Source organism: Anguilla anguilla, chromosome 12, assembly GCF_013347855.1.
Source record: "Anguilla anguilla isolate fAngAng1 chromosome 12, fAngAng1.pri, whole genome shotgun sequence".
Lineage (NCBI taxonomy): Eukaryota > Metazoa > Chordata > Actinopteri > Anguilliformes > Anguillidae > Anguilla > Anguilla anguilla.
In genome coordinates, this window is record NC_049212.1 from 14,754,562 (window position 1) to 14,826,650 (window position 72,089).

Consider the following 72,089-nt stretch of genomic DNA (forward strand, 5'->3'; position numbering starts at 1 on the left):
AGCCTTCATGCTCTTCTAAACTCTACACCCTCCTAAAATGAAAGAACAGACTGCTGTTTTACAAGTTCTAAAATAAGTAAGCATTTAATTTCCAAGACACAACAGACATATTTTCAAGACATATGATTTATGTGAGCGTCATTATCCATGACACAGCTTGTTGAGGTAGCATGGCAGCTCATTGTGTTTACAAAGAGGAAAAATAAGTTGTTAAATGGGGGGGGGGGGGGGGGGGGGGGGCAGTTGTTAATGTTTTTAAAAGTAAGAATTAAATCCTGGAATAATACAACAAAATACAAAATAAAAATAAATCAATAAATAACATGATTTCATTACACATATTCTCAGGTAAGTATGAATCCCAGAAACAGGGTTCAGCTGGTGAACCAGGCATTCATATTTCAGTTTAAAAGGCAGCCTTCTTACGATAAGATACGCTTGACTTCCCTAGAGGGAAATTTTTACCTGCACATAAATACACATACCATATGTCAGCTTAGCCAGCATATATACTTAAAACATTTATAAATACATAAATAAATAAATGTGCTACATGGTTTATACATATCATTTGTGGGCTAACTGTAGTTGTCTTGTTTTATGGAAATGCAACTCGTGAAATTAATCCTTTATTTATGTCTTGAATACTTCATCAAGCCTTCAAGCTTGATTTTTGATTTCTTTTGTGACATCATACCCAAGCATTTTCCTTACATCCTAACATCCCAGGATACATCATGAATAGTATTCAATAACAAAACAAAAACTGAACCTTTTCCTTTCAAGAACAATGCAAAAAAATTACAATAGTACATGCTGCCAAAAAAAGAAAATTGCTTTGAACACTTATTTTATTTACACACTATTTACAATATTCAAAACAAGTGCACATATATGTACACACTCATATAAACATTTACTTACAAGACGAAAGCTTGATGTTATTTTGGCCATACAAATTGCATCTGATATGGACAAATTTTACAAATCACTGACTACAAATACACATGAGTGAGTGGTGCAGGGTAACATTAACCAGACTGTTTACAAACTGCAGCACAAATAAACACATTGATTTCACCATTATTACCATTTTATTTTAAAATAGATTTAGTAATGTGTAAATTACGTAGCTTGCAGATATGGCTATTGTTTATGCAAAAATGCTGACATTCATTTGACTGATCTACATGTGATTTCTACAGTAAAACATTTTAAAAATCAGGGGGAAAACTAATCCTAAATTATTATACTTGATTAAACCATTTTTACCTGTCAGTTTGCCATCTGTTCCGCTCAAAACAAGCTAACTTGTGTCAGTTAACTGTTTGAAGGTCACTCAGCTTAACTTGGTGCTGTATGCTGCACCTGCCAAAACATTTTAACATTCTAAATGCATTTAAATGTATCATTCACATTCATTTTTATACATAAACCATATATTTTTCATGCAGTGTATGGCATATTCTCACAGAAAAAGCTGCATTATATGTGCCGGTGTCATGTGTGATTTGAAACATGTATGTCACATACGATGCGTGATGAGAGCCTTGGTGGGGGGGGGGGGGGGTACATTACATTAGATACTATGTGTTTCTATGCATATCATGTAGATCAATCAAAACACCTCTAAAATGATATCCTCATTTGAAGTCAGCTGGTCAAAGAGAAATAAGCCGGTTCACATTTGTACATCCCTGTCGCTTGTCTTTATTTGTGGGTTTATGAGACAATCCTCCACAAATAGTTTTTTTTTTTCCACTGAGTTTAGTACAGCCAATCAGACTTTAAGGCATCCTCTCACTAACGCCCACATTATTCTGACTAATCACAGCATGTTAACACTAAAACTAACATCAAGTCATTTGTGTTATGGCTACATTTATTTGTGGATCAGTTACATTTTTGGGGGGTTTCAGATGCATATATTTGTGGATCATCTGCATTTATTTGTGGATCAGCTGTATTTCTTTGTGGATCTGTATTTATTTATTTATTTTTGAGAAAATAATTTCCACGTAAAAATGTGGGCGGCTAGAGAAAGACAAAATGTTGGAGGGTTGACATTCAGATCTGATACAGGAGGAATCCAACCCCGACTACCTTCAAATGTGATTCAAGTCATATTTGGCCACATTCAATCTATATATGAAATTTTATCACGATTGTACCACAATCATCAAATGTAACACGATACAATTTCCTTCCTGAAATCATGCCTCATAAAAACACTCATAAAAATAGTGTCAGTGGAACCATAGTAATATCTCCATTATGTTATATTAACAATAGAGCAGCATTATGTATAGTTCCACCTGTGTAGAAGTGCACATGTCAATTTCTCTCAAATTTATTCAAAAAGATTCAGCAGTAAAGTGCAGTCACTCTGCAGTTTTCCCATGTCAACAATGCTTTTCTCAAAAAAATACATTTCATATATGCTTAATAATTACTGCATTCATTTAAATATCAACTTTATAGCTGACTGTAGGTACAATAACATGATGACATAAGGTTTCCCCGTGTAAATGTGCTGATACAGTAAATGTATCGATAAAACAGTTGTTCTGAATGTCGGGCCATTATTCAAAAAACTGACAAACGTTTGAGGTGGTCAATGAAGCATCGGCAATTTATGTGACTGTTAAAGGCATAGTTCACTTTCTGAAGTTTTTAGATATTAATTCAGTTTTATTGTATGTTTTTGTCAGCAATGAAGGATATTTTAAATATGTATGGAAAGTTATGATGACCTGCTGGCTTGACAATGACTTGTATTGGGGCATTGGGGAGTTTATATTTTAAAGTAATAAAATGCACTTCAAGTAATTCCAAAGGAGCTTGTACACTGACTTTATACCACAATAACTGACATGAATAATTAATTCTTATTTTTGGTTGGAAACATCTCCCATGGCACAAGAAACCTGACATGCGTTGGTCAAGGAAAGGAGTACTGGCACAATACAAAAACTTATATTTGAATTTATAACTGAGGATAAATGCTATACAACTCATCTGTTCATGTGTACAACATTTGGAAACCTAGTGTCACTCTACAAGCTGTTTTGGAGTTACATGAAGTTTCATGAACCCACAAAAGCCTCTATCTCAGCCACCGTATAGCCAGCGTGTCCTCAGAAACGTATGCAAGCATGTGAAACAGCAATTCACCAGGCCAAATTAAAGCACACTAAGAAATAATATCGAAAAACCCCAGAAACTGAACTATCCCTTCAAAAGTCACAGAGAAATAAACAGTACTGTGGTTACATAGACAATGCTCCATCTTTATAATTTATTTTATTCGACTGAACCATAGTCTTCATACATGCATGAATTCAGTGCCTGCTATGGAAATGGTGTATTATCACTTCATGTCCAGCAAGTTAAATTATTTGTTATCTTTTGGTGTCTGCACAGTAAATAGGTACAATAAAGCACACTAAAATGCTTACAATATACAAGGACATTTTTAAATTAGCCACTATTTCTTTTATACATTATTTCATTTTTGTACATTCTCTGCATTTTTGTACAATAAAAACAAACATTCATAAGATGAGAGTTCATGTGAAGGAACAATGCAACATGCATTGAATTTTTGTCACGGGCTTATTCAACATTGCAATATATACAATTAATGTATTTATAATAAGCATATACATCAATTCAAATATATCACTGGAAATGTGGTAGTGGTACGACATCAGCTGGCTAGATCAGCAATCTTCATGAAGAGGTAAAGTTGATTCATCCATTTCAGTTCCCATTTTTGTGGAATCCCAGTTTAAAATCCCATTATTATTTATTTTTTATTTTTAAATATTTTTATGTGTATATTCTTTTTGTATTGTTGAACACTTGAAAGCATCTAGATCAACATTTCCTTGCTGTCCAAAATGTCTTTAATTAATACTGAAAGGTTATCTCTGAAAGTTGTAGGTCTCTCAAAAATATCACACAGCGAATTATTCAGACAACCACCGATAAATATCAGCCTATTCATATCAGCAACAAGACAACATAACTATCCAGGATGTCCAATACAAAAAGCGTACGTTCCCCAACCAAAATAGTCCCACGGAAACCACTCTTGAAATCCAAAGGCCTAATGTGAATTTAATAACACCTGTCCTTAACACGGAAAGGTGGGCTTCTTCTAGTCAATTGACAGAAGACAAAACTTTCCGCCAAGCATTACTGCATCAAAAAATGTATTCACCTTTTCCTTGAGAGAGAATGTAGAGATGTCCCTCTATTAACATTGTCTGAAGTTTGATGAAAAGTTAGGGTCCGGCACGTCAGGGCATTCTGCAGAAACCCGGGGGCTCTCTGGCTCCATACTTGATCGTCCCCTCCATGATGGCTCCATGATAGGTTGTCCCCTCAGCAGTGTAGAATCTTGATGAAGGCTTTCCTGAACTCCACGTTGAAGGTGGTGTAGATGATAGGATTGACTGCACTGTTCACGTAGCCCAGCCACGTGAAGGCGTTATACATCTCTGCTGGAACCTTGCACTTTGTGCAGTGAGTGTTCAAAATGTGCGTGATGAAGAACGGCAACCAGCATATAATAAAGACACCTGCAGAGAGAGAGAGAGAGAGGGGGAGAGAGAGAGAGAGAGAGAGAGAGGGTAGTAGTTAAATACATAATAGACCGAACATAAAAGTTGGGAAATACATATTTTCTTTTAGATGGTTGTATGCATGCAGTATCGGGATGACCCTCGTGGGAGCTGCTCAGTGTTGTGTTCCGGGTGACCTTTTTGCTGATATGTCTGATAAATATAATGGGTCATCCAATCACAATTTTATTTCTCCTTCCCCCCTCTGCAAGGACAATATAACCGCACTGTCACCATAAATAATTCCCTGCCGTGCAAACAACTTAAAGCAGCACTGATGCATATCTGGCATATTGTTCTTTTCAAAATTGTGTACATCATATACCAACCAGTGACCTAGGATGGCCTCCCCCAACAGCCATTTTCCATATCTAGAGGCAACTGAATTAATGTCTTGATGTTTGTTGTTTTGGGCTAAAATAAATTGGACCAAAAATGTTGGTCCAATTCAAATCAATCACATGCTCATTGTTAGACAACTGGTTTCAGATTAATGGAACACAAGCCCATCTAATGGGAACTCCTCATGGTCGAAACTATCTGATACAAAACATGGCATCTATTAATTTATCTGTTTACATGTTGAAATTTTCTGTCCAGTTTTATACACTGTAATACCTAACTCAGCTTAAAACTTACTGAGAATTGTACTACTAAAGATTAGAATTATATCTGTGAAGAACATCAGAGGAAATTAAATATAGTACAGTATGTTCTGCAAATGCTTGCTGTGGAAGATAACACGCTGTAATTTTAGGGATGACGTTGCCTCAGGAGGATAACACAAGCCTCCTTTAAGCTCCTGAAATGTGCTGCATCCTCCTTTAAGCTCCTGAAATGGGCCACTCTCAGGTCTTACCCAACACGATGGCCAGCATCTGTGTGGCCTTCTTCTCCTTCTGCTGCGAGATCTTCCTCTTGCTCAGGGTCTTGACGGACGAGAGGGTTTTGCCATCGGGGAGGGCCTGGGTCTCGAAGGCCTTGGCAATTCTGGGGGGGCGCCCCTCCTTGGCGTGCCCGTTTTTCTCCGCTTTGAGAGGCCTTTCGGGCACGGAGGGGGGTGCCAAGCCGGGGCAGGGGTCTGGAGGTTCTGGCATGCACAGCAAGGGGCTGGCAGAGCTGGTGGGGGCTGGCTTCTTCTTCTCTGGGGGGTTAGCACCGGCCCGCACATCCAGTTCCATGTCCTCTCCCCTCTGCACTACCTCCTGAATAAAAATCTGCAGCCACATCGAGCCGGTCAGTATAATGAAGCTACAGGTGCATTAAGCAGTACGTATACATGTATGGCACATTGCTGGGAGTGGACCTATACAGTATATGGACAATATAAATTACTAAGGGCAATATATAAACTAAGAAAAGGGAAACAAGACATTCCCCCATTGATGGCAGGCTATAACATGAACATTCATTTATTTCCATACCACTTTCTTCCTGCTGACAGGAAAGCTCCCATTGGACTTCACAATCAGCGTGCACAGCTTCACATCTTCGGGGTTGGTGCATTTTCCCTGAGGCAACGACACAGGGCACCACATTATGAGATCATAATGAGGTCATATCTGCAACGCTCCACCGCAGCACACAACACTGGGTCAATGTACCCTAACGCGCAGCATTCCACCACAAGAACGCAACACGGGTTCACTTTAGCATAATATGCAAAATGGGGTCATTTCATCACAACGCTAAACATCTACCACAAAATGCAAACCAGGATCATTCAACCGCAACAAGCAGAACAGGCTGATTCTAACAAGGACGTTGGATCATTCTACCACAACATGCTTCTGAAGGAAAAAAAATTCTAAATTAAAAAAAAAACTAAGAAAAACCAAAACAAGCATGCTACCTCTTCTTTAAGATAAAAAGCAAAACGTAAAATATCAGTTTAGAAATCACATTCTGTGTCTCCTGTTGATTTTCATCTGAATCTGAATGTTTTTGCCTATTTGTGCCCATCAGTCAGATGTTTTTATTAAGAAGTACGTCCCACTGATTTAAGCTGATGACGTGGTCTTGCAATCAGTCACAGACTCTATTAATAAAGAGGCCTTTTTTCCAAACCCGCAACTCGTGACTACTGCCATCTATTTTGAACACTGTCACTTCCTCCTTGATGTCGCACAAAGATGCAGGCTCCTGTCAGCAGTATAAAGCAGGAAGAAACAGAGCGTTCCTCGTGGTGTGAAGAGCACGTTTCTTATGCTGCTGCTATTCAACTGAACATTGCAATTATGAAGCAACCACCATCACAATCAGTACAAAGGATGAGAGATGATGTTTGGCAAGGCATAATTACTGCTGCCTGGAAGCTTTCACAAGGCTTCAACTAATAGGCCTGAAGACAGAGACACCAATCACACGGCGATGTGGAAATTACTACTTTTGTGTGGTACAATTGTCAAAATAATTTTTTCTTATCTGCCAGGAAAGCATCAGTAGGTTGCCTCCAAGAATGCATTTCGTGGTTTGATTACCCAACTCTTTTGAGTGAGACATAAATACGGACAAATGTGATCTGGCCGATAAAGAATGGAATGCATTCATGTATTGAAACATTCTTTATTTATTTATTTATTTATTTATTTATGCAGTCTCTATGTAAGTTATTTGCCTACAGTGAGTACAGTGTACAGTGAGTACAGTATCTGTACATACGTACACAACCACATAATAGTGTTTCCAGCAGCAAAACCTTGAATCCTAATGGAATATGTGAATGAATGTGAGACAAGTAGAAAGTGTTGGACTGAAGGTAATGACTCTGAGGAAAAAAAGTAGCTTATATAACTTAAAAGTAAACAAGAAAAGCTACAATTATGCGGCAGGCTTTCCGTGTTCCTTTTTTGGAGTGAAGTGGAGGGCTGTGATTATTAAAAAGGGGGGGGAAACCGAATAAATAAAACATGTTTGTGTTTTTTTTGGCAGGGTCACCTTCAGGGTAGCGTTAGCGTCACCGTCGGGCCCGTGGAAAGTGCGCTTGGTGTTGACGCGCTTCCGACGCTTTCGAAGGACGACGTAAATCTGCACGTACACCAGCAGGGTGATGATGAAGGGCACGTAGAAGGACACGATGGAGGAGTACACAACAAAGGCAGGGTTCGCAATTACACACAGGGAATCATCGCGGGTGGCTGAAAAACAGGAGAGGACACCACGGTATAAAATATGGAAATTCAGTTTCATTCACATATGATGTATACCTTTATATATAATCAGCGGTAAAACAGTGGTTATTCATTATGTCATAAAATTATTAAAACAACTCATCAAATGTATATCAAGGACTAGCTCCTTTACATTGTAGTCAGAAAAAAAAACCAGGTCAGGTTTCATGTGGACAGTAAAATAAATTAAAAAAAGATGATGAAAATATATTATTGGTAATTCATGAGAAGAAACCAAATACTAAATAATCTGAAATCACATCCTACTCCTTTACACTTACAATACATCTAGGGAAGTTTGGTAAAAAAAAGGCTAGACAATAAGGGGGGGGGGGGAGTTGTGAGTCAATGGATGTCTGCTGTTGTTGTATTAACAATGACACCTGACAGTGCAACACATTTATACTGGTGTACATTGCACATTACAACTAGGAAACACACTGCTAACATGTAAATCATTTAAATAATCAGTCACACATGGAGCCGTGGCTATTGTATTCTTGGTAAGCAACACTGTGACACTTTTGTTTTACTATAGTGGATTTGCCCTTAGAACAAACACTCTTTGTATGGGTACATGAGTCATTGTGAACCATAGAAAGGTGAGGGAAGGATTTTGCAAAGGCGTGCCGTTACCTGTGTTGTTCAGGCCGAATAGCAGGGGGCAGGATATGGCAAAAGAGAGGACCCAGACGACTGAGATCATCACTGTTACCCTCCTCTTGGAGCTGTACCGGGTGTTATATAGCATAGGCATGGCCACTGCCGTGTACCTTAGGAGGACAGATGGGAGGGATGGAGTGGGGGAGAGAGAAAGAGAGAGAGAGAGGTGGGGAGTGAGAGAGAGAAAGAGAGAGAGAGAGAGGGGGAGCAAGAGAGAGAGAGTGAGAGAGAGAGGTGGGGAGTGAGAGAGAGAGAGAGAGAGGGGGAGCAAGAGAGAGAGAGTGAGAAAGACAGAAAGAGGGGGGGAGTGAGTGAGAGAGAGAGAGCTTTTATTGAACCATCAAAGTCCATTAATTTTTTGTAAAAGATGAAAGCGTAATACGCAGCCACACATGATCACACACGTGCACAGCTGTAGCCATCACACTGCCAGCCCTCACACTGAGCTCACGGTAATGAACAATGAGATATGGATTCAATCAACGTTTCCCTCAAAAAGTAGAATAATTCATTCGACTATCCGACGTTATATTTCCCACTCGCGTTACATTTTTTAAATTGTAAAACGCATGACAGGATATATTATGACCTTTCACTCGACATTTTATGAAGATTAAGAGGGTCAGTTAAATTAGCTCGGTAAAATAAATGTAAAACTTCGGTAACTCGCCTTGCGGGTGATTGCCACAGTATTGCCTCCTTCCGAAACAGTGGGAGTTGTGCAATTTCTGATAAATGAATGGGAGTGCGAGCATAACTCTTACCTGTCAATGCTAATGGCACACAGATTCAGAATGCTGGCAGTGCACATCATCACATCTAAAGTGACAAAGATGTCACAGTGGATTTTACTGAACCTCCATTCACCAACCACCTGGAAAAAAAAAAAAAAAAAACATCAATAAAATTTATTTCCAGGTGTATGTCTGTAAGACAATCAGAAGCCTAATAAACACAGAAACCACTAACAATTTCAACAATAAAATAAGAGCAAATTATCAGGTGTCATCACAAAGAAATGCTTGCAATAAATTATTTAATCATTACTCAGATGTCTGTACATCAAATACATCAGGTTGTATGTATTATGTATACATATTACATCAAACCATACAAGACCAATGAATTAACCCATAGCATCTGAGATCAAACGTGATTGAACCAGCACACCTGTTATTTCACCTTTAAAATGTAAAAAGCAATACTCTACAGAGAGATAACCTGGCACTAATCAGGGTAATAAGGTTCTAATCAGGCATTTATTTGCATGCATTTATTTCACCCATTTATTTACAAGCCCATTTGTACAATGCAGGGGTACTTTCACTTGCAAATCATGAGCTTTGTTTTTAAATGTATATTTAGGACTATGACAATTGATTCACAGTGTTCTGAATACCTGCTTCATGTTCCATTGTTTCTTGGCTTTTCTATCAGACTGCACTCTAATTTTTATTTTTTAAACATTAAATTGAAACAAGCAATTTAAGAAAGTTACCTTCAAACTCAGATTTACAAAACAGTTGCTTATGCTATAACATACAGTATATATAAAGGAAAAATGCAAACAATATTCTCATTGTTATATATAATATAATAATCAGCTATTATTTCCTCTTGACATGAATTTGGTTCTCATGCTAATTTTGTGTGAAAGCATAATCCATTTTTAATTAAGTAACTGCCTTTCAAAATACAACTGCTCAGACTCCCAGAGCCCTGGAATTAAATTAGTCAATTATCTAAGCATGATGACATTTGAGAAGTGCAATTTCTTCAGAATCGATATCCGATAAAACAAAAAACTTTCTGAAAACAATTAAACAAATGTCTTTCCTCTTATGCTAAAAAAGATACCCGATCCAGTGATTAACTGTAAAACCGTTATAAATAGATAGGTATCCACTGATTATTGATGATAATGCATTGCCTAATGTATTGCTTATCCATCGGTTTTCTCTACCGGGTGTTCAACTTCAACCCTTAAAAAGACATTTGACCTTGGAGTAATAGGACACTGCTCTTGAGGTAAAATCTGCTTCCCATAGATTCAGCAAGGGAGTCATGCACATTGTCCTTTCAGGCTTCCAAAGGTTGTGCCACTTCAAAACCGGGCTATTATTATTCTATACATTATGAAGCATCTTTCATATGTTCCTTATGAATGAACTCTGCTTCGACTTTTTAAAAGTTACTCTCATTTTTTTTTTTGGCTTAGACTTCACAGACCTATCAATACAGAGTCAATTTCAGCATTTCTCCACGGCATTCCAGAGGAGTGAGACTCCCCTGTTGAGCTTTTATCTCAGTTTTGGCTGAACAGTCATCCGCGTCACAGTTGCTAAGATCCGTACACTCTTTCTTCTGAATTTTGAAGAGCCTTTTATGGCACCGTGGGCACTGAAAATCCAATAGACTCGATACAAAACAGTTTCTGGTGTTTTGGAATTGCACGTTTACTTTCAGAAAGAAAGTAGCCAAAGTGATGTAAACGGCAATGTAACACTTTACATCACTTTGACTGCAATATTGTGCAAACGCAATTTAAGTACAGTGTAAACATAATGCAAGCACTGTGTGATGATGACACTGCAGGATGATACTGTAAGGTATTAGCTGAGTAAGTGTGAGCCGTTTGCCTTGATTTTAGAGTGCTTTACAAGCAACTTTGCTTTTATACCTTCAAGAAAATCAGTGTCAAATACACCTTGTACTACACACCTTATCTCCTACTGAGAGTGGATGTGCATATATGCTGAACAAAGCGCTTAGTCAGAATCCAATGCTGAGCAGCTGATGAAATCAGTGAACAATACTAATGCAGCCAGGGGAAGCTGAGGAGCCGCTGTCTCTGTTCTGCCTGATCTCATTGGGGGCGGACGATGGCCCTACAGCCCCAGCCTTCACTTTGTAAATGTCAGCTGGCATTGGGGCATCGGGTTAGCGGAGACTTCAGCAACACACGCTGCTGTATTTCACCAGCACATATCTGAACCTGCTGGTGCACTGTGGCACTTTGGCTTATTCAAATCCTCTTGGACTGATGAATTTACACTTTGAACTACATAGCTTATTATTCGCTGGTCCTGAGAGGTTGCGTGACAAAGATTTAACAAGTTCTTTTCATCTATTGTACAATGTGCTGCACGAGAAGAGAATTTGATAAATCTGTGATAATACATGGAATGAATGAATGTGTGAGCACACCCCTGTGAATAACTTAATAGCTTTGTTTTACCAAGAATAATTATTCAGACTACAAATTGATCTGATATGTTGTCGCCAACAGAAAGTTTTGTGTGACACGAGAAACAATATGGATTTATGAAACGCATCGTGGTTGTTCATAAGGAACGAAAATGAATATGCATAAGAATGAAGAAGTTTAATCAAAAATTCCGCAATGCCGCGTCAGCAGTTTGTGTTTCCTGACTGCTGCATGTACGTCAAGTCTCATTACCGCAAAAACTAGCATGGCGGGAGTGTCACAGGTGATGATGGATGGCAGCCGGGCTAAACGGTGCTGTTTGGTGCAGATCTGTAACACCCGTCCTGCAGGGAGCACTGGTGCTGAGCACACGCTCTCAGGGGGCTCGCACAAAGACAGCCTTACCGCCAGAGACAGGCCCCAGTCAACACTCGTCTGATGAGTGGCAGTGTAGTGTAATGGGTAAGGAGCTAGTCTTGTAACCTGAAGGTCACAGGTTCGATTCACAGGCAGGACACTGGCGTTGTACCCTTGAGCAAGGTACTTCAACTGCATTGCTTCAGTACATATTCAGCTGTATAAATGGAAGCAATGTAAATACTGTAAATAATGTAAAAAGTTCTGTAGGTCACTTTGGATAAGGGCATCTGCTAAATGATTATGATGTAATGCAATGTAATGAGCCAGGTTGAACTGGAAACCAGTAAACCACTTTTAATGTAAAATGCAAAAGGCAAAAAAAAAGAATGAATCTACCTCAAACAATACAAAATGCACAGAGGCGGAAAAAATGCATATTCTGAATATCGCGTATCAATTCTGGTCAAACTCCCCAATCGGCTCTCAGTATGATAACTTCATATAATCATATAATCATATCTCTAACACTCTGCTGGACACAGTCCCTTGTAATCATTGCCAGCTGATTTTCCTTATTAACTCAAGGCTAATAAATGTTAATTCTTTTCACACATGGAGAGACAGCAGTAGAGCACCAGATGCAGCAAGGCTCATGGGTAGTGCGTATTGGCCCCTCCCACCTCTCAGTGGTACAATGCAATTTACTGGTAGTTTTATTTCTGATCATACAACCTCCTGATAACTGTAAAAGTATTGTCTGCATCCCCTCTGCTAAACTTCCTTTGGAATACTTGTCAGGGTACAATCACTACATATCTATGAAAGGGTATGTATGGGTCACCTCTTTTATTAAAATATTTTTTATTGTGGTTTCCAGTATGTGGTCCCTACTGGTGTTTCAGTTAAAAATGGGAACTGATCAGAACAGTTTTGGAAATTGCCTACATTATGTTGGCTTTGATTATATGCTGGAAAACATCTGTGTTATTGCTTTGCTTAATGAACAAATAGGACTCTGATAAAACCCTCTCACATCAACAAAGGCTTAAGAAGTACTTCAACAGTGCCGTCCCTTGTTATTTCTCTGTTTAATGAACTCTGTTTAATGCTCTTAAAACTCCTGTAGGTTACTGAATGTTGTATAAGTGCCGGTCATTTCTCTTTTAAAACTCCTGTAGGTTACTGAATGTTGTAAGAGTGTGGGTTGTGGCTCATTTAATACGTGTGTAGGTTACTGAATGTTGTAGGAGTGTAGTTTATCGCTCTTTCAAAACTCCTGTAGGTTATTGAATGTTGTAGGAGTGTAGTTTATCGCTCTTTCAAAACTCCTGTAGGCTATTGAATGTTGTAGGAGTGTAGGTTTTAGTTCGCTCTGTTAAAACTCGTACCTCCAGGTACACCACCCAGGGCATGACTAATGTGGCTACCAGCAGGTCGGCCACCGCCAGGCTGACGATCAGGTAGTTGGTGGTGGTCTGCAGGGCCTTCTCCCGGGAGACAGCCATGCACACCAGCACGTTGCCGAAGACGATGACGAAGATGAGCAGGGTGAGGAGCATGGCGTAGTAGTTGTACTGGTGCCGGTGCCCGCGCTCCGTGCCGTTGAGGCCCTCGGTGGCGTTCTCGTAGAGCGTCTCATTGTAGCCGTACTCCGTGAGGTAATCCATGAGCTGTCAGGGGCTGGGGCCGGGGGCGGAGCCTGAAACCAGCGAAGCAGGACTCAATCAGAAAAATCGGGCTCCTCTGCACAAAAGATTATTTAAAATGTCATCCGTAAGCCTGTGTAATCACTGCCAACTTCTTTCATCGATTTGGAAGAACTCTAATAATCATGCACTCTCTTCTGAAGCATGCAACCCTAAAATGGTGCTACTTTTTACTCCGCGGTCCATTAGTGGAGGTCTGTAGTTAATGCTATGCAGGAGCACACCTTTGATACAGCGAGCACAGGCAGACTGCATGTAGCTGATTGACCAGAGGAGTCACTCAAACGCAATGAGATGGGCAAAATCCCACAGACTAAAACCCTCCCTCCCAGGGCAACTGCTCAGCTGGCTGTGTTCAACTGTCTGGGGCTGCCGGTCATACTCTGTCATCTGTGTGACTGTATTGTCTATAGTTTTTTAAAGTCATCATGCATCATAAACTACTGCTTCAGCAGGATGAGACCTATGACCGGGTCTCATATGAACAAGTCTCACTGTTACAGACCTCTGAGAAAGTGTTTTGATGTGCAGCACAAACACTTATAAACCCCCCTGTGAAGGGCACTATGCAATGTGTATGTTTATGCATGTCCTCACTTGACTTCAGGTTCAGCCTGTAAGTAAATCACATCATCAACACTGGAAAAGTATGTGATCTGTTTGTTTTCAGATTTTTATTATTAACAGTTATTGTTTAAGACTGACAATGCGCAGGCATTTATTATAGCAAAACCCTTCTTAATAAATGGGTTTCTGTATCTCTTCCACTAACTGCGCAGCATCTCCTTGGTGCGTGTTTGACAGATCCTGACAAAGACTTTCCCAGCAATTTATTTAGTAATTCACTTTGCAACTGTCAAAAGAATTCCTTTTTTTTAGTTCAAAACATATTTACAGACAGCAGCGGTGCAATTAAGCAGAAACCTTGTTTACAGTGTGTAAATTCTTTTCAGATTATGCATGATAGGTATAAGTAAATACAATTAATTTCTGCCACTTTATGAGCCCCACGATGCTCTTCAAATCAATACTCCATCTACTTATGTGTTAATTGGCCTTTCTTTTTTAATAACACGTTTAACTCCCACAGCTGTAATAATTATTATACACTGTATATAATAATGGGAAATCTGTTGGCCTTTGCAGCCACTTCAGGACGAATTCTGTATGCTTACCTTCCTAAATAAATAAGCAACTGAATAACTAATAAGAATGACTGTGCTATCACAAGGAATTTTTGAAAGGAACATACGGTACTCATCCTGCTCCAAATAAATGATGCACTTTGCTGTCAATTATGGGATGTTTTAAGATTAATATTGATGCTATGGTCAAACAGAAAGACATCTATTCAAATTTTAAAAAAAAAACGAATTCATTATTTTTTCAATATACTCAAAACATTAAAATGTGCATGCCCTGCAAGCCACTTCTTACTACTTGCTGTGCTTGCATTGTGTATAGTGGTGCTGTGTCGTGGCTATTTGTTTCAATATACCCTCTCCTTCCTGCCACAGCTCAGTATGCGACATATCACCCCTCTACTAGTCTGCATGCATTCTCAGCCTGTCACTCGCTCAGTTAGTGTTTTCTTACAATTATTCCACTGTTAAAACACACAGGACACACACTAAAATGTGTCCTTAACCAAATACTACATTAAAACTGACGGAAAATTAAATTAACTTTTTTTTTTAAACGAACACACAGTTTTAGTATAGTATAGTGTGGTGAATGGTGAACTTGCCAAAGCGCGTTTTTCAGAACAAATGAACATTTGTATTTGTAAAATTAAGGACAAATGTGGATTGAAATCAGGCCAAGGTCACATTACATGGATTCAATGATTACACATTCCTGAACAGTTATTATTAACTGGCGGATGAAAGTCTCTCAATACTTAGGATACCCAGCACTGATAGATAATCTGAGTAATCTGCGATCATGTGTCCCATCATTTGGGTGCCATGCATATTAACATTATGAATAAACAATGAGTCCTGAGTATGAGTACTTCACGCATTAACGGGTGAATAGGTCACATTAAGTCACTTCTCACTGATATAACCCAATTTAGACATTTTTCTTTGGTTTGTTTTTGTTTTCAAATACAGCCATCAATATACTGAACAGCCTGCAAAGGCGCGTCATAGAAGCAGAGACCAAGACCCAGCTGAGTGCAGTATTATGGGTGCTGTTTCCACAGTAGGAAAAACGGGCCCAGATGGAATGAATGGCTTGTTCTCTTCTCCAAACACCCCCTTCTCTTCTAAATTAGTTATCCAACTATGTAGGATGAGGATTGTGGAAAGTAGAACTGTAAAATGGAACATAAATTCACTGTTTACAGCCCTAGGACCAGCCTGGAGATAACCCCTTCTGTTCCTCTGGCCACATTTCCCTGTACACAAGTGCCATAACGTATTGCTATTGATGCGTATGACTGTGCATCTCTGTGCATTGATTTCATTGCCAGAGTAGTAGTTATATAAGCATCAGTTAGATATTAATTTTCTTTAAATTGTCTTGACGCTATGAGATAACATCAACAGCACAATGACATTCCTGATTCTTGATAGAGCTGTGAGAGCTCGCTTGTTTGATTTTTAATTATTCATTTATCTGTTTATTTATTTATTAATATTCAGAAAAGAGATGCTGCAATGTCAAAACAGCTCTTAATAGGGGTGTAGCTTAATCATGACGGGATACAAATTTGATTCTTGACACAATGGCTCAATATTTGCCAATATCAAAAATTTAACTAGAATATGATCCAAAATGATCAATATATAGACAAGCAATGATCAATATATATGATCCAGCTAACACAAACCTGTTACAATGAGCACATACAACGAAAATGAGGTGCAGTGCGCTAAAACTTATTTACGTCACATTTAACAGAAGGAAAAACGGCCATAGGCCGAGTGATGATGAGGTCAGGTCGGAAACGTAAACAAACGGTACAACGAAAATCATGTTTTCAATGTACAAAAATACCACAAAAATTACTCACACAAAGCACTGCTATAAGGCATTGATTCAAATTAGCTAAATCTATTATTGATATCAAAATGAGGCCAAGTTGCAAGGAACAATATTGGCTTACTTAGTTCACACAAATTAAAAAAGCCGTATTCCAAAGCAATGTTACGCATCCATTCATCCATATACCCACTTATACCTGGGCATGGTTGTGGGGGGGGTGCTGAAGCCTATCCCAGTGTGCATTGGGCAAGAGGCAGGAATACACCCTAGACAGGTCGCCAAACTATTGTAGGGCACACATACCATTCACTCACACACTCATAACCACGGGCAATTTAGAGTATCCAATTAGCCTACCCACATGTCTCTGGACTGTAGGAGGAAACCGGAGTACCTGGAGGAAACCCTACGTGGGCACGGGGAGAACATGCAAACACCACACAGAAAGGCCCAGTCCGGGATTTGAACCTAGGACCTTCTTGGTGTAGGTGCTACCTCCACCGTTCCGCCCCCAAAGTTACCCAATATTTCCTAAATCATTTCAAGTAACTTGGCCCTGTGTGTTTTTTCATCTTGCCGTCTGAAGAGAATGTGATCATTCAAACTTTGCGTCACAAGAGAGAGCAAAACACTGTAATGTTAATGACAGTTAAATAAATATTTTGCTATGATTCATAACGATACCGATTGATTTTTTCACGTTGTATCGATTGGTTCGGATTGCTGCCCTTTGAACTGATGCATTGATCCAGATCAATGTTCGCTACACCCCTAGCTCCTAATTGGAGATGGGCAAATAAGGTGGCCCCAAGATGACATCTCAGTCTCAGCTCATCAGCTTAGCTCAACATACATCAGCTATAGCTATAATTCTGTTAATGTGCTTTTTAAAAATAAATAAATAAATAAATAAAAAAACAGCCACAGAACGGACTTCAAAAGCAAAAACTGTACCGCGACTAAGAGCACAAATCACAGAGAAGTGCCAAATGATGCATAGTACAGGCGACAGAGCAGACAATTTCAAATTTGAAATGAATGTGTGTTAAGTAACAACAAATCAAAATAAAGTCAAGAAAGCTTTCCTTTAATGAGAACAGGAAACCCGGGGGCCTTGCCTAGTTTAATCGCAGACTTTCAGAGTGAAGGCTCTCATTGATATTTGTTAGATGCGGTTGGGCTTGAGCTGCTACACAGCTCGTCACTTGCTGTCTCTGTCAAGTGTTTATGTCGTACATGATTTTGCACCATTCCAGTGCTGGCGGAGTATGTTAGCTAAGCGTTGTAAAGCTTTATTTCCTGTAATCTACTCAGTGAGACAAAATTGCACTTTTTTCTTCGGTTCTTTGCAAAGCATTTAAAGGAAAGTCAGTTTGGCTTTCACCACGCACCTAAGCAGATGCTTACATTATCACTTGAGAACCGAGCAAGGAACATTCCAATGTCCATATCACAACCTCATCAATAGTTGAAGCCGATGCCAGCGCTAATCGCTTTAAACATGAGCCTATGACAATCACAGTGAGAACAGGACACTTAAAGGAAATAGTTATTCATTATTTTAATAATGCTGGCAACTTGAGTTTAATTGATGAGATTTCACTAAATGTGTCACATTTCGATTAATGTTTAGTGATTAAATGTTAAGAAGACTCATTCCTATTTCAATTACAATTCCATTTGTCCACCGTATTCAACTCTGGTTGACTCATTACAAATATGAATGAATGATTGAATCATTGCATTTATACAGCACTTTTCCCAAACACTCAAAGTGCTTTACAGTGATGAGTGGGAACTCACCTCACCCACCACCAATGTGTAGCACCAACAAATATGAACTCTGAAATCACCAGGAAATGTCACACTTCATGAATTAATTATGAGTATCTGTGCATCAAAACTACACAATCTTAAAAACATTTCTCAGATCATTTTAAATAAAGTGAAAAACATTCCTTCTACATATATTTGTAGAGGAATAGATGAAGGAGAAAAATGAAGGAGACCAATGACTGAACAGTTACTCCAGAGTGCATAAAACAATTAGAAAATAACCTTTCACTTCACATCATTGTATTTAAATTGCTGCTTGAAGGAATGTCTACACTGAAAGTGCTGGAAGGTGGCTTTGTGTGGAGTGACATAAATCACGGTTTTGCCACCAACAGATAAACAAGTTAACAGGCACAGTTTTAATCACCACAGGTTGTATCCAAAGCACTAATGAAGATATTAGTCACACCCTTCAAATGGAAAACCTCTGAAATACTGTCTTGTTTGCTGACGTCCATCACTTACTGTAGATGCCGACAAGCACAGCAGAGTCAGAAGTCTGTGGACGGCCCTACCTCCGAGGCAGGTGTAAATTTTAGGTTCAACTTTAGTACTTCTGTAAGAACTGCTGTACCTCCAGGGGACCTGGATGCTTCACAATGACAATAATGTTATATGTGAAGGTCTTTTTAACATACTGTAGGTATGCTTTCTGCCTTTGGTGGATGTGCAGTGTCTGTACTGTAAAACCTTCCAGGGTCCATACATTTCACTGACAGTCCTGCTTTTTATATAACTGGTGCTTTCCTCAGATGCTCTATCCAGACAAGAGTGATGGATGGTGTCAAAAAGAGGGTTGGGATGAATAGCATTCTGCACTGGGAACATATGGGAATATATAGAAAGAACCTGAGTTTAACTTTTAACGTGTAGAAGTCAAAACCTTTCCTTTTGCATCATTTCAGGAGGGCATATATGTTTGAAATTGTTGACTGAACAGAGGATCAATATTTTTCCCAGAGTAAAAACAGTCAGAGAGCTTTTGTATGTTTTTGTAAGCTTTTTTCCCCCCACAATGCCCAAATTAAACACTAAGTTTAATCAGCAAAATATTCATACGTTTAAAAAACGTAAACTTCTCTCTATCATCTCAGGACTTTCCATAATGATTTTAAACTGTTCCTGCAGTTCCTTGAAATATTTTTTAAATTCTGTTAATCATTAGTTAAATCCCTGTTTCACATTTAGATTCCTAAGGTAATATTCCACCTTAAAAAAGCAAACAATATTTAAGGTGACTAACATTATGTTGTTTAAAAAAAGCCAATTGATTCACATGATGAAATCACTGCTTCCCAGTGTAAATATTTGGCCCTTGCCAGCTTAGTGTGGGTCAGTCTCTGACCTGGAATACCCTCAATTACCATTTTAAGAGCTGGCACAATCCATAAATGAGCCAAGTGAAGTTTGTTAGCACTTTTGGCCTCAATTTGTAGAAGGGAACATTGGTGCAGTACTGTATCTAAACAAATACAAACTGCACAGCGAAATACAGACCATAATTAATTGAGAACTTCTGACACTTCCAAACTTCTGCTGGATAGTTGTATTTGTTAATGATATTTACATTTACCTTCGATAGCAAACTAGTCGGCTAGTAATATGCAATAGGCAATACTGATTTTGACATGCTATCACGGTTCTTTAGCTATATCTACAGTAATGACTAAATAGCAGTATATAGCTCCTGATATGGAAATGGAGGGGCTGTATTCTTTGGCAAAATTAAAAATAATCAACGATCTCAACCGGTTTTATTTATTTTCTTGATTAACTAACCTAGGGTCACTGCAAAGTATTCTCCAAAGCTCTCTCTTAATTGCCTCACACTTGTAATGATTGAACATTTCTTTTAACTCATTTAGACTGTTCTGAGCTGATTCTGAAGTCATTTTCACGAGGGGAAAAATAAGAAGCTTCTTATTTATGGCTATGGTAAGTAAGTGCATTGGTCAATGGCAAACTCTCCCTAAATATTTACCCTTCCTATTGTAATGTCCCCTTTCCCTAAATATTTCCTGGTGTACTGATCCCTCCCCCAGAATGAATGATATAAATTGTTTTTCCCTAAATTTTTGGGGAAGCAGAGAACCATCTAGAATACGATTGTGTCCTGCAGCATTATGATTTGCCTTCACTGGGACTAAGGGGCCTAGCCCAAACCATGGAAAACCAAGGGGGGTCCAGATACCTTTGGTCACATATGTCACACACACACACACACACACACACACACACACACACACACATCCATCCACTGAGAGATCTGTGGGAGACACATGTCTATAGAGAATAGAAGAAATTGCTTTACTGGCCTCAAATATCAAATGTAATTTTTTTAGAGTATGCAAATGAAATATTCCTTGTCTAGTTAATGTCAGTTGTCAGTGTTAGTATTTATTTGATTTTTTAAAAATTTTAAACTCAACTATCATGCTGAACGCATTTTGTAAACATTTAGTGGAATAGAAATATCTGTCATTCCTCACATCGATGCACACAAAATAGCTGCATTGCAAACACAGACCGTTAAAAGGCATAAGAGGATAATCTTCAGCCAAGCATGATGGCATGGTGACCTACACACAAGATCCCATCTGCGACCCAGTAAACCTACTGTATATTGGCGCTCCATGTAATCACCAGGTATCTGCAGCTTATTTTTTTGATGTTACGCAAATGCTCTTGTGCACAGCCACTGACTGCATGAGCACTGCTATATTGCTGCCCGTGGGACCTTTAATATGTTCACTTAGCAGAGCAAATATTTTTACAGCCAGGGCAAAATCATTTCATCGCCCAAGGCTATGCATTTAGTACACCGCACAATAAAACAAAGGCTTTCTTTCTCCTTGGTGGGTCTTTACAAAACACTGCCACACAGAAGCCATCACAACAATAAAAAAAATAAAGAATAAAAAGAGCGAAACTATTTCCCCTTTTTAAATTCAATTTGTTGGCCAGCGTTTAAATGTCAGAAGTGAAAAAGTAAAGAAAAAGCGTGGTAATTGAATATTTCCTCCTCCAAACGGCAACGGCAAGATTAAAAAGGGCACTTGTCCTCAGGTGATCTGCACTACACTTAATCTTCCACACACGTCTTGTAACGTGTGTAAAGAAAACTGCCCTGGTGGAACCGATGCAGAAAAGAAGCAGTATTTTACTTTATTCGTTTCTGTGGTGCGGGTGCAGGGGTTCGAGTGCCAGTGTCAAGGTTGTCAGCGTAGTCAGAAAGTGCTTTATTCCCTGGCGGACGATGGAGAACTATCACGCACCCACTCCTGACATGTGACGGAGTTCGTTTCCCACAATGCCGCAGTTGGGCCACCGCTCGTGCAGCGGCCTGGAACACACATCCAGTTAAGCACATTACACTCTCAATCACACCGCAATCACATGCTACAGTGCTCCTTCCTCAAGTCTTAAAGGCACAGAGCATCTAAAGAGCAGTGATGGGGAAAGTGGGGATTCAGGAACTCCAAAATTGGTGGAGCTAGCTTGTGCTGTCCATGACTCATGGATCTCAAAATAATCATTCTGTTTTTCGGTGCTCGGGAGCCATTTTATTGGCTTCTCCGCTCTCTTAGTGGGTGATAGCGCATGGCAGGTCCACCTATTACAGGGGTCATGACGCCCCACTACTACTCAAATAGGCTGCTAGAGAGAGTGTTGTGCGGTCTGCTTTTACTCTACCGTAAATTTGCAGCCTCATACCAAGGATGAATTAACGATATATTAAGTGAAAGTATATTATATTGTTATTTATAATTAATAAATAGAGCTTCATTTTGATGTATGTTGGCTGGGTAACATCATATTTTCACAGATGTGGGTCCCAATGTGAGCGGGGTTGTTTGGCACACTGATTTTGGGGTTGGGACAACCAACCTTGGTGTGGATGTGTCATTAATGTGATAACATGCATTATACATACATGTATAATGCATGTTGTCTTATCACATTATTAACTGCAGGCCTATACCAGGGGTTGTGGCAACCGACCCCGGTTTCAACTCTATTTCATATTATATTTATTATACATTTTTAATTGTATATATTCATTATATTAACATTTATGCCATTGAATATTAATATTTTCTTTTTATTTGAATTAAATGTTGAAAACGGTTTCTATTGGTTGTTTCATTCGTTTCAACGATTGCATTTTATCGTGCCAACCAACCCCCTAGAGTGCGCCAAACAACCCCTTGTTTTTTTTTACCCCACCCATGTGTTTAAATGTAACATTTCACTCTTGGTACTTTCAGTCAGATTGCTAGTGAATGGTATGTCCCAGAAATTTTATTGCGGTATGTAATCATGGCCATGAGATGTCCGTTGTTTGTATTTCAAAATGATTAATCTATCTCTAGTAATATTTTCAGATATTATTATTATAGTCGTAATATCTGACAAGGTCGTACCGGACATGAATTATGCTGGTAAAATTACAGACCGCCCGCAGTGAAACTAATCCCGTCTGGACAGGGCTTTTGTCTGACATCAGCACACTTCTTGTGAGTTTCCAACAGGAAGAGGAGAGCTAAGATTTCAAAAAAAAAAAATCCAAAATAATCCTGTTGGAATCTTATAGCGTGTGAAGCTGGATGGTTCCCAGTCTTTGCAGAAATTTAAGATGTGTGCACCTCTAGGACTAAAAGCCCCTGATCTAGGACAGAATGTTGTTAAATGTGAGAATGTGTCCGACTTTAGTTATCTAGAAGTCGTCCACTGTATTAGAGGCGCATGATGAAGACACACAAAATAAACAACCTGCGCTTGCCCTGTCTTCCTCCTCGATTTCACAGGCAAAATAATTTGCCTGAGGAGGTTTTTCTGAGGTTAAATAAATGTGCATGCAGCAACCCTGTCTCTCCTGGATAAGTATATCAGACAGAATGAAACTGTCAGTTGCAAAGGTATAACGAACACCAAAATCCCCAAACCAGATCCAAAGGTAATTTATGGTAAGTTTGCCAATTGTACCTGCGAAAATAGGGTTGATGGGAGCTGCTGTACTGTGTTGCTATTGAACTGTTTTAATAAATATCTGGCTTCATGAATGGATAACATGCTATATGCTCTACACTTTGTGTGTGTGTGTGTGTGTGTCTGTAGTGAAAAATTATTCGCCCCCTCCCTGATATTTCCTCTTTAACTGCATATTTGATGCACTAAATGGTTTCAGATCTTCAGACAAATTTAATATTAGACAAAAGGAAACTGAGTAAGCACAAAACACATTTTTAAAATCATTACCTCATTTATTTAATGAAAAAGGTTATCAAACATCCATATCACCCATCTGAAAAAGTAATTACCCTTTTAATTACTCAATCATCCAATTAACCACATTCAATTGATAATTACATTCAGCTGATTGAGCACAGCCAGCCTTGACTGAAGCAAGCTCTGCTGACGACTTGCCATTTTTGAAGTAATCAAGAATTCTACTTTGTAATAAGTAATTTGGTTTTAAATGTCCACATGTAATGCACTTACATTGCATTCACTCTCAGTGTGTCCAATACTTGCGTCGCTATGGCTCTCTTGTCAATGTAAATATCTCCATAATCCAGAATATATGTCCACTCCTATGCAAGATAAAGCTGTCTGCTAGGTCAAATCAATCCAACAGACGTCAACTTAGAGCATTGTAGACATCTGGCCACCCAATGCTCTTTACTACAGTGGTATTTTGTTCAGCAGGCGTTTGGTTATCTGAACTGCTATGTTCTGATAGATCAGATAAAATGGTTTTACACTGTGACAGTAGAAATTGAAGAGCTTTTAAAAGTGGATCACAATTAGAGTTTTCATTTTCATATGAAGTGAAGATTCGCTCAAAGATTAGGTGCTAGACAAAGCTATAGAACCACTGGTCGCCATGTAAGTTCACTGAAAAAGCTATTTTTGTGTTGGACTTATTTCTTCATATTTCACCTCTACATTCTGTTTGCTACTTCTCCTACAGCTTTTCAGCAAGACCTACCAAGTCTGGCCAGTGGCTTCACCTAGTTGCTTGTGCTTTTTGAATCAATAACGCAGATATTTTTTTGAGATATTTATGAGTTTACATAGGAAAGTTTCCCATTGATTAACATGTTCAGAATGTGGATAAAAACATTTACAGCTGCAAGCTAAACTCGGTCAACGCAGCTGCCACAGATACATGGTCTTGATTGTGCAAATGTGCCCTTCAGATAATGGCATAATCTTTCTGCTCTGTGTTGCCACAAAGTGTAAGACTTTATTTCAGAGTAGTGCAAACCAGGTGGAAATGCTTGGGGTTAAGGGGTTTTAACGCTCTCAGCCTTAAGAAGACTTCCCAGACTCTGTAATGGTTTCAGTTTGAATTCAGTTGCACTTTCATTCTGTCAAGTGGTAGGCTCAAAGGTTATCTTCTCTTAAGCAATGGTTTCTCTGTAATAAAAAGGCCAAGTAAGAGTGGGCATACCATCATATTTAGTGAAGTCATGAGGGTAACTCAATCATTTCAGTGCACAATGTATTTGCACTCTTGTTTGTAATTGTGTTTTCCCCATACACCCCTGTACTTCCACATCTGCAATAGCCTTTTGACTCAATCAATATTTTTAATTAGTGTTACTTTAACAGGTTGTTAGAAAGCTGAAACAACATAAAATGGCAATTCTGACGTAAACATGTCTAAAAATGTAATGAAAGCTGGTAGAAACTCTCAAGAGCTTTAATGTTTTTAAACTACTTTGCATGGGTCCAGAATTGCGATGGTTGTCGTCATATTGGGGCAGATGTTTGGGTATCTGCGCTTGGCAGCTCAGTGGAGTCCTTCTCTCCTGTTGCAGGAATTGACAAGTGACAGTACAGAACCAGCTTCTGTCGGTATGCCAACATTTTCCAAATTGGCGCTAATGCATTCCGCAAACAGTCAAGTCTAGGCAGCTGAGATGAGGATCAGCATCGTTTAAAGAATATAAAACAATTGGCGAATCGCCCTGATGCTAGTGGACCACTGTAATGTGAATGCACAAAATGCTAGTAGACTGACAGTTGGCGGTTTGATAGGTGTTGTTACTGTTACTGGGAAATCACATCAGACTAGGGGAGCAGAGGGGAAACAATACGTGTAAGTACAGATGAGAACAGACACAAAAAATACAGAGGAACACATGCTAAGATTACCCCCTTGCCCTGTGATACACTTCCACATGTATTTTGCAGCTAATGAATTTCAGTAAACAAGCAAGTTTCAAAAGTGATCACAGTAAATTCATTGCAAACCCATAATGTAAGGAGTAACTCAGGCTAAATCGTATGCATTCAAGACATTAAAAACATTACTGCACTGAAGTCTCAGTTCAGCTGTTCCCAACACCCCCTCTCTGTGCTATTAATTCTGTTTTTAATCTTGGCCCGCTTACCCAACCATAATATCCACAATAATCGTGTAAACTTTTTATGGAGTGAATCAGCTGTTTCAGAGTCTAGAAATTGATCCACGGGCATTTTTAAAAGCCGATTTAAACAGAGAGCCCCGTGCCGTGTGAGCGTGTTTTATGAGTAATGAGCAGCGCGACATTATTCAGGTGGCTTCAAAGAGGACCTCTTCCGAGTTCACGGGGGTTCCGGCAGGAGAACCTGACAAGAGAGAGAATTTTAAGCGCTGGCAGCCTGTGGCGGGCACCAGTGATTCAGAGCCGTGCGAAACGAATGTTATCCAGTGCTCCAGTTCTGTCTCCTCCAACCATCACTCAGTCAATTACAGTCATTAGGGAAATGGCGCTGCGTCTGGCTCTCGGAGAGCGAGGCGAAGGAGGCGGCGTAACAAGCCTCCGATGGGCTCATTAGGGTTCGGCGCAGCCGCGGTGTCCTAATAACTGCCGGCGTTTCCCATGCCCCCCCCCCCCCCCCCGCACGCTTCCCCACCTGAAAAGGTGGCGTCTGACATGGCGGTGCCTCCAGAAAGCGATACCTCATCCGCGCCAGAGGCGGTGCAGGGAAATGAAGGGGAAATGCCAGCAAACAGTTCCACGTGAAAAACTGTTTTCGAGATTTTTGCCACAAACGTTATAACCCCCCCTCACGTCTTGCCTGTCCACGTCCTGTGTACACTATGCGGTTTTTGGGCACCGTATGTCAAAATATTAATCTTCCAGAAAATAAATAATGTATCTAGTAAAAGAAGAACTGAAGTTAACGTGCAGAAAATGTCAGAGTGAAGCGATGCACTGTCTCCCCAGCTCAGCTCAGGTTATCCGAGTATAAGAGAAAACACCGGTGTCTGGCGAAACAGCAGAATATTTGTCTGAAAGAATGTTTGTGAGTCGAGGCACCTCTCTGAGAAACAAGTGCTGTGCTGCATGGCATTTGGGGAAAAAAAAAAAAAAAGTCAAGTATCCGGTGGGTATGGCATGGGCTTTTTTACTGAGTGAGCACCGCGGTCTCCGATCGAATCTGACCCATGCCAGTGCCGACTGTGGCTACAAGGCCGGAAGGGGCAGAGCTCAATTGGCTTTGTGCCATCCAAAGGATATATGAGAGGGATTCTGTCAGCGGGAATAGCAGGGTTCCTCGCTTGAGCGACCCCTGTTGGTCATCCGGGCACCCATGACGTTCTCACTGTGCCTGCATTAGGTCTCCTCCGCCCCTACTCTGCACATGTGCGGCTGGTGGGTGTGGTGTGAGAAGAAGCATCTGGCTGACACAACGTTTTTCAGAGGAGAACCGTGAGTTGTCTTCACTCTCCAGAGCTGGCAGCAGGGGCATATACTGTATAGGCACGTTTGTACATAGTTTTCCAATTGGACATTCTAAATGAGATTGCGGCATTCTTGTCACACTGATGCTTTTTTAGAAAAAAAAAAAAAAAAACTCACTATATTTCATGATTTTGTTTTTTTCGAATATCTAATCTTTATTTTGTGGTTTGTTCTGTTGTCTGGAATTCCTGGTTTTGTGGACTTGGTTTACATTAAGAAATGAAAATTTCTCTGTAAGCAAATCATCAAATGCAATCATATTTGCAATACCCTGGATTGAGATAAGCAAATGCATGCATGCAAGATGCCTAATCTACCTATAGTACATCATCCTGAGCCAGCAGCCATACCTCCTCAAACCTTATTCCTGCCTTAAGGTTGCTTAAGGTTGAGGCTGTGCAGGATTTGAGTTGGTTAGTACTTGGATGAGAGACCTGGAGACAATAAGTTTGCTGTGTTAGTGAACCAATAGGAGGATTCCTGCCCTCTGAACAAACTAAAATCTAATGCCTCAATGAATTGACAGGAAACCTGTACAGTAGAAGATGCTGTCTTTTTGATAGAATGTTTCACTGATATCCTGATTAAATGTGATTAATACAGGCCTCATGACACTTAGCATAAAGTATAGGAGGTAACTTAGTAATCTTTGCTAAATTCCCAAACTCTTTACTTTTCACAGACTGCAGGTATCCAATGCACCATAAAGGTTATTCTGTGACGAGGCAGTACAAACCAATGAAGTCTCTCCACCATTTGCAAAGCAGTAGCCAATTATTCTTCACCCCTGAGGGACCCCCCAACCCCAGTTGGCACAGACATTTAAGACTCTATTCTGGAGCCTTGGGGTGCATCTACGCACATGGCAGCGCTATTGCTGGACGCACACCCAGGAGGCAATGCAAGTGTGTACAAAGCCACACAAAGCTAGGGAGAGCTACAGTAATAATCTGAATCCTCAATCATTCAGAATTCTGAATTCAATCAAAAGTTGTCCTTGACTTCACAATGACAGTACATGCAAGCGCTCTCAACAAATAGCTGACTGTATATGGCATATCAAATTTATGGACAAACTGCTATCATTTTTATAGGATTTGCCCCAGTTTTTGAAAAGTGGAGAAAATGCATATAAAATCTCATAAATGTGGCTCATACAGAGCATACATAGTGCAATGTTTTCAAATACATACATCATCCATCCATTATCTATACTTTCTTCTCTTGGGCAGGGTCACAGGGGGTGCTGGAGCCTATCCCAGCGTGCATTGGGCGAATGGCAGGAATACACCCTGGACAGGCTGCCAATCTATCGCAGGGCACACACACCATTCCCTCACACACTCATACCTACAATATGGGCAATTTAGAGTCTCCAATTAGCCTACCCGAATGTCTTTGGACTGCGGGAGGAAACCGGAGTACCTGGTGGACATGAGGAGAACAAGCAAACTCCACACAGAAAGGCCCAAGCCAGATTCAAACCCGTTCTTGCTGTGAGGTGACAGTGCTACCCACTGTGCCACCGTGCCACCCCAAACACATACATTGTTTATGGAACTGGGCTGCTTTGAAGATGAACCCATGGGTGAAAATATCAAAGCTTTTTTTCAGGCTACCTCAGCTGCATGATCACACACAGTTGACACAGAACAAGAAATGATGTAGCCATGAAAAGCATATCAGACGCTTGCAATGTTGGCACATGAAAAGCTGTCATTCATTCATCATTGAGTCAAGGCCATTGTGGGAAGATGTGATTTCAGTGAATATATATTTTTTAATACAGGCATTTGTGATTTACGCGTGGCTGCACTTTTACTTTTAAGTCATTTTTAAGGACAAAGTTGAATGCCATTTAAAACAAACTGATCCACTGATGATCATTTCAAAATTAAATTTCAGTCAAAATGCATATTGTCATTTACTGTATGATGTCACAATCATAATGTTTCACCTGACAAATAATTCCTGTCATCCGGCTCGATAGCACAAAGTCCTTCAAAAGAAACCTGACTCTTCTGAATGTCTGAATTATGTTTGCAATTCAGATGACTTTATGAAACACGTCTCTTATCCATTTGCTAATGATAAAAAATGAGTGTGGAGAGTGAAATGGAAAAATGTACTTGTGCCCGTCTCCATGTTTTCTTAGTCAATGCCACTGGTTTTGACAGCATCTCTGCATGCTGAATGAGAGGCCGGGAAGGCTCAGAGCTTGTGCTGAATTCTATAAGGCCCCGGTCTTCAAAAGGGGGGGGGGACCTGTAAAGTACTGTAGGGAGTCTGCAACTGCACTCTCACCCCCTCCCCCCTCCCTCCACTGTTCCGCAATCGCATTCTCCCCCCCAAATCTGCATGCGTGACTCACCCTATCCTACCCCCCCCCCTCCTTTCCCAGTCTGTGATCGCAATCTAAGTGTCTCAAAGTCCAGCCCATTTCTCATAGCGGCAAACACAGAGGTAGTGGGCAAGTGGATAAAATCTTTTAAATCATTCAATTAGTAACTGAAGATTTCATCAATATGCTTGTATAAACAGGAGTCCTGTATATATATTGTCATAAGCACTGGACAGAGTCCAGACAGCATTTATAGACATGGATGCATATTAGAACCTCTGTGATGCCTACAATGATGCTGGCAAATTATGTAAATTACTCACATGAGTAATTAATGCAGAGGACATTAATTACATCTGTAATTCATTAACAAAATGAATATCTTTTACAGCAATGGATGGTATAAAATAATAATATAATAATTAACTTACACCTATACGAGAAGCTAGAAAGGACTACCTGTCCTGTTATATAAAGCAGGAAGCAAAATGCCCTCTCCCTCCGCATCAAGAACTGGTGAAGAAGAACAAGCACCGTGGAAGAATTCCTTCAGGTATCTGCTATCTAGTTAGTAGTCCCTGGCTCAATTGTATTTTAAACAGTGTTCCCAGTCCATTCTGACTTATTGATTTTTCAGTGAGTTTTCAATAAGTTTCCAGGAATTAGTACTGTTGCAACAGAAAGAAAATCTGGCAAATTTAATGATGCATTCTAAGGAATGGCTGATATGAGGGATGGGTAGGCTTACTTTGCAGGAAAGCACTAATTAAATGGAAAAGGAAATAACAGTCATTTGTTGTAACAGTGTGCTTGCATCCCCCCAGTCGACACGTTGTCAGCACAAGATGATGTGAAAACATCTCACATACATTCCTACTCTCGAACATAATACTGTATGATAGATCATTTGACTTATGGTCAGTCCTCTGAAATTCCTAACAACCACTGATGATTGATTTCTAAAAATATAGAATAATAAAGATTTTAGATTGTCAGGTCAGATACCGTACGTACCTACCGGTCTGATGTACTTTGCAGTGTGTGGTGGACTTTGTGAGATAGAGGCTTTCCCAGGAGAGGGAGCTGTTGGGTTTTCTGTTTGTCTGCATTGTGTCAATACAGTGTGAAGAATACATATGCATTCTCTACAACACCTGCACATTCTCCATAAAACCTCAGTGGCAGGGAAGCACCAAGGGTCTAAGCGTGATCGTGAAGTTTCATTGAAACCAAAACCAAAGCCACTGTCAAATGCCATCCCGCATGCAGTAGCAGTGCACGGACACACCTGAATTCAATGCCAATGAGTTCAGTTTTGAAAACACACAGAAACAAATCAGCTGAAAGTAAACTCTGTGAGAAAATGTCCCTATTCCCATTAACAAATGCAATGTTTATTGTAGAATGATGCCCTTGAATAGTAAATTTACGAGTGCTGAATAGATTAGTCGTAGTTAGTCATCTCTAAAAAAAAATACCTTTGTGTATCTAGCAAAAATTAAATTAAATTTAGTATCCTGCAGGAAAATAGTTTCACCCAGTCCCAGTTCACCCCCCAGTCCCTCTGTCACCATTTTGAGTGACACTCAATTAAAAGCGTCTCTGACACAACAGAGCAGGACATTGGCTAGTACAGAAGTGAAGTGATAGGAAGCATAAACAGCACCAGGCCTGGGATGCATTTCATCCGTCATCACTTTGTCAGTCTGAGAATAAATCATTTCATGTTTTGTTTTTGTTTACCAAATGCTATGTCCAGTAGCCTACAGGGATATTGTATGCTAGATCTGGATTTTGCATTTCATAATACCATACACAGTGCTATCACGGTAAATGATACATACTGAATAGAGAAGAAATATAATGATTATACTGCACTTCTAGGGCTACTGCACAACAGGTAATTGGATTTAATACAAAGCATAGTCAACACTTTAAATCAGTATGCCATAACATTGTCACAAAATGTCTAACTATTCCACTGGAACAACAAACATAACCATTTTGTAACAAATCACATGTAGTCTTCGTTATATTCATAGGAAATTCACCCAGCCACTTTTCCAGATTGTTCCGGAATATGCAATGTCATTCTGGCTAAATATGGCTAAATAAGGCAAAATAAGGGAACAAGATACTACAGTATGTGCAAGCACTATCTTCCTGAACAGAAAAACCAGATGGTGCTAGGCTCATTACATGTGACGCAGAGATGACACTGAACTGTATGTCTTTCTCTGATATAGATCACAGCACAAGCACTGCTGACGGCCTTTATACGTGTGAACATGCTGTCCATTAATTGTTACAATCAAGTGAGCCCACTCAAGGTTAAAACACCATTAAAAAGCAGCCCTTGTCATCCTCCCGTAATGGGACAGTCTTCTGTCCTTTGTCCTTGGAATGGGATTATGCGATCCACAAAAAAAGTAAGACTTGGAGCGTTTTCAGTGCCCTCATTCATATGCTCAACTTTGTTCTGAACTACACTGGGCGCAGCTCAGAGCCTCCCATTCTTAACTTAATGTTCCATGACGATATGACACAATGGTAGCAATATAATGCAATGGCACAGGGCATCAAAATTCAGAGGCTGCAGGTTTGAATTCCAGGGGTGGACAATGCTCTCATCCTTGTGATCAAAACATGCACGTTAATACCTTATAGTATGTTGATAGGACAGCTGTGCAAATAATCCTGGATAAAGGTATCTGAAGAGCAAATAAAAGCAATGCAATGATACTGCCGGTCAGTCAACCATGTCATGATTGTGTCCTGATTCTTATTTTTGAATGCTATTTGCGAAGTATGTCTCTAATATTCGAAAAAGTAGGATAAATATTTAAAAATGCAAAGTACAGTACATGCGCATGCAAATCACTCAATATGTGCACAGGTCCGAAAAGACTCTTAAACTATGTACGGAGAAGAAAAAGCATGTATGCTCAGGAAGGACGCTGAAGTTGTGCTCACAATGCAACCTTGAACTCTATGTATAAAAAAGACAAAAGGCAAACAATGGCAATGCTTAAAGGGTCTCTTTCAGGCTGTACCCTTTCTTTTTTAGAATGAGTACTATTTTTATACAATTTTTTTTTAAAATAAATAAAACTGTAAAGATTTGTAGCATTCTCCCTTGAAAGCTCTGGACAGGATGACGCTTCAGTGAAACCATAGAATCAGTGAAACCATAGAAATCTATGGCTCTGATATACATCTGTCTCGCATCTGACAGTCTCTGCATTCACAAAAACTGTGCCATACGCTGCCATGACACAGAGAACATCTAATTCAATAAAGTGAGCCTTTTGCCTCATTAATAACCATGCTGCCATGTCCTTTGATGAACTGACTCGCTGATTAAGTTAACATAATTATTAATTAACCATTATTTGATAAAACCTTTTGAGGAGACATGCAAAAAAAGTTCTTTCATCTAACTCTTACTGGCAAATACTGGTTAGTCTAGAGAGAATCATAATGCATGCACTGATGTAAAGGAGGGTACACACACACACACTTCAGTATATATTCAGTATATAGACAACATCTGCAATGTTGACACCACTTGATCAATGTCATATCCCCCTCAATGTTTGCCCAGTTATTTACATTAATGTCTTATATTGATTGTTGCTTCAGTTAAAGAAAATGAGAATACAGGCATCCAGCTCTTCTTTATAAATTCCCTACATTTGGCACAAGATTTACAGTCGGTACACTGATACTGTGTTAATCTTTACCAAAATAATTATTTTACATATTTTAAAAGTAAAGGCAAGTAAATCCCCCGAAGCATTATCGTTGACAAATCATTAAATTATGTTCACTTCTCAGTCATACATACGTCCAACAGTGCAATAATACGTTTAAAAATGAACAGTTTATTTCTCGTGTATCATTTCTGAAGCAAACATAAAATGCTGATCTATGAGCTTACCGTCAACCCATAAGACAGGATGAAATGAAAACAACGTGCAGATTTCTGTCTTTTAAATCCAAGACAATCCAGAATCGAGTGTCTTAGTTCCGCTCCTTACGAGATGTCCATACTCTGGATCGTTCACTTCTTTAGACTAAGTGGAAGCACAGATGTCTGGCGCCAGGTGAACGGCGGTTCTCTATGAACAAACCGTGAAGTTTTCAAGTCAAACGCAAAAAAAATGTTGAAGGAATCCACTTCTTTTTATTCCTGAAAATATGATCAATGTGCCCCTGCAAGCTATCTTTGGTGACATATTCAAAATATCCGTATTAAGGAACTGGGCGCGTAATGCAGCCTATATTAACAACTCCGTATCTCCGATAGTTCAATTAAAATTATACAGGCAGTAATACGCTACCATCTTCTTAGTCTGTACAGTATGTAAGGAGGCGAAACCTGCCAAATCGATACGGGAGGCGTCTAGTTATATTAGACTGGTTAAGTGCGTATTTACGCACACGGCAACCTTAGGTACCAACCGGGGAACAGTAAAGCTCGATCTGACAGGAATTGCACTACCTCAAGGCGGGGCTTGTGCAAATTCAGATAAGCCTTAATTTGTTATCATCTTTTTTTTTTAACAAAGCTTTCTTCGTAATTGATTTAATCAAGGAAGTTTTCAAATCACTGGCGATTTGTTCCTTTGTCTTTAAAATCTGTGACGTTTGCTGCAAACACCAGTTAACTAACCAAAAGATGGCGATATAGATGCATTTTGCTTCCAATCTAATATCACTCCACTCAAATCTGGACATGTACAGTGTTTTACTTCGCTACTACGAGAGTACAACAGCGTGTCATTTACAGACAGTATGTCAAACAACACGCCTAATTAAAATAAAATAAAATGACACAGCAAAAATACACTATTGCAATTAAAACAGCTGGACTACATTTGCACGGTGAATGTGTGTCGACAACGTTCATACATGGGTTAAGCATGGGAAAAGGAGCATATCGGTATCAACTCCTTTGTACCAGATGAGGTTTTCTTTAGCCTACAAGTTAGTTCTGTCCTTCCACACTGAAACATGAAGTGCACCCAACGAGTAAGAATGCTTATTCTTTTCTTTTTACCATTTAGAACAGTATAAACTTTGAAAGCATGGTGTTTATGAACCGTGAATGAACATATTTTCACTACAAAAAGAATTCATTGAAATGATAAGATTGTCATGATAAGACTACAGAACGATAGGAATATTTCTATTTGCTCCACCCAAGCATCCCTTCCCGAGATAAACAATTGCAGCTGACTTAAGAAAGAGCTTTGTAGCCTACCCGCTATTTTATGTTATTAGTGGCAGTTAACACGTGGTTAGGGGCAGGCCAGTCTCGGGAAGTCGTTTTTGAAGGCACAATCCGCTAGGGTTTCAAAATGACAGAAAGATGACGTTCAAGACGTGATTTTCCTTAACAACATTATCAAATCTTTAAGATCCAGTTTTCATCAACACATGGGAACCTTCCAAAATTAAGCAGAGCTGTGGAGAACAGAGAGAACGATTTGCTTGAACCTGCCAGCTGACTTCAGTAAATGACTGGTGAAATGCATATTGTTATTCATTCATTTTGCACATGGTTTATATTCATTTTGAAATTGGTTCTTCTTGTTGTTGTAATTCAGTTTTATAGGCTTTTCCCCGTCCTTTATATTATAATGTATATTACAGTAACCATCGGCTATCTAGGTCACTGTGATCAATGTCAGAATACATACATGCTTAACGGTGAGCGGTCCTCGCTGAGGGAATGTTCCCGCCGCTGATCTCCCTGTGGAGATTTATTTTAGTCACGTGGTCAGGTCGTGGGGAGTTTAAGGAGCGTAAGTACGGCATGTATAGAGGTGATGATTTGAAATGTGATGTAGATATATTGTATTTGCTGGGCTTTGTGTTATTAAATTGCTTTAGTAAAGCCTATTTAGTGTTGCAGAGTGCTTACTCTCAGAGCATGCCTGGGCGGGCTTTTATGGAAATAAAATAGGCCTATCAGGAAAAAATAATAATAATTTTATCCATTTCAGTTAATCGTGTTTAGCTAATTAATTTAAACCCGAAAGGTTATTTTTCTTGACATGGCCCACAAGAGCTCTGACTGTAGTATAAGAGGGCAATAATTATACCTTTCCGAATCGTGATAGCCTCTGGCTTCTGCCATTGTCATTATTGGTGCTCCAGCACAAATTCCCAGCGCGTCATTTTCGCATCAGATGGAGGTATTATAATTAAGGCAGTAAAATGTGGAGGATGAATAAGTGAGGTGGCTTCGAGGCAGTGACGGAGTGACAAGCGAGGGGAGCAATTTAACAGAATAAAAACACAAGAAAAGTCTTGCAGAGATGAAACAATCTGGGGGAAATAAACGGAATTGAAATTGACCAGCTGTTACGTGTGTTTATGAAAGGGAAAAAAACGGAACCTTTTTAAACGTGTCTGGGTTTGCGATTGCATCTGTGACAGGAATGACCCAAAGCTAGCGAATCTGCACAGATGTCGCGAAAGAGGATTTGGCCTTGGTTTGTTTCCTTGCTGCTTTTTTACTGATAAACAAAATAGCTGTTTACTTTTGTTTTTGCAAATTGTAGGGACGGTGGCTACACTGCTAACGTGTCAGAGAACCCGCTGCATGACATCAGACAGAATAAGCTGAAGTGATGTTTGTCGAGCGTGGGAGGGATGTGCCTGGGAGGGTGCATATGACACGTAGCCATATAACAAGCAAGCTCCACTCTACATGACAGGTACACTCACCTCCATGCTACTGATTCAGGTAACTACAGAAACCGATGAATCAACAGAAAAATCCAATTGTAACTGACAAAAACAACAACATAGCAACAACTGTATCTACATAGAATAATTATGTACACAGCATGTTACTTGGACCGTTAGTAGTAAATATAAGAACATAAGTATTAATTACTTCACATAACTACCTTTTTTTAAACTACATTTGTAAACAAATCTGCCAATGAGAAAATCTCACCATTAATATTTTGGAATACTCTCCCATAAAGCTCAAACACAACAGATTTACGAAATGGCAATTCTCTACATACTAATTAGAATTGTAATAAAACTGAGGAAGCTAAAATAAAGTAGGAAAATAAAGAATGTGCAACAATATCAGCTGTAATTGTAAACTTGAATTCCAAAGCACATTTGTTTGATTTGCCACACAATTGGAGATGCCCATATGTTACTGATGTACAAAAAAAGGAAGAAAGATGAAAATAAAACTGCTGCAATGGAGCTGATGGACAATGGTCACAACTCAGTACACAACTCAAACTTGACACGTGCATCTTTTTATGTCTGGAAAAACTAGTCATTGTTATGATGACGGCCTCCATTACAGAAAGTCATATAAAGTCTCTAAACAAGTGCACTGATTTCCGAAGACATTAAATAATGATTATTCTTGTGTACTGTGAAAAGGCTATATGCACATGCTGTATTATGTATATACTGTTGATGGTTTTATGTTTATATCATATATGGTATACCACACAGTTTATTACTTCCAAAACAAATTCCATATTAATACACATAAACATCCTGGATGCAAAAATGTTCAGGATGAGCTTTACTTCTGTGCCAAAACATCACATTTGCCAAACAAACATTCCAAATTCCGTCTAGCACAGATGCTGCAGCTCATCTGCTGTACTGCTAAAATGAATGGTCAGTGCATCATGAGTGTCTGTGCATGACTTATCAAAAGCAAAAGGAATGGATTTCCTTATTTACATGTACTGATTGCAAGGAAGCTGGTGACCTATACATGTAGATAATTTGCCAGCCAAACTCCTTGAAAATTACAGCAAGACTGTGTCTAACCAGCTTGGGAAGCTAATATGGTTTTGTGCCAATTTATTTATTTATTTTTCTTCTCATACGGTTTACCCAATATGGATGTAAAGAACCTGAAATTAAAGCTGAGTGCACACACACACACACATTTCAAGGGTAGGAATGACAGTAACACTCCACTTTCTCTAACGCACTGACACATTACAACGTTAGTTTAGTCAGGACAACTCACGCATTAAAATATTTACATGAATATGTAAATACATTTTTTGGTTTGTCGCTGAATGGATCTGCTTCAGGTATTAGTGCACACATGAGCGTGCACTACCATATCAAACAGGGAGTATTATACATCTCCCCTACTAAACCGGTGGAATACCAGAAACCCCCCCAGTATCTACAAGCAGATCCAAACAGGTGGTGCTGGGGTGGTGCAGGGTGAGTGCAATTCTGAGCAGTAGCAGTGAAGCATACAAAAGCAGTGCAGGCAAGCAGTAGCACTGAGAGGTTGATTGTTGGTTTAAAAAGGAGCTCCATTGGTGATGTGTGCCTGTGATTGGAAGGGTAAGAGAAAAGTGTTGTGTGTATGCAATTGGATGATTATGTAAACTTCTGAGTGTATGGTTACTGGGGCCGACCGATTAGTCGGATGCAACTAGATTTTCTGGACAGAACTTGATTTGAACATTCCATGCGTGCTGCTCATGTCTGCATGCAGTATGTTCCCTTGTAATAACTTTTGTTACTTTACGACCCCTGTCATAAGTTTTGTTTACATTTGTCTGTGTTGTGTATGTTTTCTTTCTTCCGGTCTGTCATCTGATTGGTTGTTCCATCTCTGCTTACTCTGTTTGAAAAAGCCGCCTTTTGCCACTTATCAGTGGTGACTAACTCTTCAAATTCATGCTTGATGGTTTGTGTATAGTGATTGCTTTGTTCGACTTTGCGTATTCAATCCTATTTTGGTTTGACTCTGATTCCCATCTGGCCCTTCAGGTTTGTTTGCTGATTAGATCTGGTTTTTGACCTCTGACTTGTTCCCTTCGACTCCGATTCTTGCCTTAGCCCTTCTAGTTGGTTTGCCCCATGATTTTGTGTTTTTGACCCTTCGATCGTTGCATTCATTTCCAATTCACGCCTAGCCCCTCTGCTTTGTTTGCTGATTGGATTTCGTGTTTGACCATTCGCTTGTTCTTGACCTAGACTTCAGTTTTTCCCTCTGCTTGCTGTGTAGTGACTCTTAGTGGTTAGTTAGTGAGTTCCCAGCTGGACTATCAATCCTTCCATTGGGACATAACAAAATAAAGTTTTGTTATTTTTCCTTTATTATTTTTGAAGGTACTCTGGGTGGCGTTTTAACTCTTTGTTGGGGGTACGCTATTTAGATTTTTGGTTTTAGACTACCGACTAATCGTCCAAAACTCATCGTTAAAAGCCAATATATATTTATAGCACAGGCTGCTCTGGCGTGCAGTCCAAAATAAAAGGAAATAAATAAGCAAAAACTAAATATTTTCACCCACAAATTTGCACACATCAGATTTTATTTTTCATTAGATTTTTTAAAATCCTGTAGGATCTCTCCATCAATATTGCAGAGCCTTTTCAATTATGCAATCCTTCATGTCAACAAGCTGAAACATGCTAAACACAAGTTTATAACATAACTAAACTGTGCCTCAGCACAGTCAGGTAGGCTTTTTAATGACACCCCTGAGGGTATAATACTGTATCACCGTGGTAGTGTTTGTATGAAATAAAACTCTTTCTTCCCTCTCCCATTTGCCTATTTAACCAGGCTTGAATTATTGTTTTTGCCAATCTTTAAAATAAATAATGATGCACTTTTATCATTTATTTATTTATTTAATGGGGCCATTTTCAAGACGTCCCAATGGCTTGTCATTTTTCACCATCTCATAAACGACCACTGAGATTGATCATTATAATTGACCACGTCCCCAGCGTTATTGTTCTGTTTGAGGCGGTTTCACATCTGTCTGAAAGGTGATTGATTTCACAATTGTCACTGTTTACTTGTTCTTGTGAATGATCTGTATGATTCAACAATGATTATCCAATATGAATACATTATTCATTCATTCATTCATTTATTTGAAAAAGACTACGAATCAAGCTTATTTATAGCCGGGACAGCTTACTGATGTTAATACCCAATACATGTCCCATGTTCTTGTGGGATGTTTCTGGCAATCTGAATGCATTATTTTTATTTCTCAATGCAGGGTTAAGAACTTGCGTTTAAGGTTTTCCTTTAATTTGTCATGTCCATGACGTCTCTCACTTAAAAAAAACTGAGCTGGGCTCACCAGCACCACTTCATGCTGCCACACATAATTGCCCTGGCACAGGACACTCTGCACCTGCACGGAACATACAATCGACACAGCTGAAGGATAGCGGACCTAGCAGTGCTCACAGTGACGCCCTGTACTACACGGAGAACAGCGTAGGCCATTGCTTTTCTTCGTCCCGGTGTAAGAGCTTAGTCTGCTGTGCCTCGAGGAGGGAAGCCTTGACGAGCAGTGCTGCCGTGTTTGTGCCTCTCTGCAACCCTCCGGACCTCTTGAAGCTTGTTGTCTTTGAGAGTAGTTTTGCCCACGCTGTGTATTTTTTGATGTTCCCTTTTTGAGTGAAATAATCTATAGCCAGCTGTTCTCACCACCTGCCACCAAGCCACAGGGTCACACGGCGTCTCTGCTGTATGCTTGGTGATAGCAGTGCAGCTTTCAGCACGGCAAACCCGCCCACTTTTCAGAAAGCTAATGGCTCACAACGAATCACAATATTGTGTGGGCGGGACTCTAAAACCAGAACATTCTCCAGTGATGCCTCTGAATAATTCACAAATTAAACTGGGGTTGGGGATTTCAGTGGGTTGGAGTGTTCAGGTTGTTCTCCCCAGTTACTGTACATTAATAAGCTAATTGTCTGTATACACCAATGTCAGTTCCTCATAGATTTGACCAGTCATCTAAGTACTAAAGAACAATAGTCAGCTTCCATGTATGAAATGGAGAAATTTACAGTAGCTAAAAAGGTGGATTACATGAATGTTTGGGTTTGTTACATAATTAATCATAGACGTCTGCATGGAACCCAGAAACAGATATGGTCTTACTTACCCATCCCTGCATTAAAATATTAGAAGGCCTATTCAGACTTAGTAAATATATGAAGATGTAAGTATTCTCATCAAACCAGCGCATGTTTTCCACCTTGCATACATGCTTTTCTTTGATATTGCATGTACTGAAAAGCGTACATTTGTAAATGCCCATAGGTGGATTTTTTTTTCCTGGAACAGAAAGTGCTTTTGTCCTGATCAGGTCTCCAATTACACTCATTCCACTGACACAGCTACAGCTTTCCCTGCCCACCCCCCCCCCCCCCTTCTCCCCCTTCCCCCCCGTCCCCCTGGGGAAACCAGAAGGGGGGCCAAGGCCAAGGTAGCCAGGGGACTGAGAATTCAAATCTACAAGAGCGCTCAGCACTTTCTTCAATAAAGCACGGGGGAGTGGCCTGTTGTCGTGGGATTTTCAGTAGGAGAAGAAAGACTGTGGCGGTTGGAGGACAGACCTTCTCCCAGTCCCATTACAGTGTCCCTTCAGACCATAATAGACCTGCTCTTTGGCTTCTGCAGGCTTGCTCCCAATTAAAGCTGCTGTATGAGAGGCATTTGCATAAATGCCTGTCTCCCGTGCCCCCACTCTGAAGGGGAAAAAAGGGACTTGTCAGTTTTGCAGAGTGGAGATTAGGACTGGGACTGAAAAGCAGTAGAGAACGTGAGCGGGAAGCTCCTTAACAGACAAAACCAGGCGAGATAGAGCATGCTTGTCTGAAGGAGCACGGCGGCCTTCAGTGGTGAAAACTGAGTCTGAATACAAATATTCCTGCTAATTACATTAAATAAAAATAGAAATTCTTCAGTTAATAAAAGGTTTAGTTTGCTTTACTGCATATTACCATGTATTTCAGTAATGTCTGTTTGTGGAATGTTGTACGCTGCTAAAAAAAAACAAAACAAAACAAACACAAAAAAAAACAACAAAACAATGCTGTTAATGAAGTATCATATTCTGTACTATTCTATTATTTAGAGCTGAACAAAAAGTGGCGCACTCATTAGGGGTCAATGTCATGGACAGTGCCGTAATGTATGCTTATTGTTTAGCAGATGGAATAAACAGGATGTGCATTAAATTCCCATTACCCTCCAGCTTGCTCAGAGAATCGAGTGGGAATTGAGTGACACTAACGGCTGGGTGGTCAGAGGAGCCGCCAGAAAGCAGTCCTCTTAGGGAATATAACACTAACAACGTAACTCGTCAAGTATGTCAGAATAACGTGTCAAAAATAAACAGAACAAATGCATGCAAATGCAAAACAATCGTAAGTATAAGCTACATCCGTAAACAGGAACTAGGGGTGTTTCAGGTGAGACGGTACCCCATGGAAAAGGGACTGGAACTTGAGAGAACTGAAGAAGAGAAAACAAGTTATTGTCCATTTACTAAAAGTCAAGTAATTAGTTGTTCCAGGGATCTTGAAAAGGCTAATTACAGTATTCTTTGACTCAATATTTCAATTAGCCTTTTCAAGATCCTTGGAACACGGCTACACTATATATTACGTATACTTTTTATATATACTGGCAAATACTTTAAAAAAAATTATGATTTGCATGTACATTACCATTTGAAATAAATGCGCATTACAGGCAATATTTTTGGAAGATATTTCTTGCAAAAGGCGGGACAAAGAATCAGGGGGTAGACATGGGGACGCAGAGTACATCAGAAGCAAGCATCACGGCATAGAACAGGTATGTGAACTTTAAATAGGAAAGGCAGCAGGTGTTGACAGGTTCCATGTAATTGTCAAGGGGCCGTCTGCAATCTCCTCCGTAGAGTGATCGTTGGGAAACCTACAATTAAGACGAACAGTAGAGAGGAGGCACAGCGAGCAGCTGAACTGTGCTGAAGAAGAATTGGAGTGGGAGAGAGAGAACGGCAACCGTGGCAAGACAGGACCAAAACCAGGAGTGACACGCACATGGAATATGCTGGAATATGCAAAGCAATCTGCTCTAGCACAAATGAGTAAGAACAAGGAAATCTGAGAGAATATCGTGAATGTTTCCAGGGGCTTTTTGCTCAAAACCGCAAATTTAACCTTCAAAGCCAGTGATCCTGCAATTTCTGAAAAGGCTCAGTCTAAATGATTGTCTGAAAACTGAACAGTGAGATAAATTTCACTGCTGTGAGATGTCTGTCAATCTGTTAGCCATTTTTATAATTCATATCTGGGCTCCAGGTTTGATGGAGTGATCAGACTTTTTTTTCTTGAGAATGTGTTATTCACAAATATAATACAATGTATTTTGCAGTCAGAATCCTGGGGTTGGAGTAAAGCTTAGTTTTGTTTAAAAGAGTAATGTAACCTCCCTTTTCCCATTGTGTTTGTCCTTGTTCTCTCATTAATTTGGAACTGATAAAAATTGCTTCGCTATGCCACCCCTGTCCACACGAAAGACACACTGCATTTGAATGGTGACCCATGACAACCTGACTACAAAAACCACCTTTTCCAAGCCAAGTTTGTTCCACCATTGTGGATTTCCAGTCATACTTGGTGGAAACAAATCTAAGGCCGAGGCTTGAACCTGAAACTAGAGCGCCTAGCACGCTTGTTTAGTAACAATTGGTTTAATAACAAGCTCAAGGTTAAATGTAAACTGGCAATGAGCTTTTTCTGAATTTAGATTCTATTTGTATATGTGATTAAAATTAAAACAGCAGAAGATTCACGGCATTCAGTGGCTATAATAGGTTTAGCAGTGAATAGCTTCGCGGCAGTAAACGGCTTCTTTAACCTTTTGAACTCACTGCTCACTATTGAAAAAGTTTTTAAATAAAAGTTTTCTTGATTGTGGTGGGTTTTGCCTACAGACAATACAACAATGTACTGAAATTACACATTAATTTCTCATTCCTTGCTCATATATTAGGCAAGAATTTTGCAAAAACTGAAAGCCTATCTATCAACATCTCCCTGCTCATCAAAATAATGTTTGCAGGCAGTTTCTAAGTGTGCCAACTCATACAGTCATTTGCAAATTTTGGCTGGATTAAATCAACATTCATCCATAATTCTAACTGAAAATCTGACTGACAAATATTTACTAAATTCAAGCCTGTTGAGAAGGTACAAAGTTACTTTGCTTTTTTATTTTAAAGTCAGAGTTAAGGACAAATGCTGCTTGAATCCATGCTATTAACTGCATCCTACAGTAGGACCCGAGGAGAGATGAAAACTCCCGAATGTAGCCTGCCCTGGGGGGACACCATGACGCAGGAAGGCTCCGTGTGGCCGCACTGCGGATTCTACACGTCTCCAAACAAGCCGTGAAACATGGAATCAAATATTAGCTTAGCCGGCTGTGATGCTCTCCTGGCTGGGGAAGATCATTCAAGGCCAGCGATGTTTAAAATAATGCAGGACTCAGGCTGGATAAAACAAGCCTGCGGCTGACAGACACTACACATCCGCGCACGCTACCCCCGACACAGATCCGACTAATGATTCAGCGAAGCAGATGATATCGGCGGTAACGCTGATAACTGGTGTTCAGGTTTTAATGTTACGTGTGGAGAATTTAAGCGGAGTTCATTTAAGCTGTTGGTCTGCCTGCCTGTCATGCTACAGTGCTTTCTTGCTGCCTGTGGACCGTCAGGTTGCACTTGCTTAAAAACTACAGGCTGAGAAAGCCAAAAGCCTGCTGTCAGGAAGGCCTAAGATCTAGGGGAAACAGGATATGCTGATACGTTCAGCAAACCTCCAAAATCTTTGTGCAACGTGTGAAGCAGCTCTTCCCCGCCCCTCCTCTGAGTTAGGTTCTGTGAAATATGTTTTGTGATGGCTGAATTCTCTTCCATCCCTCAATGTACACCCTAATGCCCTCACTCCAAATTGTAACGCAATGTTCTATCTGTAGTCTGTCAAATGTATTGACCTCTGGGCTCAGTGTATGATGTGAGTAGGAATAGGAAATGAGAACTTACCCCTTTGCAGAATTGCTGAATCGGGCAAGTGCTCACTAATCTTGAGACTTTATCATTTCTCCATTACTTGGAACAGGAATTCCCACTCTAATTAGAATTTTTTTCATCTTCTTTGACAAGACTAATTAGACTAATCAGGACTCTGGTATTTTCTGTTTTACCAGTTTAGAGACGATTCAATCAGTATAGCATTTGTCTCATATTTCCCAGAGTATATGATCCATAATTCATTTCTATGCAATAGCTGTTTGAAAGTACTGGAATGAGGCAGAAGCAGCTGGTCCTAGCTGTCTTTTCCTCTTTTGGAATAGGAGGTGCTGTGGCTTTATTAAGCTTGTAGGCGAGTCTCGGCTGTCAGGGTGTGGTTTAAAGTGTCTGATGCGATTGCAATTGACCTCAGAAGTTATTTTAGCAATTAGCAACAACACCTCCTGTTCATGCGGATTTATTTTGCGTACTGTTGGTTGTGTATATGCCATAGAGTTTTTGTAATTATTCAGTTTCATGCATTATTTTTTTTTTCTGTAGCCAAAGTTGGTATAATATAATGGTTGGTTTAATAAGTCAGGTGTTTTTTTTTTTGTTTTGTTTTTTTTTCTGACTACTTTTATAGTTAAGAGCAGTGTAGGCTAATCTTATTTTTATTGTTTATTTACATTTTACTGAAGAGTTAGCCCAATTGCCATCTAAATAGACAGGAATTTACTTTTAGAAAGTTACTTTCGTACAGTATATGCTGAACTTACTGTGCTTGTCAGGTAATTATAACTGAATACAGAATAACAGACCACATTAGGACAAATTCTGTCCTGATAAGCAGTCTAATTCAATGCGATTCATACGGTCTGATCAGTAGCATAGATAACACAAGGTGAATGCTTTGGAAAAGTGCTTATGCATACTTTTTTATTTTTTAAGTTGAATACAATGGGTTTATATGGGTATTTTAAATGCAGTATCACACAGATAGGTCTTACAGTAAATCTATAATGGCAAGTGCATAAATCTCTTGAGGACACTTTTTTTGGGGATTGAATCGGATATGTTGATGTTGGATGGTTTTGAATTATGTGGTGGATTGTTTTGTTTTCCGTTGGGAATATAGAAGTTGAGGAAATGAGAGAAGTGTGGAGCTAAACCACATTTTTTTCTGTTTATTTTTGTAATAATAAGCCCGTTTTAAACATCACAGTCTTCTTTTCCCCGAAGCCCTCGCACCCTGGCACCCAATTTCACACTCCGTGGATGTCACAAGCTGCAGCGACACCATGCAAAAGGTTTGCGAAGCAGATTATGAGAGGCCGAGGCTTCATACTACATTTCCCCTGTGTTACTTGCTGATATTACTCATTTGGCTAAGGGCTCTCCGCAGGCTCAGCTAGTAAAGGTGCTTGCCGCAACGTGCAGGTTTGGTCCTTATAGCCCAGTCATTTCAGAATCAAGCTTGGCCTAGCTGCTTATGACCTTGAAGCTACTGCCTCAAGTACAGTGGGTTAAAGTTGGCAAAGGTCGCTCAGGTTACTGCTGTGTTAGCTCTTGCCAATTGAGGTGCCCACAAGCTACCAGTTGGCATCAGTGAGAGAGATATGACTCCCCTCTGAACTGACAATAGCTTTTTTTTACTGTAGCAGCATGTGGCTTGTAGTGCATGAAACAGTGGATGAGTGTGTGGTGGACAAGTCCTCTGGTGTGTGAAAACACATGGCACAGCTTTAACCCAAGAGGTCGGATTTATGATTGCAATTTTTGGTTGAAAGGGGAAAAAGGTTAGGGGTTAATATGTACATTAACTCCATGGATGTTAGCGATTTCAGTAGAATGGTAAACATGACTCAGCGTTATAGAATTATACTCGCAAATGTGCTGGAATACCTTTCGACTTCAGGTCTCTTTGCCGGTGTCTAGACAAAACATTTCCTGCTTTTTATTTTCTAACATTTGTGATGCTGTTAGCATCTGCCAATACCCTGCCTTATTCTCGGAACCTTGGCAAAGACTAGTTATTCGTTCCACAAAACACAAGCTATAGAAAAGTGTGTATGTCACGCTTTTCAATCGGTGCAAGTCAGAGTTGAGGACGAATGCTGATTGAATCCATTAACTATTAACTGCATCCTACAGTAGGACCAGAGGAGAGATGAAACGCCCCAAACGAAGCCTGCCCTGGGGTGACGTGGGGTGCCCGACTGCTCGGCTGCCCGCACTGCGGAAAATAGCTAGCAGCTAACAGTCCAAGTCACTGCAGACAATTCAGAGCAAAAGAGGAACGGGGTGTTTTTTTTTTTAACAATGACTTAAAAGCAGTATTCACAGAATTTACATTCAACCTTGATTCTAATTCTCCGGTATTACTCGTGTTTACATATGTTTTCCGTTGGAATAGCAGATTACCCCGTGGTGCTTTTGTCGGAGGTTATGCTTGTGTTTATGCGGTGCCACAAAGGTTGCTTTGCACTTAGTCATCACAGGAATTGGCCTGGGAGGCAGAGAGCGCAGCCGGTCGCCAGTTTGCAGGAATTGATTTGCTGTTTGGCTCCCTGTGTGCTCTACTGTCTCTCCGCTCTGGAGAACATTTCGGGAGGTTGTCAGAGCTAACTGAAGCCTGAAACAAATACTTCCAAAAAACAAATATTTTCTGTCATTTTGGCAGCGTGGACTTATTGACCAGCGGTCACTGGGCAAGAGGACAAACGTGACAAAAAAATATATTCATAGTACTTTGGCCGCAGTCACGGATACCATTTCCTGAGTGGAAGAGTTTGTAAAAGGACCACGTTGTAATCATAATGTTAGAACAGGATACGTAACATGGTAGTACGTGGAATGATGTCTAAATACTTCCCAAATGTCATTAAAACGTGGATTTACACAAGATGCGTAACAACTTTGTATAGCAAATACACGTATTTAACAGTTACAATTACCATAATATTAACAAAGATGTATAAAACATAAAACCAGACAAGGATTTCTTTTTATGTATTTCCTACCTGTTTTGCATTTTTTTAAATCCTGTGGTTTAATTTTCAATAGTTGTTACAGCAGCAGCCCAGTGAATGCATGGTCCATCGCAGCAGAATGGCAGACTGCACAGTCACTGGACGCTTGCTGTCGCAGCAGACTGATACAGTAGTCTCTTGTCAGCCTCAATTCATATTTCAGGCAATCTGTTTCCAAGCAATCTGTTTTCTGTTTTCATTGAGGAAGCCTGCTGTCTCCCCTGTATTTAGAGTGGTACACATGCATTGTATTATCTATATTAAACATATTTAGCTCTGTCAAACTATAATGCAGTGGCTGCCACATGCGAAACTGAGGTTGGCTTGTTTCCCTGAGATCAATGTTTATTTGTGCCCAGTTGAAGCCCACAATTCGATGCAGTACAAACCTGCTCAGCGGTTTAAGGTCACACAGTAGCTCAAAGGGCAGTGAAAGGTTCATACGGTCGAGTCGTTTGCCTTTATTAAGGTTGATAATTCACTGTTACAATCTGTCACATACTCGATTAAATCTTTGGCAATGAAGACCAATGAGACCACTTCTGATGAAAGCTATTCTAAAAAAAAATAAATCTTGCCTTAATATAAAAAAAACTTCAAACAGCATCAAGGTGCAAGTGTTAGAAAGTAAAGAAACTGGATGGCCTGTGTGAAGCTGACAGCCACTTTACTGGATTCTGGACCTTTTACTGCATCATTCATTGGGGGAAACGGAAATAAAAAAGACTGAATTTCCATACTGTCATAAAACCTGTTTTGGAAATTGCCAGCTCTATTATAACTACAGACAATTTAAGAATATCACTGAACTGAATGAAAATCAAAATGTCCTTCACAGACACTTGCCTCTTTATTGCGTTCACTGTGAACTTTGGTTGAAAAGTTAATGTGCCTCTTTTTAACTGCTGGATGTTTTCAGAGTTTCTTAGTCCTCCAGGTCTCGCAGTAGGTTTTAGCTACATTTCTGGTGAATATGATTGCTAGTTGAAGAGATTTCATATGGATCTGCAAGGGTTTTGGGGGAACATGACATCAACTTTATGCATGTGTGATTGTGCATTATTATACAGTTTTCAGATTCATGATTAACGCTGGTTTAATTAGACCGAAAGCAGCTCTTACTGTAATGCATCTGTTGCAAAATGGGGAGACTTCCTGGGGAAACTAAGTTGCTGCTGGAAGTGGTGGTGGGGCAGTAGGAGGTGATCTTCCGTCTGGTTGAATAATCTCCAATGCCCAAGTGCAGTGACGTGGACACTGTGCTGTCGGAAATGCTGTATTTTGGATGAGACATTAAACTGAGGTCCTGACTCACTGTGGTCATTAAAGACCCCATGACACTAATCACAAAGAGCAGGGGGTTCCCCGGTGTTCTGGCTAAATTCCAAACCCGGCCCTCTCAACCTGCCACCTAATCATCCCCTTATTTAATTTTAAAAAATCATTCTCTCCCTCTCCACCTTAGCTGATGTGTGGTTTGCATTCTGGTGCAAAAAATAATTGTCTTTTATATTGCATTTTATTCACTTATCCGGAGTTACTGACAATATAAGCGAAACATAAACCCATTAAACTGATTAATGAGCAATAATGAGAGACTCGGCTTAAAACATTCCTAGACAAGCGAGTAAAGCTGCAGCAGATCTGAAGCGTTTGTGTGAGCTAACTATACTCACCAAGAAACAATGCTGATTAAAAATACATGCTACATTCACAACAAGCCCCGGGAAACATAAAACAATATAAATACTGTCTAAAAACATGAATGTACTACTGGAATTAATACAAAAGTTGGGAGTGCAGGGTGGCTATAAAAAGGGAACCAAGATGCAGTCTAAAGAGGTAGATCTTCAGTCTGAATCTGAAGATGACCAATGATAATGCTGTCCTGACCTTGGGAAGTTTGTTCCACTACTGTGGGACCAGTTCAGACAGACATTCTGGGAGAAGCAACCACACAGGGAAGGGAGAGTCAGTCACCTCCAGGTAGTAGAACAAAGCGATCTGGCCAGGGTATAGGGCTTCAGCACTGAATGGAGGTACAGTGGGGCTGTTCTATTAACTGCCCTCTAGGCTGTTCTGCCCTGTAGGCTGTTGTGAAACTTGCCCTGAACTTGGTGCAGACTGTATTTGTTGGCCAGTCTTCACCAAGATATTTATAATAGCTGTCTCTCACACACAGTCAGCCATCTGTATTGAGTTTGCTTCATTACTCAGTCTCCAGCAGATCTTTGAAAAGGGCAAAGAATGACAAATGCTGGCTGTACTAGAGTAGAATATAGTGTCATACTTCATATGCCAGGTGAAGCACCCATTGCATCTTTGAGTGAAGACACTATACATGGACTGGAATGGACAGGAAAGTATGGTGCTGCCAAATGGCAACATAAAACATTTATTTAACCAAGAAATGTTTCCTACTCACGGGCAGGAAGAGCATGACGATACAGTTAAAAGCCTTTTTTTTCAGGTGTCAAGGCCCAGGGCAGTGTTTCGAAGAAGTTTGTTCCACAAATGGGACAATCGCGCCTTTCTGTGGAACATTAGCCATAACTTGCTAAACTAGCAATTTATTGAGACAAATACTTCTTTTTCCTCTCTCCTCCCTAGCGATGTGGCTATATTTGGTGATCACAGCCAAAAAATCACTATCCAGCATATATTTCAACTGAATTATGAATTACTCAGAATTTTGGCATCTTAGAGTCAACACATATTTGTGATACTGATGATCGGTATACGTAAGTGTGTCTGTCGAGTCTGGGCACTGACATTCCCCTCAGTGCGCCTGCATTCATTTCAACACAACAGGACCATTACAGAAGTCCTTAGAACTTGGTCTCCAATCATTGTCTTCAGGCTACATTCCCATGTACTCTAATGCAGTGCTCTTAGGATTCCATCAATATATCATTTTCTCTATGTCTAGAGGGAAAGTACAAAAGTCCAATTTTTTGGCATGACATGCAGCTCACACAGAGATGACATAGTTGTCAGCCTTTCATAGTTTTCCAAATTGCAAACTAACCCCCAGTTACCTTGTTTCCTGCACTCCCATTGAATTTCAATCACCCAGTGGCCCAATTTTTAAATCAATTTTTCATTTTAAGTTTTTTTTAATCATTAGTGGTATTTTTTTCTTTAATTCTGTTTAAGTCACACATGAACATTGCAAGGAGCATTCAGCACTCTACATCCCCTCCCCCAAAGCCCAATCCAAGAGCCACTTATTATTTTCCACACCACAGCAGGTGTCACTGTACTACAGCATAACTATGGCCGATCTGAGGTACATCCCACGTTGCCTACAAGTGGTAGTGTACGCGCTTCTAAAGCTACATGCTAGTATTATTAGCCACATTTGATTCGGAGGCACACAGTTCTGGCTTGGTGTAGCATTCCTCATGCCTCTCGGTCCTTGCAATCATTAACCTCTGCACATTCTGACTTCTTATGAACACACAAGCTTTGCATACTGCTTCACCTGACTGCACAACACAGCCCAGAATAGTAAATAATTATTTTGCTTTTCTTCCTTAACTTCATTTATTATTCTTTCTTTTTTTTTCTACGGCTTCATTCTTATTCTTCGGGTGTCTTGCTTACGCTCAGGCAGAATTATCGCCTTCAGGAACTCCAGGAACAATCTGAAGGCTGGATCATTGAGGGTAATCGGCAGAACCATTTCTGTGTCTGCGTTTTCCACCTGTGTAATTTCTCTTTGTCTGTGGCTCCATCACTGATATGCTGTAAATCCAGGTAAAGGAATCTACCTTTGTTGCCATGGTTGCCACAGATCAGTGCCCTGCCCTAGGCTATTGCGCCAGATCCTGCTCAGAAGCCCTTCTCAGCGCTGGCATTAGGCAGTTATCCTCCATTTCAGTGTTAATGCAACCCAGCCAATCTGCGGCAGTGCGCCTCCTCTGTGGTTTGATGGCTCCTGCCTTGAGAAAGGGGACCGTGGAGCAGGAGGCTTTGAAGTGATAAGATACTCCTTTGTGTCCAATGATTGCATTTCACTGATCGTGCATTCTTAGGGGGAGAAGTGCATAGTTTTGAATTTCATCTCTGGGTTGAACTCACAGGGGCAAAGAGCAAGAGAGGGGACTCTACCAGGAGCAGAAGACGTGGTTCATAACCTATATAGAACCTTTTAGCGATTTCTTTGGGATAGAAATTCAGTAGGTGTGCAGAAATCCCCTGTTCGTTTTCTGGACTGTCATTAAAAACCAGCCCCTGCTAGCCGTAAACTCTGCAGAGGCCCTTTACTAGTCATTAACCCGAGACTACGCAGGGCGTGTAATAGTCTTTTCGGCTCTTCATGCTGTTGCTTATAGGCCTTGCCCCTGAGAGCAGTGCCGTTTTTTAATACTGCAGAACAAAGCTTGCATACTGTACGGCACGTAGTGCACAGCTTTGCGAATGTCGCTGTGATCTGGCATTCCGGCTCACTTTCATTTCACACTTTCCGCCCTGTCTGTGTTAACCCTATGCACATCCATGGAAACTGGCCTTCCAACTATATTACATGTTACTTTTTTTAAAAACCTTTTTTTTTAATTTTTTTTTTATAATTGTAGTGTAAGTTTCTACACTTATTTACAATGAATTGATACTTTCAAATAACATACAGCATTTCACTGACAAAGCATCAGGCTCCATTACAATGAATTATGCACCAATAATAATTGATGTTGAAAAAACATGAACGTTAAATGTGGATGTCTTTATAATAATTACATTTTCATATTCATTATTTTTGAAATAAACAGAAATATTGTTCTTATAATGAGTTTGTTACCCAATGTTTACAATATTAACATTTTCAGCAAAACTGTGAATCAGTATACACAGCATATTTGTAAGTGCATTACATTGCAATTAAATCTTTTCAATGCAACTCCAGGGCTATAATTGTCAACGTGTATTGTACAAGTTTAACAGTAAATAGAAGTCTCTTCTGTCATGTCAGACAGCATTTTCTCCTTTTTCCAAAATTTCTGAAATCATTTTGATATAGCACTGCTCTCTAAAAGCCAATACATTTTGGTCCTAATGTCATGACTCATCAACAGTGTTGTGCTGCTGTTTGTTTGATGACATTGCAGTTTTACTGTAGTGTGTGTCTTGTGTGCGTGTGTGTCTGTGTCTGTGTGTGTGTGTGCATGTGTGTGTGTGTTTAATGGAGTATGACAGCACAGAATGGCAGATAGAATTTCTATTGATTATCTAAGACAGCTTTCAGGTGTACTTTAACTAACCAGGAGTGATAAAAGACTGGGTGTCCAATGAGTCAGCATATGGTGCATAGACATGAGGATGGATTACCTGTTACAGTTCTGTCATTTTCAGATTATTCCTCAAAAAATCATCGTAGCACAGCAATGGCTACTTATAATTATGGAAGTATCCACTACCGAGGCTAACAGAGCTAAAACTGTACACTAAACATTTATCCCAATTTTTTACACAAAAATATAATCTTTTACTTCGTGTAAATTAAATTAAATGAAAATTAAATTGCTATGTCAATTTCCATTAATTAAACAGCAATACTACTTGATGTGGAAAAAATGGGGCTGCAAATTTCTGAACATCAAATGTGAATGTCCTAATTATATTTGCATTTGCATATTGATTAATATCATTAATGTTACAAAAGTTAATTAAATACAGTTAAGATCTCATTAATTTAATGAAGCTGGTCATTGCTCAAGTATTCAATGTCAAACATACAGTAACTCTCAATGAAACCTACAAATTTCATAGCTTAAGAGTGTGTCCTGGGGCATGTGGTGCGTGGATGAGCCTCCCGGCCATGGATCGAATCTGGACTGTGCTGGCGCCGGCTGGGCTGGTAGGTCGATGACACGCAGTTGGCACCTGAATCGCCCAGGGTATGGGAGGCGTCATTCAGACAGGGATCCGCTTTTCCCTGCTCTTGACTGACCCCCACTGGTCAAAAAAGGAACTTGCAAAAGTGCATCTCAAAGCCGCATATGAAAGGTCTTCCACCCAACGCTATATGCGAGCTTAGCTTTGGTCCGCGATTTAAAAAATGCAGTAACAATAAATAAAAATGAAAAGAGGCCAGCCATAAAGTATGAAATGTATTCTTGTTTTTTTTCAGTCTATTACCATGTGGGGCAAATCATGAGATATTGGAGCGAAGCATGCTGCAGTAAAGCAGTAATAAAAAGTTTTCACGTTGGACTGGCAGTTGTAATTGCATATTCAATTAATCACGTTCCTCTACCTAATAAAAACCACACCGATGACTGACTAGATTTACTGAAGCGTTATGCATTTAATACAAGAACAAGACCATCCCCTTGTGGTTTTACGGAACTGTCACTCTGGGTCTACCTATAATCACATTTCTTTCTAATTAAACCACTTGATTGATCACCTCTTGGTAAATATACGAGTATACCAAAATTAATATATCATAAGAAAATTTATGAAAAAGTTTTCTTATGAATTAAATGCCTCCTGTGTCTGTTGTACTTGCCATATACACCACATGGCCAAAAGTATGTGGACACCTCAACATCACACGCATTTGTGCTTGTTGAACAGCTCATTCCAAAACCATGGGAATTCATATGGAGTTGATCCCCCCCTTTGCTGCTATAACACCCTCCAGTCTTCTGGGAAGGTTTTCCACTAGATTGGAGCATTGCTGCGAGGATTTGCTTCCATTCATCAACAAGAGCATTAGTGAGGTTGGGCGATAAGGCCTGGCTCGCAGTTGCCGTTCCAATTTATCCCAAAGATGTCCAATGGGGTTGAGGTTAGGGATTTGTGCAGGCCAGTCAACTTCTTCCACACCAAACTCTTTCCACCAAACCATTTCTTTTTGGACTCTGCGGCAACTCTCTGTGTTCCATGGTGCCCATGTTCTGTTCTGTCTTTTTGTGACAATAACTATTAATTTCACACAGACTCTCCAGGATTCACACACAAAGTCTCTCCTAGAGGAGTTACACACAAAGACTCTCCAGGATTCACACACAAAGTCTCTCCTAGAGGAGTTACACACAAAGACTCTCCAGGATTCACACACAAAGTCTCTCCTAGAGGAGTTACACACAAAGACTCTCTGGGATGAGTCACACACAAAGACTCTCTGGGATGAGTCACACATAAAGACTCTCTGGGATGAGTCACACAAAGACTCTCTGGGATGAGTCACACATAAAGACTCTCTGGGATGAGTCACACACAAAGACTCTCTGGGATGAGTCACACATAAAGACTCTCTGGGATGAGTCACACACAAAGACTCTCTGGGATGAGTCACACAAAGACTGTGTTCCTTCCGAGCTCGAGGCAACTTTGAATGAATGAATGATTGCATCTATATAGCACTTTTCTGTATGCTCACAGTGCTTTAGTGATGAGGGGGATCTCACCGCACCCACCACCAATGAGTAGCACCCACCTGGGTAGCCACGGCAGCCATTTGCACCAGAACACCCACCACACGTAATTTTTATTAAATCAGGGGATAGTTAGGTGGCAGGTTGAGAGAGCCAGATTGGGAATTTAGCCAGGACACCGGGGAACCCCCTGCTCTTTGCGATTTGTGTCATGGGGTCTTTAATGACCATGGACCTTGGTTTAAAGTCTCATCCGAAAAACGTTATCTCCTACAAGACAGTGTTCCCGTCACTGCACTGGGGCATTGGGGTTTATTTGACCAGAGGGAAGATTGCTGGCCCACCAACACCCCTTCTAGCTTTCCCAGGTGGTCTCCCAAACAAGTACTAATGAAGCCCACATTTTCTTAGCTTCAGCCATTTGGCAGGAGCAGGGTGCATGGTGGTATGGCTGCTGACTTTGAACACTAAACTTGAGAACACAATCAAAAAAACAAATGACAAGTTAACTAATTGTATTTCTGAAGCACAGCCCCACCAGAATTTCCATGAAAAACCAAAAAAGGCAAAATAATACAATGACAAGCCCCACAGGAGTTGCCTGACGACTTCAACAAACTGGCTAAGGCACGTAATGCTCAAAGCAATATCACCCACGTGAATCAACTCACCATTTGTAAACTATTAAGAGCCATAAATAAAAAACTAAACTGTCTAGGAGTAAAACAAACTGAATTGTAAATGCTGGATGAGTCAGCCCCTGGCAAGTCACAGCATAATGCACAGAATCACGCATTTATAAAATAGATTAATTTATTTTCAAAAAGGAAGTGTCATAGTAACAAAAAGGCAGAAGAGAACACGAACAGCGTGGAACCCAGAAAGTTGCCACAGAGTGAATCCTCTCTAGGAAATCACAGGGCTCCAGATGATCCTGAAATTAAAGAAAGGAACAAAAAGATGAAGCAAAGAAACCAAACACTACTAGGGGTACCAGTAAGAGGGAAGGGGACATAACAATTGTTGTGCTGAAAATGAGAAAGCGCCTTCCCCAAACTGTGGCCACAAAGTTGGAGGAGCACAATTCTCTAGAATGTCATTATGTACTGTAGCATTAAGATTTCTCTCACTGGAAGGGGTCTTGCCCAAACCATGAAAATTTGCCCCAGACAATCATTTCTCCTCCACCAAACCTTACAGTTGGCACTGCACATTCGGGCAGGTAGCAGTCTCCTGGCATTCGCCAAACTCAGATTCGTCTGTCAGAATGCTAGATAGTGAAGCGTGATTCATCACTCCAGAGGACACATCCCCACTGTTTCAGAGTCCAATGTCAGTGTGCTTTACACCCCAGCCAACACTTGGCATTGTGCATAATGATCTTGTGTGCAGCTGCTAGGCCATGGAAACCCATCTCATCAAGCTCTTAACAAACATTGCTTCCAGAAGCAGTCTGGAAGTCTGGTAGAGGGTGCTGCAACCGAGGACAGACTATTTTTACGCACTACTTTCTTCAATACTTGGCAGTCCCTTTCTGTGAGCTTGTGTACCCTACCACTGAGCTTTTGTTGCTCCTAGATGTTTCTACTTCACAACAACAGCACTTGCAGTTGACTGGGGCAGCTCTAGCAGAGCAGTTATTAGAAAGGTGGCATTCTATTCCAATGCCACTTTGAAAAATGTATACTGAGCTTTTCAGTACGACCAATTCTGCTAATGTTTGTCTATGGGGATTGCATTGCTGTATGCTTGATTTTATGCACCTGTCAGAAATGGGTGAAGCTGCAGTAGCATGGGAGCACAGCAATAGTAACATTATCCTGATTTAATCAGCACTGTGCTAGTGATGGCTGTAAATTACCTGGATGCTGCACAGAGTGGCATATATCTACCCATACAATTCCCCAAGGAGGGAGGGATTCAAAAGGGCAGTTCCCATTTATCACTAACTAGCAGTGACCCTGGTATTGCACATGCATTTAGGAGTGAGGCCCATTTAGGCCCCTGTAGACATAACATTAACCTTCCTTTTGGATAGGATAAAAATGTTTTCCGCAACATTTGTTGGTTCATTGAACTCTTAATCATCTTCAAAACCCAGCACATGAAAAACAAATTTGATCTTGAACTCTCTCAGGTGCCAAGGACATTGCAAAATGATATAACATTTAACAGAATAATACAGTTGGTTCCTATCAAGTATGAAATTTCTGCCTAAACTTTTGTCTTATAGTCTCATGGGACTACTGACATTAACTTTGAACACATATGGCACCAAAAGTTTATTAGCTATTGTTTAGCATAAAAATTCAACTTTCTTACAAAGGAGCATTAACAATGCTGGTATTGGAGGAGATGCTTCAATAGTGTTTTAATGCCTTTTGAATAATGAAAGGCCTTGGGGATAAACAAAACGTTTCAAAAAGCTAGTTAACACCCTCTTATCAAGGTCAAATCATGCTTTATATGGCATATTATTCTTGTGTAAAAATTAAATAAAGCTGTAGTTTATCTCTAGAATGACTGTTGCTAAGGGGTAAGGTGAAGAGAGGGGGATAGGCTAAAACAGTGCTACATTCTCTGTTTTCTTGTAATATTTAATTTTGGTTAGTGGATGCAAGATAATATATTTTTCTCAAAACATTTAACATCAAGTCATGAGATTAAATCTGACAGGACCTCACTGGCATACCGCACACCCCCTCAGCCCCATTACATTACATTACAGGCATGTTATACCCATGCTGGGCTTATATTATGATCAACTGTAAAATAGATTTGCTAGTGATTTGTGTTTATAGAGGTTAGGAGCTGCTGTCTGCTATCCCATTGCCTGAGGAATTTTGTAGGGTTTCATTTGATTCTATGTTTTAATTGTTTTAATGAAACTGAGTTGTTTTAAACTTAAGGGAGACTGGAGAAACTGGGGTCACAATAAGAGTAATACGCTCAGTTTGTGGTAATACATTCAACTTAACAGTTGCTATGTGGTCATTTAATGAGCCAAGTAGTCTGTTCCATCTTTTTTCATTTATGTGAACACAAGTACAAAAATGAGGTTATATTCATCTTGGGGACAGAAGAGATCTTTATCTCTGAATATTCTAAATGAGGACTATATCCTAGTTAAGTGTTCTTTGAGGCATACTATCTTGTATCCAATCTCAAAAGTTTAATAGAAAAATTTTGTTCTGCTTTGATACTGTAGGGAAAGACATTGGAGACTGTTGAAGAAATATTCAAAAGGGCATGCCCAAAGTCATGGGCATATAAACCAATTTAAGTGCAAGGTGTGTTTGTTACAATGTCTGTTGTTAGCATTTCAGTAAATAAAGCAAGACAGAGCCTGTTAGGGAACTGCTAAATATTTTGACACAGTTATATCCAGTTTTTGATTCCATGATGTGATAGGGTTCAATCAATCAATAGCCTTTTTAGAGTTTAGAGACTTTAATCCAGTGTCTAGAGTCTTCAGTAATGAATTGTAACAATGAACTGCATTGATATTGCATTGTGCATACTCTCTGCATTGTGCGTAATAAGCAGTTCACAGTGAAGCAGTGAAACTCATCTATGCCACCACCAATGCGTGGCTCCCACCTGGGAGATGCCTGGCTGGCATTTTGCGCTTGTGTGGTTGCAGAGAGATGTCAATATGATGAAGAGCTTACTAGGCTAGATAGAATGAGCAGAGATGGAATCTTCACCACAGTGTTGAAGACCAGGCTTGTCACAGCCTGTTACACAGCTGGAAAAATGACAAACTGAGATGAGGCTGAATGGTCCATTGTGTACTCCAAAAGTCATTGTACCCCACAACGTGTGTGTGTGTGTGTGTGTGTGTGTGTGTGTGTGTGTGTGCATTCTATGATCTATGTCAGTGGTTCCCAACCCAAGTCCTGGGGACCCCCTGTGTATCCTGGTTTTTGTTCCAACCAGAGTTGCAATCCCAGAATTGAAGAAGCTGTTCATTTTTCTTAATGAGTTGCTTTTCAGAGGAACTTACCCTCTAATGCCATATTATGTCAGAAATAGCCATGCAGGGCATGAAGAATAAAAATCCTATGTTCATATTGTGCTTATTGTGCTATATTCTAAACAATTACATAAAAAAGGTTACATTTTAAGATGATCCCTTTATGCAAATCAATAGGCTCCTGATTAGGTTGTTCAACGCATGTTTCCGTTTGTTTATTCTTTATTCCTTAAACTTATTAACACGATGCAGGTTTGGCTTGTAAGCATTTGTTTTGTCTTTGAATTCTTCATTATCTAATCAAATTGGTAGTTTTAGTGGCCATGTGTCCACTCTTTCACCAATTAGGAGCCTATTGATTCACCTCAGTCTTTAATTTTATGAATTAAAATCTCTTTTTATGTAATTGTCTGCAATATAGCATAATAAGCACAACGCAAACATTGTGACTTAAGAGCGTAAACAATCCCTCCATACATGAAAAATGCCTAATTTAAAAAAAATTTAACAGCTTGTTAAAATTCTGGAATTGCAACTGTGGTTTGAACAAAAACCGGCATACACAGGGGGTCTCCAGGATCGAGGTTGGGAACCACTGATCTGGGCAATTATCTCACTAATGTTTACCAATGCATTGTTAATGTATTTGTTAATCATTTATTAATGATAATATTCAAACTAACTGATGTCTCATTATGCACTCTTGTTGTAAATTGTTTCTAATGTATCTGATTGAAGAGGGCAATGCCACATATGTGGGGCTTTACTATGCACAGTCTTCACCCTTCTTTCCATTTTGAGTATGCATGCAGTTTATGACGGATTGTGACTAATGTGTACCTTTTAGACCAATTAGATTGAAAGGTCAAAGTGAACAACAAATAAACATGGTAAAGGGCAAACTCATTCTTGCCGTTTCCCTAACCTTTACGCGTTACACTAATAAGTGTTGTCTTTCATAAAATGTTTTTGGGCGGAAGAGGGACAGCGCAGCCCTCTGTACACTGCGGTGCCACTGAAGCTTTTATTAGATAAAATCCATCTCATCAAGGTGATTTATTACATGGCATAGAGCATAGTGGAGCTCTGAAAGAGCTCTGGTAAGGGCAGGGGAGTCCAATCTACCGTGCACACACCCCTGGATATGAAATATTATATTCAATACTTTCTAAATTTTCATTATTGTTGTCATGGTCTGTTTTATACAAATTGCTCTCTAGGGATTTAAAAGGTATGGCTTTCTGAAGAATGTCTGCTGGATCAAGCACTGTATGGATATAGATGTTTAGTTTAGTGACGGGTTCAGATAACTCATGTAAAACACCTGAGAATTATTTTCCTCATCCAATGCCAAACTTCTAATATTTCTTTGTGTCATGGGAATCTCCATAAATAGAATCATCTGATGATAATGCCCTCATTTTGCATCAGGTTTATTTGCATGAATAGTTGCACAACTGTTTGTAGTCGCTCCGTTTTAAAAATATCAATTCATGCTTTTAAAATTGTAAATTTAATAATGTTTGTGACCCAAAGTATGATTGGATTATAATCTATTTCTAAGATGATTTTGTCCACTCAATGTATATTGTTTATAAAGTGTCTTCTCACACAGATATGTTTTCTGCAGTCTGCCTCTCATTTGGAATTCTGAGAGACGACACCATTTGGCATGCAGTAGTGGCAGCCAATGAATATTGGAATTCTGTCACGTCTAAAAGCTGACACCTGTGAAGGGTGGTGGTAGTAACCGAAAATCTCGCCTCATAGCAAAAAAGGCCCAACCGATTGGTTCAAAATGTGTTGTGTTGTTCTTACTGCTGACAGATGGCTGTAACCAAGCAGTATAGACATCAAGGTGATTCTGAAATTTGACATCAAAGTAGTCTAATTGTATATGCAGAATTTTATCAAACAGCCACTGGAATCACTCAAAATGGTGCCCCATGGTATGATTTAAAAAATAAATAAAAAAGGTTTTTTGATGCTCTAAAACTCAAAACCCACCTGGACAAATCTGGTTAAACATAGGATGGTCTGATAGTTTTCAGTGCTGTGGCTGTTTAACAGAACTATTTGAGCAAGCAGAATTTGGATACAGTAATCTTGTGAACAACTTCATCTTTCCTACTATAATCACTGACACGTGATAGTTTTTGGACGTAACTGTAATAATCTGAAATACTCCTAATTAATACTGAGACTGAAATATCTAAAAACAGAAGCACGTGTGTGAGCGTTTGTGTGTGTACATGCGTGTGTACGTGCATGCGTGTGCATGTGTGTGTGTGCGTGTCGGTCTGTGTGATAATAAATTTGGGCTTTGATCAAAATATATTTGGGTGACTGAACGGGGGGCATCCACACGCACTAATCTGTGGAACATTGTTTCATTCTCCGTTATTTCGTTTTGCTGGGCTGTTCAATCTGGAAGTGAATTTAAACCAAGTGTACATCACTGAATAAATGATTTCCAGAGGGGCAAATCTCACTGCCATCAACGTGCCATCCCTGGTAAGAGTTATGTCCTTTCTCCTCTACCTTGGCTCAAGGGTGTGCTGGAGAAAATTGCACATAATGGGGACGTTAAGGTATGAGCTCACAATGTGTGGTACCATTATAATTCAATAAAGCTTTGCCTTCTCAATAGCAACGGCTCTGCTGGCAGCTGAAATTTGTTTCCAGATGGAAAAACATGTTCCTTTTTGTATTTTATGCAGACACCTTTACCATTTAAAGGTCATCATGTCCGTAGCACAATTCCTCTTTGTTTTGACAATGTGCTTGAAAACAGATGTTTGATTCACTCTGGTAATGTTCCAGATGTGGAAACATTTTTGAGTACAGCACGACAGGGAACTTGAAGGGTATTGCAAGTGGAAACAATTTTCTCACCAAGATTTTCATTCAAGCAATGCATTATTATAAAGTAAAAGCATCTGAACAGCGCAGGGAGATTTTAATCGTCCCCCCCACCCCCCCAAGTCACAACATCCTGTGTTGTTAGATGGAGCAACACTGTGCCATGGTATTCCTGTGGAAATAATTGTGCATGATGCTTGCAGTACATGAGTATTTTTTAGAGATGCCTTTTGGGATGGAATCCATTTTGGGACGTTGTCCAGCTTCAGGTGTCATTCGTCAAAACATTTTAAAAGGTATAATTTCCCAGAGTCATGCATTAATTATGCCTCATTTTTTTTTAGACAAAACTGCATCAGACTGAAGTTCTCAGACAAGTTCTCTTGATTTATCTGATAAAAATACAATACATTTTAAAATAAATTTGGCACCCAGAGTGGGGCTGAACAATGTCCAATTTCCAACCTAATTTGGAATGTCAAATGTGCTGACTGGCTGACTGAGGAAAGTGTAGATGTCTGCAGTTCTCCTCCGAAACAGATGGTGTCACCAGCCTGCATCTTTACAGACCGCCTGCAGCCTACAGCCAAGCTTGCATAGAGTGGAATCTGAGGAAGACCTTTTATGTAATATTTGGATAAAAGTGTCTGCCAAATGTAATGTGAGGCTTTGACATACAGTTCATGGGTGCCTCAGCAGATGGGTTACTAGGGAACAATGAAATGCAGACCCTTAATTGACTGAACTGAACTGACTAACCAAACCCTGGGCGATACAATCTTCGTTTGCACGCCCCCCCATGTAACTACCAGCCACATACAGCGCTGGCATGGTCCAAATTTGATCTGACACCGTGGGGTTCATTCATGTACCACAGAGTGGTTATTTAACCAAATGAGCCACCCAGCAGTCCCAAAACTGAGATTTTTACATCATAGCCTACATTCTATGACATCATCTCAAGCGTCAGTCAAACAAAAAGTTATTGGTTCTCAGACAAATTTTTTCATTAAAAAAAATAAATAAAAGTCAGGTGCGTAGCTCTACTGCTATATTTAATCAATCCTTTAGAGCAGTGGTGTCAAACGCGTTGCCATGGAGGGCCGTGTGTATGCAGGTTTTCATTCCAACCAATTAATGCTGCCTTAATTGAGTCCAATTACTCATTCAGCCATATGCGTTTAACTGCATTGAAGCACAGAATATAAGAAAATTTTTATTAAGGCAATGCGGGTCACCATAGACGTCGGGTCACCATTGTGCACAAACCTGCATCCCTAATTCAGCAAATAATTTAACTAATTATATAATCAAGATCTGAGGCTGGAATGAAAACCTGCATACACACGGCCCTCCATGGCAACGAGTTTGACACCACTGCTTTAGAGCATGGTTCTGAAACCCCAGTCCTGGAGGACTGCAGTCTCTGCTGGTTTCTGTGATTTCCTTTCAGTCGGCAGCAAACTTATGCCTTGAAAACAAGGAGTGCTGCCTCTTCAGCCAACTTACAGTAAGTGAAGCATTTTAGTGCAGGAACACATTAAAAAAACAAAAAACCTGCTGACACTCAAACCCTCCAGGATCTAAGTTTGAGATCCCTGCTTTAAGGACAACTACTGAACCAACATGAGGATGCTTGCTCACTAACAAGCCATGCATGTTAAATGGCATGTTATTGTGTTGTCTATCTTGATATCATTTATCAAGATCGACTAATTTCTCAAACTCCAGTCCTGCAGGGCCGCAGTCACTGCTGGTTTTTGTGATTTCCTTTCAACCGGCAGCCGATTTGGGCCTTGGAACCTAGGTGTGCAGACCCTTTAGCCAATTGGTGACATAAATTAAGCACCTAAGTGCAGGAACACATCAAAAACCAGCAGACACAGCGGCCCTCCAGGATTTGAGTTTGAGAGCCCTGCTTTAAAGGGTGTATAGCCATCACCTAACAGACTATGTACAAACAGTCAGCATTCATCATCTCATACACCTGGGATATATATATATTTTTTTAAACCTTTATTTACCCAGGGTAGGTTCACTGAGCACGGATGCTCTTTTGCAGGAATGCCCTGCTTCACACTCATACACATTCACACCTGGGAGCTTCCCAGTACAACCACAATCCTCTATTGTTGGCCACTGAGCAGCTCCACTGGAGGGAGAGAACATTTTTTTTTGCCAATTAAATCAGGGGATGATTAGGTGGCAAGTTTTTGTGAGAGCCAGATCTGGGATTTTAGCCAGGACACCGGGGAACCCCCTACTTTTTGCGAATAGTGCCATGGGATCTTTAATGACCACAGTGAGTCAGGACCTCGGTTTAACGTCTCATCCGAAAGACGGCGTCTCCTACAGCACAGTGTCCCCATCACTGCACTGGGGCATTGGGGTCTATTTGACCAGAGGGAAGATTGCCCCCTGCTGGCCCACCAACACCACTTCCAGCAGCAACTCAGTATTCCCTGGTGGTCTCGCAAGTACTAACCAAGCCCACACCTGCTTAGCTTTAGCCAGTCGGCAGGAGCAGAGTGCGTGGTGGTATGGCGGTTGGCTTAATGCACAGAAACGTCTGCACTAGTGTCATGAATCCCATATTGGTTTTCACAGGAACATTTTAAGAACAAAAGTAAGAATAATTGAAGAAAGGTTTTGTGAATGAGGCCCAATGTGTGCACTGCAACTTTTGGAAAGACTGAAAGAGTCATCTGAAATTTGACGTCTGACTCAGAGTCAAAAGAAGCCCTAAACTGTAATGCTTCAAATGATGTCATATCGTCTGACACTAACACAAATTTAGATCAAACAATTTTGTCTGAGAACTGCTGACCTTGTCTGAAAAAAATATGCTTGCAGCATTTTTTTTTTTTTTTGTTTAGGAATGAAGTCAAATACACTGCCAATGTATGATTGATGCTGTGAATTTTTTTTTATCTAAAGTTTGATGACTAAGATTTTACAAATGTTCTGAAACGTAAAAACTTTAGTCGGCAGCTATATCATTGCAATCACTAGATTCCTTTGGTAAAGTGGATTTAAAAACAATTTTTTGTGGAGAAAAATAATGATTGTGCACGACTTTTTTTTCCAGGAGCAATGCATTTCTGTGTTTAGACATATAAAGTGATAACACCAATTATTGTAACATTCTAACAAGAAATGATGGGCTTAAACTATTTGAAGAATATAATTTCATCTTTTTTACCTTAGTCTTTTATGACAGACAACTCTAAGCTGGTATACTCAATCCATTTCATGAGCACTTTCTGTGCATATCCTTCTTTCTATTGAGTGAGGAACTCTACAAAGCAATTCCAGTCGTGGGTAATGCAAAGGGCCAGATTGCTTTTCTTGCATACCATCCACGAGTGGTTCTTTATACACAGCTTGTAGTGCTATATTATATTGTATTATAAAACAAAATAAAATTGAAAATTGCACCAATAAATTGATTCACATCAGGGCTGCCCTACCCTTTTCCTACTGTCCTGTAGGATTTCACATCAAACCTCATTCAACAGCCAGAGATCTTGTTGAGCTGCTAAATAGTAGAATCATGCATCCAGAATTAAGACTGAAATGAAAACATAAAGGATTGACAGACCTCCAGGAACAGGGTTGGGCAGCCCTACTTTAGCTAATCTTTTCTGCAAGATAATGAAAACATATTGATATATAGACTATTAGTAATAGGAAATATATTGTAGGATGAGCCTTAAAATGATATCTAATGATATGTGACAGACTAGGGCTGAGCTGGAAAGCATGAAAATAGCCCAGGACAGGAAAAGATTGAAAGACTTTAAAGAGGCTTTTGTGCCATTTAGCATGATGATTTTTGATTGATTGATTTTTATTTTTCATTCAATGTCATGCATCATAAATTCCCAGCCCACATAGGCTTACTGTATAAGACACCATTATTTAAAAAAAGCAAATCAAAGATATACATAATCCAAGAAGCTCTGACATAAATGGTAAATAATAGCAACAGTAATACAGGAAACAAATTACTCATTAGAAAATACCAGAAGGAAAATAGGGAAAGGGTTAGTCCAGGGCATGTCTCAATGATTGTATGACCAAGCACACCAAGAGGACACGCACCCACGCCCACACCCACCGCACACCCATTGCATTCACACATTGACATTTAGTCATGATGAGGCCTAAATACTGTACGTATGTAAGCAAGTAAGAAATGACATTTAACTATAATTAAATGGTGCTCCCTAAGTCAAATTAGTAAAACCAATAATACATTTTATCGAAGAAATCACTTCCATAAAGCATTCTATGCAGCAAGTAATAGGACAAAATATGGGAGGTGTAAGACCTCTTATTCCCATATGACATTGCTGTTTTTTGAACACCTTGCAGGCTTGTAAAATATAGTCAAAATTCAACAAATAAGTTATTTCTGTAATAATAAATACCTTTAATGAATTTAAACACACAAACGTAAATGCAAACATATTTAACACTATAGTACCTTTGAGACAAGAAAGCTGGAAATCAGAATTGTTCTTACCGCCTTACTATGATATCTTGGAGACTTGCTGATATGTGCTCCGATTGAAACAATCCCTCCCACCATTAGCTAAAGTTTAATCCCAATAGTGCCTTTTAATACGAGTAATGTTGTGAAGTGATTTCTTGAAACAGGAAGTGTGGAAAATGGCCATTGAAAATGATTATACCACATGGGCTGGAAAGGCCTGGAGGCGTTCGCTCTGTTTGTCTACTTTGTAAGTTATTGTGGTTATCAGACCCCACACTCTCTAAGCTTGGCAAAAAAAAAAGAAAACCTGGCAACATTGTCATGCATTTAATTTTTCGTTTAATTGTAATTTATCTTGCCAGATACATTTCACTCAGTAATTATTCCCATCTTTTCAAAAAATGAGCAAAGAAGGCTATATAATTTTTTTTTTTAAATTTTTTTTTTTTAACTGGAGGTAATGAGCTAATTTGTATGCTAAAATTGGAAAATGACATTATTTTATGCTAATACACAGTAATAGTTTGTTTAAAATTCTATATTTCTTTTTCAAAAATATATGCATCTGATTTTTTTCTGTGTTTAAAGCTACTTGCTACTATAGCGTTTTATGAGGTTAATGATACTGTATTGCAAGTATCTTTGACCATTCCTCCATTCAAAATATTTTCTCTATCTATCACTTGATCAAAATCCATTTTGGTTCACATTGACCATGACACATGGTCTCACTATGCTAGAACTGGGTGAGACAAGCATGGAGGTTTTTGACCATGCACACCAACTGTTAGGTTAGGCATTAGTGGAATTATGGCTTTATGGCTTACCATTATGTTAAAAAAGTACATCAAGCCTATTGTTTCAGGGACATCAAAGAGTAAAAAAAAAAAAAAAACCGGTCGACCACTTTTACCTTCTTATTGGAGAAATTCAAAGGATTTACCATAACGGATACAAGAAATGCAGATAAATATTTAGTTAACGAGAATTATTTGGAGTAAAGAAAACATTGTAGGATATAGCACTACCATGGGACACCCATGGATGATATACTGTACCCTCCCTTCATCTTTTGAAGGAACTTCATTCAATCGCAATCAAAATAAACACAACAGATTTTAAAATTTGGGTTTGGAGTGTTTAATGACCAATTAAAAGTCGCTCAGAAAGCTGTATGAGAAGCTCTGCAGATCGGTGTTGTGAATTCACGTGGCCCCAAGTTTTCTAGCTATGTTTCTTCAGTTGCTACTGTAGCTACTATAGTTATTAGCAACTTGGCGTCATTGCTAGTCAAATAATGTTATCTAGTTTAGGAGGTAGGACATGGGTTTTTAGAGAAAATAGGGTGCTGAGGCCGCACTTTTTTTCCTGACCTTATTGTCATTGCAATTGCTATGTAGTGAACCAAGGAAGAACTTTTAGAGGAATGCAGACAAAGAGTCCACACCTAAGACCCAACACTGAAGCCACTTTTGCTCTCTCTCGCTCTCTCTCTCTCATCTTATATTAGATGCACAATACTTGCATGTAGATCCATTTATTTCTTCATCTCCTTGAAAGAAAGGAGGTTGTGATTGAGATGTGGAGTATAGTACAGATCTGTTTACTCTTCCCTTAGTACTATATGTTGTTGAAATATTTAATGTGTGTTAGGTTGTGTTGTTACTGGTGGAAGTGTAATACTGTCACTCTAAGCAATAAAATGATCGAAGAATGTCAGTCATAAACCGACGCCTCCCACAGTCCAAAGATATGCAGATTGGGTTAGTTGGAGAGCCTAAATTGCCCTAGGTGAGAGTGTGTGAGTGAATGTTGTGTGTGTGCCCTGTGATGGATTGACGACCTGTCCAGGGCATATTCCTGCCTGTGCTGATACCCTCCCCTCCCCTCCCCTCCCCGCGACCCTGACCAAGACTAAGTATGTTAGATAATGGAGGGATTGATGAATGGACCTACACTGTCCACATTTTGTTTGACTTTGTGCCCCCTCAAAAGTTTTGGGTGCACTACGTCCTTGATTACTTTTGTTAGAAGCAACACAGTGACTGGATACCAACTGTTCCGAAATACCAAGCGACATTACCACCTTCTCCCTTTCTTTCAGATGAAGAGAAATGGCTCGCACAGGAAAATTGTTCAGATCAGGTCAGATAAATTGTATCAGACACAAGGCTGCTGCCAGTAAGCTGGGTAAAGAACGGACTGTGAGTGTTCTACACTCTGAAAATGCATACACTGCAACTGCACAAACAAGCATTCTTCTGAGCTCTAACCTTGCCCATGGCCAGCAGAAACACACACACACTCACGTGCACACACACACACACACGCGCAGGCACACACACACACACACACACACACATCAAAATAACATTTTCATTTTGTCAGCACACCATTTTCATAGATACAGAAACAGATATGTCATCTGCTAAGTTACAGGTCGGCAGTCAATCACCAATAGCAATATGCACATAGTGAATTTCCCTCATAAAAGGCAATACATGACATACATTTGTTGGCCTACTGGCTATTTTACTAGCAGAATGAGCGACACACAAATTCAGCGATGTCTGGTTTGCAGAAATGAAACATGAATACAATAATACAGCCAAGCCCATGATAATAACATTGTTCTTTTTTCCCCCCGTTGTATAACCTAGAGGAGGAAAAATGGTACGCAGCAGTTATAAAATAACTCTGGGAAAGTGTCATCTGATTTCAAATCAAAAATTCAATATTAGCTGTTATTTTAATAGTTTCCTGTCATCTCCAGCGCAGAGAAATTGTTCAGTTGCTACTTCATTTTCTCCATCTCACTCTGTGATTAATGGCATTCTTATGAACTTTCCCGTCCATTTCATTCTCTGTGACCCTGGAAAGGAGGACCAGTGACTGTGCAGTCCCTGAAGACCACTGGGGGAAAAAAGAATCTATTTATTCCCAGTACCGATGTGGGCATAGTCATTTTAAAGCACTGTTATCTGAAATGGCTTACAAGAGAAGAAATGAACTGAATGTTTTCTTTTATGATAGTAAATGCCTGTAGGGGTTTTCTTTTGTAAAAAAAATAAATGAATAAATAAAAAACAAAAGAGGATACCTGTACACGGCCAGAAATGCTCCCAAACATGTTTTACTCTTCACACAAAGTTCCAGCCCAGTTGGGGCTTTGTCAAGTATGTTTTTTCTGCATTCTTCTTTTGTTAAAAGCTATTTTTGAAACTCGTTTCTGTCAAGGCAGTTAAACCACACAATGCCAGAGACAGGTGGATGAAAGCCAAACTGTTATAAAGAGCTACAAACCCTACAACTGCACTCAGCACCTCTTAGAAGTTTGAAGACATTGATTTGATCACTTGACATAGTGTTAAAACCAGGTCTTAAATTGCTGTGCTAATAGAATTTGAACAGAAAACCTAACCAACATAGATTTTATTTAAAAAATAAAACCATAGATCAGTTCACTTTGCACTAAAATGAACATGCTGCTTTATTCTTTATGGAGCTGCCCCCTGGAATTTGCTGGTTTCTTTATGCCCCTAATCTACCCCGCATGGGTATAGGGTCAACCGTTAAATCCTTTGGGAAATGGCTGAAATTGAATTAGATTTTTTTCAGGTTGAAAATAATGGAAAATGTGATTTATAAAATTCATTGTGAAGACCTTGTACTGATAGACCTGCCTTCCTCAGCACTATATTAATAACAGTGAGAGAAATATAGATCTGGTATGTCATTAGCATTATGCCGGAAAGAAAGTGTTTTTTTTAGTTAATTTTTTGGTCTTACAGAGAACGTGAGCATAATGAGAACAAAGTAAACTTGGTAATTCCAAAAGGGGGCAGAGGGAAGGGGGTGGGGGGTCTGGAAAGTGATATTTGCACCATCTTCATGGGAGTCATATCACAGGGAACAGAACAAACAGCATAAAGCATAAAGGGATACTGGCAGAGGAAGCTTTAGGGAAGAGGTAACTGATGAATAATTCAGACTACAGGGCTGCTGGGTGGCTCATCCTGCTATGGCACTGAGATCAATGACAGGAAATATAATTTAAAGAATAATAAGAACATCTTTCAGAATAACTGTACATTAATCTTTGAAGGTCATATCAGTTATGGGTCAAAATTATTTTTTGGTCTGTTTTATATGATTGTGCTGACAGGACAAAAAAGACAGATAAGTACATTTTTACTGTCATCAGGTGAACTGAAATGCTCTTGCAGAACATATTACTGTTATCAGCCATAATTAGCATTTTTCCCCTCAGGGGTATAGAGCTCACTTACAAGAAGTAATGTTACAAATATATGATTATACTTTCCCCGATTCTTTATACTGTGACTAAAAAGGCCGTTTTTTAAAGTGAGATTTGGTGTTATCATATATCATGCTGCTAGGAACATTGGTTTGAACCCAGTCTCTGCTGTCGCATTCAGAAGCACAAAAAAACTAAACACAGATTTACACCCACTCACAGACGATTATTGCATTCAGCGACTCCCAATCAAGATTATTGGGTTCAATGGATTTATTTGTTCCTTTGAAACATTAAATCATCCATAAAGGCTATTCAGAGCACTGTGGTGGTTGGATAGGCAATACTTCTGAATGAGCATCATAAATTAGATAAGCAAACCTATTTTAGGATTGTGTTTTTATAGATATGCAGACAGTACACACTTTGCGTTTCTGTGAAACATACCAACATAAATTGTATATTACATTACAGGCATTTAGCAGACGCTCTTATCCAGAGCGACTTACACAATTTTTTACATAGCACTTTACATTGTATCCATTTATACAGCTGGATATATACTGAAGCAATGCAGGTTAAGTACCTTGCTCAAGGGTACAACGGCAGTGTCCTTACCCGGGAATCGAACCTGCGACCTTTCGGTTACAAGCGCAGTTCCTTACCCACCGTGCCACACTCCGTCCCACACATTATGGGGTATATTGCATATTGCAGTATATACTGCAATATATTATAAATATACAGACAGGTGACAAATGAAAGGAAAAACCAACATAATGTGTGTTAGTACAATGTTGAGCCACCATGAGCCATCAGAACAGCTTAAATTCGCCTTGGCATTGATTCTACACTACTCAGAATAACTTTGTATTGATTCGATGTGACCCTTCACTCTAAGAGGACAAGTGGACCCAAACCATGCCAGGAAAATGCCCCCACAGCATTACAGCGCCACCGGACCCCCTCACTGTAGGGGTCAAGCATTCAGGCCTGTACCATTTCCTTGGCGTACGCCACACATGCACTCTCCCACTTGTCGAGAAAATGGTGAAGGATGACTCATCTGACCATATCATTGTTTTCCGCATCTCTGTAGACCAGGGCCTATGGTTTTTGCACCACTGAACTCTCTAATGTGCATTCGTCTTTGTAATGAGGATTTTATGCTCTGCAACCCTACTATAATATCCCTCTTTATGTAGCTGTCGACAAACCATTCTTGTCTGATCACGTCCTGCATTGACATGTTAAGTCATCTGAGGAAAAGTTGGTCTTCTGTTTTTCCTTATCACAGTAATGCACAAACATCACGGTCACTGAATGTAGGCTTTCGACCACAATTTCAGACCAGATTTACTGACGTCTTTTCCGTAGATCTAGATGCAGATATCACGTCACAGTCATTGTTCCTATTGAAACACCAATTGAGCAGTCTTTGTGACTGAAGCTCCTGCCATTTGTGCCCCAATAAAGAACCCTCTTTCAAAGTCACTTAGGTCTTTTCCTCTTGCCATGTTGATGCAAAATTGAGGTCAACTGGGCTTGCTCAGCATTTTTATCCATGCCACAGAGCATGATAAGA

General features: G+C 39.8%; 1 protein-coding gene across 1 annotated transcript; it reads right to left on the reverse strand.

Moving 5' to 3' along the window:
- Positions 1-833: 833 nt before the first annotated feature.
- Positions 834-34,290, reverse strand: drd2a (dopamine receptor D2a). Its single transcript, XM_035383985.1, has 8 exons — positions 33,585-34,290; positions 13,418-13,728; positions 9,226-9,335; positions 8,435-8,571; positions 7,566-7,765; positions 6,053-6,139; positions 5,488-5,845; positions 834-4,586 (listed from the first exon to the last, which is right to left on the reverse strand). Exons 2-8 carry the CDS (start codon positions 13,694-13,696, stop codon positions 4,390-4,392), a joined length of 1,368 nt encoding a protein of 455 aa, XP_035239876.1. The 5' UTR covers positions 13,697-13,728; positions 33,585-34,290; the 3' UTR covers positions 834-4,389.
- Between the last annotated feature and the right edge of the window lie 37,799 nt (positions 34,291-72,089).

Excerpts from the sequence above, each read along its gene's own strand:
- drd2a (XM_035383985.1), bottom strand. The coding sequence starts at position 13,696 with ATGGATTACCTCACGGAGTACGGCTACAATGAGACGCTCTACGAGAAC. Across the intron at positions 8,572-9,225 it reads TGTGCCATTAGCATTGACAG|GTACACGGCAGTGGCCATGC; the intron begins GTAAGAGTTATG and ends TGTCCTCCTAAG. Across the intron at positions 7,766-8,434 it reads ATTCGGCCTGAACAACACAG|CCACCCGCGATGATTCCCTG; the intron begins GTAACGGCACGC and ends CCTGTTTTTCAG.